At 40.1% G+C, this 72,089-nt stretch overlaps 3 protein-coding genes across 5 annotated transcripts; 2 read left to right on the forward strand and 1 right to left on the reverse strand.

Moving 5' to 3' along the window:
* Positions 1-7,860: 7,860 nt before the first annotated feature.
* LOC120733750 (adhesion G-protein coupled receptor G4-like) lies at positions 7,861-9,403 on the forward strand. Its single transcript, XM_040032138.1, has 3 exons — positions 7,861-8,058; positions 8,148-8,277; positions 9,156-9,403. Exons 1-3 carry the CDS (start codon positions 7,944-7,946, stop codon positions 9,355-9,357), a joined length of 447 nt encoding a protein of 148 aa, XP_039888072.1. The 5' UTR covers positions 7,861-7,943; the 3' UTR covers positions 9,358-9,403.
* Positions 9,404-10,195: 792 nt separating this feature from the next.
* LOC120733749 (adhesion G-protein coupled receptor G2-like) lies at positions 10,196-17,481 on the forward strand. The gene is made up of 11 exons (XM_040032137.1): positions 10,196-10,681; positions 10,778-11,041; positions 11,128-11,231; positions 12,164-12,285; positions 12,592-12,860; positions 13,460-13,577; positions 14,054-14,132; positions 15,083-15,284; positions 15,966-16,067; positions 16,323-16,487; positions 17,013-17,481. Exons 2-11 carry the CDS (start codon positions 10,960-10,962, stop codon positions 17,132-17,134), a joined length of 1,365 nt encoding a protein of 454 aa, XP_039888071.1. The 5' UTR covers positions 10,196-10,681; positions 10,778-10,959; the 3' UTR covers positions 17,135-17,481.
* A 2,023-nt stretch (positions 17,482-19,504) lies between these two features.
* Positions 19,505-37,228, reverse strand: adad2 (adenosine deaminase domain containing 2). Of its 3 annotated transcripts, none has more exons than XM_040032136.1 (11): positions 37,098-37,228; positions 36,204-36,360; positions 35,356-35,500; positions 32,942-33,080; positions 31,050-31,178; positions 28,359-28,506; positions 27,942-28,112; positions 27,451-27,665; positions 26,581-26,815; positions 19,896-20,029; positions 19,505-19,777 (listed from the first exon to the last, which is right to left on the reverse strand). In XM_040032136.1, the coding sequence occupies exons 2-11, from the start codon at positions 36,344-36,346 to the stop codon at positions 19,674-19,676; spliced, it is 1,563 nt and encodes a 520-aa protein (XP_039888070.1). In that variant the 5' UTR covers positions 36,347-36,360; positions 37,098-37,228; the 3' UTR covers positions 19,505-19,673. The 3 variants fall into 3 exon arrangements, with proteins under 3 accessions (XP_039888070.1, XP_039888068.1, XP_039888069.1); XM_040032134.1 differs by having other exon boundaries at positions 28,359-28,509; XM_040032135.1 differs by lacking the exon at positions 37,098-37,228 and adding an exon at positions 36,875-37,043 and having other exon boundaries at positions 28,359-28,509.
* Between the last annotated feature and the right edge of the window lie 34,861 nt (positions 37,229-72,089).

Here is a 72,089-nt window from a genome sequence, read left to right on the forward strand (position 1 = left end):
CTCGACCAGGATTTACTTTCAGATTCATCTCCTGGCTTTCAGGCGATTCTGTCGAAGGTAAGTTCTTCACTTATGCTCGAAAACTTTGATAAACTTTGATGCTTCTAATAATTCTAATAATAAAAATACTTTATTATACAGTTAATGCACAAATAATAGTGTAATTATTTAATTTTATTTTTCAGATTTCATCATGATCATCCTTCAAAATTACCTGAATGTTTTTTTCTCTCTGTCTCTGCTGGGCAGCCCGGGTCCTGCTAAAGCGGACGGTAGGAAGAACTAAAAAAAATGGAAAAAATACAAAAGAGATCACAATTTATTTGATCACAAATCATGTTTGCGTATTACTTGAAGCCACGGTTCTGTGAGAAAGTCAGCTGATTGTAAAAAAAGTCAAGATTATCTAAAACAAACCTCACGTATATCATGTAGAGCCATTAATTAAAGACCACAAGGTGAAAGGTGGAAAAGCATGATGACTGTAGACAGTTTAACTGACTCCAGATTCAGCTCCTGCTGACTAAATAAGTAAAGAAGAAAAAAATGTTCTTCACACGTTCCTTTTAAAGTGGCCGCAAAACACACTGATGATCATTTCTAAAGCAAAAAAATAATTACCCATTAGGGTAATTTTTGACAATGAAAAAAAAAAGAGTTGCAATGAGACTAACAGTTAGGTTTATAAGTGTTTTTTCCTTTCTTTTTGTGATTGAGCTTGCGTACACCATCACAGTGCGTTTCAAATCAAACAATCTATGGGTTAAATTCAATGTTAACAAAAGCATTGACTTAACTTTGAGGAAATTTTATACAGTCCCCCATTTTCAGATGTTCAAAGGTAAGTGGACTCACAGAATTTTAAGGGTTATAAAGGTTGATTTTTTTTTTTTAGAGCTGTGCCAGCTCTTTTAGATGTTTTCTATCTTTTGAGTCTAAAGTATGAAAAAGGGCTTCTTGAGTGTAACCAGAGGTCTCTTGAAGATGTCTCTTGGACTGGTAGATCCACCCAACCCCTCATCGAGTGTTCTTTACTTTGTTAGATGTTTTAAGGCTGTTTTTCTTAACCATGGAAATAATTCTTTTAGGAAATAATCGTGGAAATAATTCAATTTTTGTTGCTTTTTGTGGTCTTTCTGGCTTTTTGTTGTTGGTGAGTTGGTTGGTGCATGCAAGCTTTGTAAGAATGAGGCAGATTGCTGATTACTACTAAAGTTTTTGCTGTCTCTCTGACCGGGTTGTTTTGCCTTTTCAGCCCAATAATGGAGTTTCACTGAAAAGCCTGGAATAAACTCCACTCTTTTTGCTGCTTAATAACCAGAGAACAGAACCTCCCTGCCAGTCAATTGTCCAATTAATTATGAACCTCTAAAAATGGGACATTATGCATAAAACAGTTCAAACACTTCAATAATATAGTAATTATTTAATTCAGATGAAAAATTTAAAACATATTTCGTTTCAACAGACAAACAAACCAAAGAGAAAAACCCAACCCTGTTTAAATACGAACATAATTGAGGTTTCCCAACACACTGCGACAACGTTCAGTTTTAACTAAAACTGAAAAAGGATCAAACTCAATGCAGAAGCTGAATTAAGTGTCTTAATTACTTGAAAACCAGACTGTACACACTCCTTTCAGGAATGAAAAATGTTATTTTTTCATATGATACCCAGAAAAACCAGTTAAGAAGCTCCAAAAGTGATTTGCTTCCACAACAATGTATGGTGAAAATCTACCAGTGGATCTATCAACATCCACTGCTCATTTCCAACCAAAATACACAACAAAGTCTGGACATTGTCCAATGATCAGGAAATCCATCCATCCAGAAAGACAGTCTCAAGATCTCATAAATAAATTAGAATACATGATCAATAAACAGCATTCAGTATTGTAATAGGAAAGTTATGTAACGTCCAGAAGGTTCTGAAGGTAAAACCTTCTCCCTTTGTTCAGATTTCCTGCTGTGGAAGCACTTTTTTATAAAAACGATGTATTTTTCTCTCAGTGCCTAGGTTCAGTCTATGGGGGGAAGTGGCTAATTTCACTGCGGGATGCAGCCACTGGACACTAAAGCGTCAGATCACCATCCCCGCCCTGCAAGAGCTCACAGTCTGCTTCTACCTGAATCTAGAGGAGGTACTGATGATAAATGTCCTGCAGTTATAACTGGTTTAACTGTCACAGGGATATTTTTAAAGGTGCCGAGCAGTTAAAGAAATGAAATCTCACTAACTCCAAACATGTCTAGACCATAGGTTCCTCACCGTGGACCGCCTTTATGTACCGACATCCAAAGGCACAGTATGTTGAGCTGGGGCTGGGGTTTAAGGCGGGTCATTTAGTGGTCTGGTTGTTTGGCGTGGAGTGGAGGACCCAGAAGATCGTCCTCCTTGAGTCACAGTGGTACCCACTATGCCTGACCTGGTCACATACGAAAGACAGACCTGCCCTATACCTTAAAGGGACCCTGCTGAAGCTCACGGCAGGTGGGTTTCCTCTCATCGTGTGTTCTTTAAAAGCCTAATTTTATTCTGGGATTAGAAATAAAGATTGGTGAAGAAATAAAGATTTTTTTTTAGAAATGGCTTTTGGGATCTAGAAGTCTGATCCTCTCAGTTTTCTCCTGTAACTGATTCTGATTTTCCTACACAGGCTGTCAGGCAATACTGAATGCAGGTGCTCCTTTTCAGTCTATTATCTAAAAATTGTCTGGCTGGAACATCTCAATGATTTATATATTGATAACACGGTTGCATCAAGTGATAATCTGCTTACAAAGGTCACTATCAAGAGTTATAGCCGTCTTGTGTTTTTGCTCATGACGTCTTAAATGAATGCGGGCTACAGCTACATTCACTGTTTAGAAAATGATATGGAAAACCTGCCTTGGCTGTTTCAGTGATTTTTTTAGTCTTTCCATGACCACCTTTTGTATGCCTTCCCTCTCTCACAGCCCTCTATGGAACTGCTTCTTCTGCCTCCTCTTCGTGCTCCACACTGGCCCCCAGTGGATCGCTCACTCTGGGATCAGGACACTTCATTGTAAACGGCAACATAAAGATCATTCCTATATCCCGTTTGTCGGGAAAACTCTCTCTGTTTCGGATGTGGGGGAGAGAACGCAGCAGCAAGGAAGTGGCATCAATGAACTGTACAGAGGGGGATGTTGTGAAGTGGGAGAGAAACAACTGGGACACTCAGATCTGTGCTCCACTACAAGATTGCAGCCTGAATTGCAGTGAGCATGCAACTTACAAACCCTGAATACTTTCACTTCAAACCTTTGCCGTTATCATCTGATTTTATTTTACTGCAGTAAATGCCACATTCATCAAGCTTTTTCCAGCCTCAGCGATAGTTTGTTGGCTGTCTGCGGTGTATCCCCTCACATTAAATACTCACCACCTGTCTATTTGGCAGTTAAGTAAATGTAAAAACAAATTCATAATCAATTAGATGAAAATTCGAAGCATTAATCAAGCAGCTTGTTTCATCTCTACAAAACTGGAACAGTCTACAGTTTCAATAAGATGATAAATGTTGACACTTTTACTTATTAATGATTCTAATTTCTTGGCTACTAAATGCAGGGATTTTATGAAAAAAAAAACATTCCAGTTTTTCTCAGAAATATGGAAGAAGTCAGAACTCATGACCCCCAAAGATTTTTTTCTTTTACTGGCCCTAATCCTCTTTCATAGCACTATAGAGCTTAGTTTACATAAGAAAATTCCTTTCACACAGTCTGTTCAGCCATATGAAAAACGCAGTATTAGTTCCACGTGAATCTTTCCCTCTAGCTGAAAGCGCTGCTCCAGTTTTAGGTCAGTGCAGATAGGAAAAAATACAGTTTGATCTTTTCTTCATATCGTAATACAAAATATATAGTTTCTGACAGTCGTTCTCAACCTATGGGGCAGGTCGCAGTCGTGGGGCAGGGAGACACACCAGGTGGCTGCTGGTGAAACTAAGCTAAATAAATTTATTTTTTTTAGGAAAAATAAAAATGCTGATGCTTTTACACAGACTTTCAATTAAGTCAAGTCCGACTTGGATCCTTTTAATTGTTAATGATTGATGGAAACGGTGGGCTGTAGGCTGTAAAGTCATTTTACTCTGCAGGCTTCTGAGGTTTGAGAGCTGCTGGTTTATAATAATAAGCAGCCATTATTAAATAGAGGCAGAGTGATGTGGGGATTTTTAAGACTGATACCAATATTTAGTGATTCAATAATCTGATATATCGACTGATACTTTTTTCTTTATTCAGACAAAAAAAACCCAGAGATTTCTCAGCATTTGTTATCTGTAGTTATTTATGAGTCCTCACTAAGATAATATGACAATTTCTCCCTTCTCTCCTTTACTTTCGAGCCCAGTGATATATTGGTCAGGTTCAAATATTGATAAGATAAAGAAAAAAATCTGTCAAACTGTAAAAAATACATATATATATAAATATATACACACTGAAGTAGGCTTGAAAGTTATCACTCTTGTTTTTTTATGGTCTTAAATGAAATCTACAAACATTTAATGCAGTTTTATGTTCTCTTTGGCAGCATGGTCCATTTACCAAGTGAAACTGATAATTACTATTATTCGTCAGGATGAGAACAAAACTGAGATCTACACAGCCAGAGACATCGCACACCAATGGGTAAAACAAACAAAAACTTCAAAAAAAAAAAGGTTTATTCATCTATTTTTAAATTCTTGAAAAACTGTTATAAGAATAATTATTTTTATTACCTCTACCAATGAGTTCATGTCATTTATTCCATTTTTTAAAATATATATTCTGAAGAGAATTTCACAGACTCAATCCAGATATTGTTTTGGATCCAGGAATTTTGTGCGTGCTGTGGCGGGAATTTTTAGCTTTGGCAGAGATGTGTAGGGTCAGACTTCTCGTCACTGAAACAGTCATATAAATCCAATCCATTATTATTATTATTATTATTATTATTTATTTCTCTGAAAAATTCCAGACCCTGCTGCTTTGGACTTCATTATACTGTGCAGGCTTTACTTTACATTTATTCAGCAGCCGTAAATCTCAGCGGCTATAACACTGCCTTCTGCTCTTTGTTGTTCCTGCAGCTCAGACAGGAGCTGCCAAGCGACATTTATTTACACATAGTATCTGTGTTTGAACTATCCAGGTAGGAGATGATTTACATTTGCAATAAAATTCATTTGAATCTCACTGTGTGTCACACAATTAAATCTTGTTTTATAGTACATGTCAGAGGGAAGGAACAAATGGGCCATAAGGTTACTGAGTTTCTTTGATTTTCTTATTTTCAGATCCAATACAGAAGACCTCGTAAAAACACCATATGAAGACCAGCTGGTAAGAACATCAGAGCTCAACTGATGCATCAGGTTGATGTATGTATGAGGGGATGTCATCTTAATGCAAATATAGCTGTGTCTGTTTGGCCAGTAGGACAGTAGGAGTGTAAGACCTGGACAGCATCTTTATCAGCATCTTGTTTCATACGTATTAAATGTTCTTCTATTCTTCAGATGCGGTTCAGTCCCTCCAGTGTCAACAGGTAATATGGTAGAGAGTTACAGTTCCCAGAATATTGTGTGATTTCTATCTGAAATTATTTTTTAAAAAAATGTACAGACAGGTTTCTTTCATTTGTATATAAAACAAAACAAAAAATTCTTTGCTTCTGAATTTTGCCAAATTTTCATAATCTGGGAAAAACATTCATCTTAATAGAAAAAAAACCTTGGTTGGGCTTTAACTTTGGTTAAAGAGCCCAAAATAATCGAAATACCTGAAAAGCATTGTTGTAGAAGAGAATAAGAACGTGGTATCTAAAGCATGACTTTGTGTCTTCCTTGTAGTTTTCGCTGCAACGTATATGTGAATGTCATCCCTGCTGTGGATGTGGCAGATGTGCAGTCTCTAATAGCCACGAGGCTTAAAAATCCCTACAACGACCCCAGTGGTTTGTTACAGCTGTGGGCTGATGCAGAAAACATACACACCACACCTGTCGGTAGGAAACAATTCTCAACAGAAACTGATAATAGTTAATAAAAACCAATTATAGTTCTTATTCGTACATAATAACCAAAAAAACTTTATATTTTTTTATAATCTCATTTGGCTTTCATAACAGTTTCTTCCTGGTCTTGCTTTGTTTTTTTAAATTTGGTATTTTTCAAAAGTCTCTTTTGTTGCAAATAGTTTTTTAATAGTTTTCTTTCCAGAAACTTGCTTTGGATGAAACGTTTGTGTGGTCTTTATTTGAATCCAATAAATCCCAAGTTTTCCATTAGTTTCAGTATTTCAGTTTTCAGTTTTCTTGGTCGAATAATCTCTGCAAAGCTTTGCAGTAGCTTTAGGTCATCACCTTGGTATATGCACCAACAAGCAATCAGTTTAAGTTTGCAAGTTTTTAATGTTCTCCAGCTTTTCTGCAGACACAGAGGAGGAATATCAAACTGAATTCACATTTATATTCCCAAATTTTAATTGACAAACTGGACTTTCTTGAGTGCATAACGTTCAATCACAAAAATTAATTTATCTAATAAGTAATGAAATAAATGAAATTTTAAGGGTGTTTTTCTATTTATTTCCATTTTTATATATTTATCTATATTTTAACATGAACAAATATCATTTTGATTGAAGCGTTTGTGCATACGTTTGGACTAACCGTTACAGAAACAACATTTTTGTAATAACAAGTATTGTTCATTTAAAGTAGACGTGGCATAAACCGTTCATTGTGTGTTGGTCTAACCAATTAATAAGCACTGTACGTGTGCCGTCTTGTGAAGTATTTGCAGAAAAACTCATTGTGGGTCTCTGACATGCATCTTCCAGATGGTTTCTTAGTTGAAACCAGCAGCTCCAGTACGATGACACAGCCTTCTCCGGTGACAAATATTACCTCTACAACCACAATACCATCCTCCACACCCTTTTCTACCACCGAATTTAGACCCCCAACCACAAGCATCATCACAAGTACAAGTTCTACTACCGTAGCCACGCCCATGACCATTACCACAAACCCTGAAAATGTCTCCGGTCAGTTTCACAACTGCATGTACATTACGGTTCATCTGACATCATAAATTACTTGGTGAAAACTTTCTGATCTGTCTCAATTTCCTTTGCAGAACTGTATTTTCAGGTTAAGGTGAACGTGTCCATAACAGGCGGCTGTGACTCAGAACAGATCCTTAAGTCCTGGGTAAGTCTTACAGAACACCTAAGCTCTTATTTTAAGATACAGGAAACTATTTTTCCTTCACCTGGTTAAATATAGGGGAGAAGTAATGCAGTAAAATGAATGCTAACTTCCTCTTCAAAGCTCAACAATAGCCTACCAAACAACTTGATGACAGTGCTTGAATTTCAGCTGGTCCCCAAAGCTCAAAGGTAGAGTACCACACATCAACTCACCCAGTTCCAGAAATATGTCACATTCTGATGAACGCAAAGGTCTTTCAATTTGAACAACTTAAGTTACTGATCTCACTTCCAGAAATCATCCTAAGCTGCAGTCAGAATCCCCTACCAGAGTAAGTAAGCATAAAAAATGTGTCAGTGCCTTCATAAACCAAAAAGCTGTTTCTCCCCTGAAAGCTTCATCTTCATCTTTTTTACTCTTTCCCAGGTATTAGCAGACACAGTTTCAAGGTAAGCCTCGTGTGTCTCCGTACAATTTTATTTAGAACTGATTACAATAAACAAAAAATTTGAAATTCTGCCTGGAGGAGGAGGAAACTGGCTGCTACTTTGTTCATTTTTATTTGCCTTTACGCAGGTAATATTAAAAAAAGTATAACATCATGATGTTATATTTGCTATGTACATGAGCGCATTGTCATTCTGCAAACCATATTTAGCTCTGTTACTTCCAGAAGAGAGAGCTGTATTTTCCAGGTCCAAGTCATGATGCAGTCAGACATACATGAAATCGAAGAGAAGATACGAAACATACTGCTGACACCTTATAATAAGGGGTCCATCTCCATACTCACTGAGGACATAGAGATAAGCCAGATACGTGAGTTCAAAAAAAAAAGGGGGGGGGGAAAACCCAGCCCTGAAAATCTTCTCATTTTGATCTCTTTCTCAAACATCTCACTGTTCCAGTGTCGTTTAAGTGCAATGCAGAAATGCGCCAAACCCTGAAAGGCCTGTTTGTGTGGCCTGAAACTTCAGGAGGAGAAACTGCCAATCAAACGTGCCCAAAGAACCCGGACCACCACGCCACTCGACACTGGTGAGAGCTCGGACTGTTAATCATTTTTCATTTGTAGTCCAAGTGAAACATCTCACAAAATATGCGATTAAATGGCAACAGGTCAGTGACATGGTTGAGTTTAAAAGCAGCATAGTGTGAAAGACTGCTGGGCAACTCGCTGCAATGAATCTGTGGGTTTCGTCATCTATGTAGGTGACTTTTTTAAAAGCTTAGAATTATCAGGGCTGCTGGATTTGTCTACTCAACAATATAAACCTTTACTAGTGAAAAAACATTAAAAAAAATTACTGGGCTTCATCCTCTTGATGCCCTGGATATCTGCAGCTAAAGTAATGGAAATCAATCCAGCAGTAAAGATTTATTAGACCAACACTGCTAAAGTACACATGCTCTGACATTTGTCCTCATGTTTACAGTTGAAGTGTGCTGTGTGTTTTGTGTATTTGGCTGGCTGATAAATTTAACACATGGATACGTCTGAGTATTAATCACATCCGTTGGTATACATTTATATGGCTTTACTGCTGTTCTAAAGACTGCGTGTTGACTCAGTGTCACAACACTCAGTGATGGCTCTGCTGTAAATGCATTAATCAAGACCTCAGTGTCACTAATGAGAGGTTAAATGATCGGTAATTCTCAGAATCAAAATGGCTCACAGCTGTGTGAGGTCTCACATAATGTCACCAATCCATCCAATTAACCTCATTTCCGTTGTGAGGTAGTTAGCCGATGCCATTTTTTTTTCCAGTAAGAGTGCGGCTAGCAAATGTTGATATGCAACATGCTGAGGTGGCAGTATAACCAGATGATGAAAAATTTAAAAAAAGGTTAAAGGTTTTACTCTCTGCAGATTTTTTTATGCATTCTCCCTCTGTCCACCTTCTGTTTGACAGTAAAGGCAAGCTCAATACCCATTGGATGGCTCCAGAGCTGGAAGACTGTGGTCCAGTGGTGGAGACCATCCCTGACCTGTACCATGTCAGTGTAACTGCCGGTCAGTCACAGACTTTTCCCCCAGCTCTAAAATTACCCAAACATCTGTATTTCCAACATAAACCCTGTTACATATTAGACATGTGCTGTGTTACAAGTTAGAATGGGATAAAAATGCCTGTTTCACAAGTTGTGCCATTTAACTTCCAGATAGTGCTCAGGATGTGGTAGATATGATTGAAGTTTTACTGAGTAACCACTCCACACTCAACTATGACGAACTGACGATAGTCCTCAACAAGCTGCAGGACATCATTAACGTCAGTGTGGTCACACCAGAGCTGGGCCAAGCTCTTCTCAACATTATTTCAAACATACTGAAATCTGAGAGCAACCTGGTGCCTTTTACTAACAAGTAAGGAATGAATGCAGAGCGAGAAATAAACTTTTCCAACAATCTGATGTGGGGACACTAAAATCTTCTGTTTTCTCTCCAGCATCCTGAATATTACAGAAGCAATGGGAGACAGGATAGTGGGTTATGAGGGTTCCTCCACCCTGGTCGCTCCAGCCATCGGTATCGCAGTGGTGGATGTAGTTCCTGGAGAGTTTAACAGTTTAATGATTGGAGTGGCGTCTGATGCTACTGGCAAAAAACCCGAGGTCGGCAAAATTTCTCTGTAAATTTTCTTGCTCATTCTGTTGCTCGCTTCGAACTTCAGCAGGTCTACTCGACTATGTCTACAAGGCTGCTGTGATTGGCTGATTTAATATTTTGTCATTTCCCCCATCTCTCTCCCCTCGCTCCATCTCAGCAGCTTGCTTCCTCTTCCTGAGCCTGGTTCTGCTGGAGGTCTCTTCCTGTTAAAAGGGAGTTTTTCCTTCCCAATATTGCCAAGTGCTTGTTCATAGGGCAGTCCTGTGCTTGTTGGGGTTCCTCTCTAATATTGTAGGGTCTTTATGTTATAATATAAAGTGCCTACAGGCCACTGTTGTTGTCAACTGGAACTATATAAATAAAACTGAATGTCTGCATTAAGAAGCAGGTGAACAGGTGTTACAAAAGGTTTCCACATGTGGAATAAAACATGCTACTTTGAACCAATAAATGTAGGCTTTTCTACAGTCATTGCTTTGAACAGTGCTGTTTGCAGCAGCTTGAAACTGACACTAAACATGGTCTTTTTTGGCGATATTTAAGCAAACATACAGATGAATCTGTACTTACCGCATTAATGCTGCTCAAATTGTCTGCAGTGCATCTCAGAAATCAACGGTGCTGTTAGCTGAAACATGTTGCCTGAGCTTTAAAAAGAATTAAGAAAATTTGTCTTTATAGATTTTTATCAACAGGTATCCCCTCAACAGCACACTGGCTTTCATCTCCCTCCCATCTGCCCTGCAGCACTGCTTCCCCCAAGGAGCCCCAAATCAGACCCCACCGAGAATCCAGTTTCAGTTCTACGCCATCGCGTCGCTCTTTAAGGTGGTATTTTCTATGAAGCCACTTCTTTGAGAAGAATTGCTCCTAGATGCTTATTAGTGAAACATGTTATTCATATGTACTGTGTTTTAACTTCAGGGGAGACAAATAGATCAGACCCTCAACACTTTTGTGGTGGCAGCCAGTGTGACCAACGCCAGCTGTCCAATCAAAGACCTGGAAGAAGATATTGAAGTCACACTCCAACATCTTATACCAAACACAGTAGGAGAGGTTGTTCTATCAATATACACTGCGTGTAATGAAAGCACCTTTAATCAATGAATGCATTAATGTTTCTTTTGTCTCTGATTAAGCCTTACAAGCAAGTCGAGTGTGTGTACTGGAACTTCAATAAAAACAGTACGTCCTGATCTCAGTCCTATTCTTCCAAATCAAATCAACTCTGGAAGAAGCGGGCCACATTAAACATTACTTTTCTCATGCAGATGGACAAGGAGACTGGGACAATTATGGATGTCGGAAATACAACAGCAGCCGTTACTACACAACCTGCCTGTGTGATCATCTCACACACTTTGGAGTTCTTCTGGTACAAACTACTACTTTAATATTGTTTTTCTGTTTCCTAAAAAGCACATTTTGGCAGAGCACTTTAAAGTTTTGGTAACGGCAGCAGCAATACACACACTACTAATTATGTTTTTCTTTTTCTTGTATCAAACTGAATTGCAGTGGTGTCAATATGCTTTGACCAGGCTTAACCAGCAGAGGGCACTAAAGGAATAATATTTAAAAATAAACTACTGCAAAGAAAAGTTTGAAACAGTTCATTATGTTCGAGTAACTCCCGACAACATATACTGTAATGGGATTGCTGTTTTGCAACAATTGCACCATTATTAATAATAATAAATATGAGAAATGCCTCCTGGGCTATTCAGTACCAAGAACGCCAAAATTAAATGAATAAATTCATCATTAAATAATTAAATGTGTCTGTAATTAATTATAAATTGAAATAAATACATAATGTATTGAATCTATAATTAATTTCTAATACATTTTATTTAAAAAGATTTACTTATTTCGCTAATTATTTCATGGTTTCTGTGGTGCAGACCAGTGTCCCTTATTCATTACTCTGTGGCTTTCAGCCTACAGAGTAATGAATGCCTACCGAAGAGGATTTTTTTAACCACTTTAAATTATTTGATTAACAAGTAGTTTCCTTTACATAAATTAATGTCAGATTTTTTCCCCTATATAATTAAACACAATAAAAATCCATAAAACCCCATTCCTATACTTTATCACTGAGCTATGATGAAACTAATTTTACTATAAGTGCTAGAGATAGTAAAAAGTGTTTCAGTGTAGTAGTGGTTAGACAGATGCTGGGCTTTATGCAAGTTTACATAAAGTAAACTTGCATATGGGAACAGTTAGGAACAGGATCAGCCAAGAGCTAATAATGCACACTGGAAAATACAGCCCTGTAACCAAACGTCTCCATGTCTCCAGGATGTCGCCAGGACTCAGCTGGACCCTGCTAATGAGCAGATCCTGACCATTATCACCTATCTTGGTTGTGGAGTCTCGTCACTCTTCTTGGGAATTACCGTTCTCACGTACACAGCTTTCGAGTAAGCGTTTTCTGCTTACATGCAGCACAGATCTGTGGGTGCTACTACAGGCCTGTCAACACCAATTCAAATGTATGAGAAAAACTATTGTTTTAAGTGAGGCACACATTGTTTTCAGTGTTAGAAAACAGCAAAGGATATGCTGAAGATTCACTGTCATGGTGGTATTTTAATGCATGCATTTCTCAGGTTTGTTGAGTTTACTTCACTGCTAAAGGTTTTTCTGTACGTGTATCTACATGCAGCACAAAAGTATCATAGTACCTAACCTCTCGACTTTCTCCACGATGTCTATATCTCTCTTAGAAAGCTTCGTAGAGACTACCCCTCTCAGATTCTCATCAACCTCTCTCTGGCCCTGCTGGGCTTGAATCTGGTGTTTCTGGTCAACTCCTGGCTGTCCTCCTGGGGTCTGTACCCTCTCTGCGTGGCTGTGGCCTCCACCCTGCACTACTTCCTGCTTGCATCATTCACCTGGATGGGATTAGAGGCCGTTAACATGTACTTTGCCCTTGTTAAAGTATTCAACGCCTACGTGCCCTCTTATATGCTCAAGTTTTGTTTTCTGGGATGGGGTGAGTCACATTTTTGCATGACTGAATTTTAGTTAATGGCAACACAGAAAACATTATTACTTATATGGTGTGATGACAGCTCATAAAAATCTCTAATGGGACGCATTATGCTCATTTCCAGGTTTATCTGTAGATCGTTAGACTCTAGCAGAGATGCTCTGCATGAGTCATGGTTCCAAAATAATCTTTATCATATACTGGGCCCCAGTGCAGAGTATTAAACCATTTTGCTCCTCTGCCTTTAGGTCACCTTCTGATTGGCTGCACCTCACCAAATCAAAATTTAAACAGCAGATGGAGGGAACTGGGCCATATTAATGATTTCCCCTCTTTCTGAAATCATAAAGAGAATAAACTGCCTGACAAGGAGCTTTTTGAGCAGTGTGACACCTAAACTATAGCCTCACAGCGATTACTTAAGAGTTTGGGTATTTTTAATATGATCATCAACAATTCTAAAAGTGCATTACATTAGACAGCTATTTTTATATAACAAAAAAGGTTAATTTTAAAAGCAATTATATTTTCTGTTTAATGTTTTTCTGAGGGTATGACATTGTACGTACATACCCTTGTATGTATTTGAAATCTCCATCCAGGGCTTCCTCTGGTGATTTGCATCCTGGTGCTCATCGTGAACAAAGAGGCCTACGGCAGTCACATCTACACAGACACTTCTTCTTCTACCTTACAGCTGCTGGACAACTCTGATAACTTGTGAGTTTTGGATTCATCTTTTATTCATTTTTCATATCTTGATACATACTTGATGATCTGAAGAGAGTTGAAGGTTTCATTCAGCTTTCACATAGAATCTCTCTCTATCTTTCTTTCTATCTAAAGAATCTATATCTATCTCTTAGCTGGAAAAAAATGAATATCACAACATATTTTCTCCAATTACAAAAGCAAATCCATGATGTAAAACCACAAATCTTCAAAAATAGATAAAACCATTTCCTTCACATTTTATTTTCAGCCAGATCAAGCTGATCTGATGTCATATTGGAAGTCATGTAACATGGTATTACACTCTCAGGCTAGCCAAACACATGATTCAAGAATGATAAGTCAGTAAGACGTTTTCATTAGTTGCAGAAGGTTCAAATACGACCACATTGATCATTCATCGTGTTCACTGATCTCGTCTACTAATGCCTCGTCTGTCTTTTTCCTGTTTGTCACCCTCCCAGCTGCTGGCTCCAGGACGATGTGACATTTTATGTGTCTGTGGTTGCCTACGCTGTGTTCATCTTTCTCTTCAACACCGGGGTAAATCATTTCACATTTCATTAAAGATTTTACTTGTCAGATTGTTATGTGTTCTCCTTATTCCTTTTAAATTCAACATTTTTCATTTGTTTCTATATCAGGATTTAACAGGCAACGTTTTTGATAATCAGTACAGACTGGATAACTTTTGTCTTCAGAAACATTTTTTGTGGCACAGATTCAACAAGTTGCTGGAAAGATTCCTGAGACATTTTGGTATCCATTGACATGGCAGCATCACACAATTGCTGCAGATTTGTCAGCTGCGTGTCCATGATGTCAATCTTACGTTTTACCTAATCTGGTGATCACTGAGGCCTGGTGACTGTGGAGGCCATCTAAGAACCATAAATTCACTGCCATGTTTAAGGAACCAGTTTGAAATTTTTTTTCAAACTGGTATTTTTTGACATGGTGAATTATCCTGCTGCAGCAACCATGAGAAGATGGGTACGCTGTGATCAAAGAGGAATGGAGATGGTGAGAAATAATGCTCAAGCAACTTGTGGCATTTGAATGATGCTCAGATGGTACGAAGGGGCCCAAAGTGTGCCTAGAAAATATTCCCAACACCCTTACACCACCAGCAGCCTGAACTGTTGATATAACGCAGGATGGATCCATGCTTTAATGTTGTTTATACCAAATTATGATAATCAGAACTGATCATCAGAAATCTTCATTCTGATGCTCAGCCTGAATTTCCGCAGGTTGCCTTGACCATGTCTACATACCTAAATGCACTGAGCTGCTGCCATGTGATTGGCTGACTAGACATTTGCATTAATGAGCAGCTGAACAGTTTTATCTAACAAAGTGGCTGGTGGAGTTAGAAAAAAAACCCCTTCATATTAGACACATTCTTTAATACTGTGTAAATTTGCTTTTGACCCTTTTACCATTTTCCTGTAATCCAACCACTCTGAGGCTTCTTTTCAATCTCCTCTTAGGTTTTTGTGGTGGTTCTAATCCAGATTCGACGTATGCGAGCCAACAGCCCGGCGGGGACCAGGAGTGGAGTCATGCAGGACTTGAAAGGAGTTGCCAGTCTAACCTTGTTACTGGGGCTAACATGGACTCTTGGCTTCTTTGGCTGGGGGCCAGGCAGAATAGTTCTGCTGTACCTGTTCTCTGGACTCAACAGCCTGCAAGGTTGTCCTTTTGTACAGAGGCAGTTAATGAAAGCTCGATAACGTCCAGATAGAATTTTATCTTAAGTATGAAAGTCATCAAGCTTATTTTTACCATATAAGTAACAGTATTTAGCCTGAATACTTAACGTCTCGGTCAGCCAAGTGTGTCTTTATTAGCTGACATGAACATCTGGCTGTGTTACTTCTTCTTTTCAGTCAGTCAAAACTATTTTGAGAAGTAAGGATAGTGTAATATGCCAAAGATCAAACATTATAAACATGCACAGACTTGTAAAAAGATGGTGCTTTACTTTTAAGAAGACGACCTTTTGGGTGTTGTTGTGGATTTATTTATTGTGTGAAATTTTGCTAACCACGTGTGCAGTTTTCCCACAACAACCCGCTTTGCAACCGGAGTTCAAAAGAAGCTCGGATGAGGAAAAAAAAAAAAAAAAAAGGATGAAAAGGAAGATTTCAAACAGCCAAATGATGCAACCATTTCACAACAGCTTTCACCTCTACTGGTCTCTCTTATAATACTTTCTTTTGTATGAGTGAAGCAACCACCGCTGTTTACTTCTCTATATGAAATTATTCCAGAGAAAATTAGAAATACCTGCGCGAGGAACAAAGAGCTTCAAACCCAGATCTTATCTAATCTTGAGCTCACGACCTTTTCTTACTTTTCTATTTGCTGCAGGACTTTTCATATTCTTCTTCCACTGTTTAATGAAGGAGAATGTCAGGAAACAGTGGAGGATTCACCTCTGCTTTGGCCGTTTTCGACTTGAGGAGCACTCTGGTATGAGACCCACACGTAACACAGTGTGACCTCATCAATTCAGTTCAGTTACTTTTATGGCAACCTTTTTGTCGAGGCTCATAAAGTAGTACTGAAATTAGTACATGATACTGATACTATGCAAAGACTCGATCACACTCAATCTAACAAATCTGTTTGTTTTGTTTGGTGCTGTTAAAAGTTCAACTTATGGGGCAAAGCAGCAAACACTACTTTGGGCTTCACTTATATTACTTGTCTGCCACTGTTGTCCAGAATGGAGCAACTCTGCTTCGATTGGAGCTCAGGCTAAGCCCAAAACAAATCCTCCGGGAGCAATAAGACCATCAGTCGGCTCCACTAAGTCCTCCTCCACAGATAGCACGTCAGCTTCCTCCAACTACAGCCAGCGAGATTCATCCTGCAAGAGACCAGATCTGGGTGAGAAAACCAGGCACCACACGTCCTGACTAAACTCATAACTATGATTCGGTCAAGACATTTCAGTACACTTATCATGAGCAAGATAAATTAAGTACATGATGACATTTCAGCGAGACGTTCATTCTTCGGTGGACTTTCCTCTGTTGACATTAAACTTCCTTGGTTCTAATCTGTTATAAGACATTTAAGCTTACAATTAAAAGTTACAGTTCATCCTGTTTAGATTCAGGCTCCTTAAAGTAAAACGATGATCACAGATCACCGTTGTATTCAGCTGCCAAAATTCACACTGAAGGTCACTGCTTACATTAATGAGACTGCACTGACGTTAAATAATTACCAGGCTTTGTAATTAAGCTGGTTTAGACAGAAGTAAAAGGACATGTCTGTTATTCCTTAAAAAGGTTTCCGTCAACCATCTGACAGCTCAATTTCAGTTTAAACTCCCAGGTATACATTCTTCTCACACACACAGGTTTTTCACACCTCTGAATTGCTCACAGATGTTTAATTATCTTGTAGGCCTTTTTATGAATTCGTTGGCGCTTCCTCAACCTCAGAGAAGCCCTCTGGGTCCGGGAGGTCCGCCTTCCTGCAGAGGGGTGAGCCCAACACCTGGCTGGAGGAATCACGTGCTTCACTAGCAAGAATAAAGAAGAGCGCAACACATTGACTACCACTAAAGATTTGTCTTAGTGTTTTTAGCCATGTAACATGAAACTGATCAGAAATTTTGCAAATATTTATTATTAAATAAATCAATAATGTCAACTGATTCAATGTTTAGCAACTACCACTAATACAGCACTGCTTCAACCTAATGCAGTTTTATCGTGTTTAATTATTGTAGCGATTTGTGTGTCTGCAGCATCAAACTGTGTGAATGACATGTTGTGTTTTTTTTAATTCTGAAACTTTCCAGAGTGGACATATTTTACAAATTGAAAGATATTCCATGAGGATAAGCATCCAAAAAAACAAAAAAACAAAAAAAACAAAAACCAAGACCCAGAAGTTTCCACAGTCCCTTTCTTAACCAGCACGATACGGCACTTGCGGGTAACATTTAATGAGGCTGCCTGCTGATGATCCGTTACTCAGTCTAAGGACTGTGATGCTCTTCTGCTCTTGATCAGTTGAGTACTGGTGCCTCTTTTTTCCCCTCCTTTGTGTTGTTCTGAGAATAAAGGCGAGCACAGCATCGTACAAAATCTTTAGTTATTCGGCACTTTCCCACATTGACTAAATTATTAGAACCGTAACGGAGATGTTTCAGAAAAAAGTTTGTTTATTTGAGACTATAACCCAACCCAAAGGCTGATACTGTACACACATAACAAGCCAGATAAATCAATGTTTTAACCAGCATAACCAATTTCTGCTGTGCAAATTATTTTTCTAATGATCGTTTTAAATTATATACATGTAGGTAACCCAGCATGCCACTGGACCACAGAAACAAAGTGTATTTAGTTATTCCATTAAAATCCTCAATAATTTAGAATAAATAAATGTCATTCAGAATTCTCTGCTTAAATGTTATTTTAGATTAAAAAACATAAAACAAATATGCTTTTATTTCAGAATCAGGCACACTGGAAAGTGATCCCAAAGTTTTAAGCAGCTGTTATATACCACAACTACACACAGTCTAAGCATAGTGTACTTTAATTCAGGATAACCACAGATGCAATCCATGCGATGTCAGACCAAATTAAACTGCAAGCATCGCTGCAGCTTCATTAGATATTGTTTTTCATGCAATTCTATTGTTTTTGTTTTTGCTAAATATTGTAAAAGAGCCTGTAATTATGGAGACACGAGCAGTTGCATCAGTTCCAAGGAGGAGTTGGTTGCCAAGCAACTGGTGAGTGGAGCCATGGTGACAATGAACCGTGGTACCACACAGTTTGTGTAAGAAAAAAAAAGTATTAAATTTAAGATGACAGAAGTCTCACTGTGTTCATCTTTATCCTAATTTCTTTTGCCAGAAACTGTTCTCAAACCAAACAACTCCACAACCATCCCTCAATCAGCTCACAGACGGAAAGATCACCACACTTTATTTTTTCGTGGTTGCGAGTGCCATTTTGTTTGTGTAAATTCTGACACCTTTGTTCTGATCAACATATGATGTTTCTGAATAATTAGTCTAATTATGGACGTCTCTGCTGCTCATTTTAGAGAGCCCATGGAAACAAGTGTTTTTAAACTAGCGCAGTCTCTGTATGCTTTAATCATGCAGCTGCCATTCTTTGAGACGGGCTTGTAGCAATGTGGAGTCGCAACTTATCCATCTCCCAGCACGATGCGTGAGAGCTTACTAAGGATATTTTTGTTTTATATTGCCTGTCTCACCTTTGCATCTGCAAAAAAGCTGGTGACAGTTCTGTCACGCTTCACCTTTCACTTCCAGAATACAAGAGAGGTGTTGATTGAATTGACAGGTAAATTCTGAAGTTGTAGTTTTCGAGCTGTACAAGTTCCTGATTAATTAATACACGTGCAAAACAACACAACGTTGTGCAATAGAAAGCATACAGAGAACATGTGTTAATATCTAACATTTAAAACTAAAGAAAACATTTATTTTTCTCCATTTTACTTCATCTTAAGTTACTATTAAAAAAAAAGAGAACACATGGACCTCATTACAGACCTTATTTTGGTTCTTCAGGTGCTGATTTTACCCTCTGACTGGACTTAGTTTGGCTACAAATGCACAAAAAAATAAATGAAATAATTCACATTTAAAAAAGGTCAAATGTTGAAAATAGTGAATGGCAGTAATATTAAATAAAAAACGCACACAGTTACCTTTTCATAACAAGAGCTCCATAAAAGGAATTGTTAATTTTCAAGCTTCTGGCAATAATGTTGCTCAGTTCTACTTGACACGACAGAGAAAATGTTCCCCATTTTGTGCACTGTTAGCCTTTGAGCGATGTGTTTCCACCCACAACTCATTCAAACTGACTCCTTCAGTCTGGTGCACAACAGCAGGGCCTTGTTTATTTTTCTCAAACACCTACACAAACTGAAAACTCTAATGTCGTAGATAAAACAAAACTACAATTACTGTTGAAGGTAATTAGCAAAGTGCAGAGAAGAACAGCAAATCAAATCTCTCAAGGAACTTGGGTAAACATCGGCATGACAGGTTTCCAGCTGCGAGTTCAAGCGCTAAAGCAATCCACCAGCTTTTTGGAATTCCACAGTCCTGCGTGGTTTTCCAGGAACTGCTGTCTCACCAGCTCTTTGACCGTCTGGTAGACACTGGCTTCCACCTATAAAAGAATAAAACCATTTACATCATCAGACATCACATAAGTGAACTAAAAAGCCAACCTTCTATTACTCATCAAATGGAAAGCTTTGCACAGTTCACACTGAGGATTCACAAACCTTGACACTGTGGTACGTGGGAAGCTCCAGCAGATAGGTGTGCCCACCCAGCCTGTGCAACTTTGAGGAAATAACTGTAGAGGGCTCTCTTGCAAAGTCTGCTTGAGTAGCCAGGCACGCTCACAGAAGGAGAGCTGGAGAAACATTAAAATCCACCATTAACATTTTTCCCACACATTACTTAAATTTGCTTTATGGTGCATTTGTCCTCTTTAAGTTTTCATTATACAACAAAAGATATACTATTTTTAATGCAAGCAATTTTTAGGATACACTCCCCCCCCCACACACATTTCTTCTTAAAACTGCCGTTGAAGACTTTATTAGAAAAGAACAAAAAGACAGGAAGGTGAAGAGAAAAAGGGGAAATGATTGAAAAGGACCTGGGGCAGAAACGAATGCAGGCCACTATGGTAAGCTCTCCTCCTCTGGTACATGTAATGCACGCTCTACCAGGTGAGCTACAAATTATTTAAAGCTTTAAAAAACACTTTTCAGCTGTGGAGATTATGTGACCAGCAGCTAAGAAGGAAATGAAAATTGCCATTCCTCTTCCTGTTTTTGCTGCGCAATCAAACCTTCATTTTCCTGGAAATTATTTGCAGCCACTGGATATTAATGCTGATGGTGTCATTCTGCCACAATGCAATCAATAAAAAACATATTTTGCAGCACAAAAGTTGTCCTTTGTTAATTGAAATGCATTTTCCACCTGACAAGATTCAACTTTTCAATTCTGTATCATTTAATGTCCACATTCTTCCTTCGTTTGCAGTCCAACTTCATGTACAGGCACTGCTCATATTGACATGATACAACAATGTATCCAAAAGCTGTTACGGTTATCAGTTTGAATTGGGAGCCCGATTAAATACTCACACCTTCTTATTTAACCATATTAGACAATGTACAGTGATTGCAGCCAGTTAGCCAGCAGCAGTGAGGCATTTAGGGTATGATACCCTCCAAAAACCAAAAACTATAAATGAAAAACATGTCCTCTCATTGCAGCACTGCAGCACTGTTTTTGACCTTTATAGCAGATGCAATGCTACTCTGGTGGGGACACACTCTGCTTCAGAGCTTATTTGTGCTAAACATGTCTGGCGAGACAATTTTATCACACTGCCGAGGTAAAGTGTGGCTGTGGTCTGGCTGAGAGAAAGAGAGGAAGGGTTTCCTGCAGGCAGCACTTACCACTACCACTAACACATTTCTTAGGGGATACTCTGGAGTGAGACCCAGGGGAGGAACCCAGCAGCCTAAACAGACAAAATGTTGAGGAGGAATTGAGTGTGACTGCACTCACAGAAGCTGACATTAGCAGAGCCTGTTCAGGGAGACTCATTTTCAAATAATTTAAGGTCTCTTCCATCCTGACAAAGTCTATAACCCCTGATATTCTTCAAAACCTAGCTTTGTTTCTCTATTACTCAGAGACATTACATGTCCAGTGCATACTTAGAAGGGAAAGACTATTGAATCCTTCCAAGATAACTATTTCCTAAAAACCTCACCAAGTGCCTCGGTACTGAAAATCATAGTTAATAGAAAGTAAGACTTCTAAATCGCCAATTTAAAAAAAATGTCATGTGATTCAAGAAAACTTTCCTTTCACACTAATATTTGAAAGTTTTATGAGTAGGTGCTCTGAGCTCAGTTACAGGAGGGCCACAAGCCAGTGTACTCCAAGTGGCAGCCCCAAGCCCAGATAAATGGGAAGGGTTGAGCAATGTTCCCTCTAATTTTTCATGTGTGAGCGAACACACAAACTCCCTGAGCAGGTCCCTTGGACCACTGTGAGCAACAGCAGACGTGTGCACTGTCGTCACGCCAGCATCCAAGTTACATGGTTTATTAAAATAATCAAATTACAGCATTTACATTCATGTTAGACTACTTTTAATTAACTGCTTTAGCCCACTTACAATGAAAATTTAAAAAAAAAAAAAATGTTGTTCATGGCCTGTATAGTATGTTAACACTATTGGAAGTAAAAATAACTTTGACCCCAATTTTGAAAACAACTTTCTCTCTTTTTTAATATAAAGCTCTGACTTGTATGAGTCTGTGGTCTGGGAGAGAGCCCTGTAACTCTGTCTGCAAAATACAGTATATAATAACCAATATTGGGCAATTAATTATATAGTTACTTCTAGAGCAGGGCAATATGACCAAAAATATTTATCACGATATAGATTTGAAAATTTGCGATAACGATATAACTGACGATATAATTGACACTAGACAAAATACTTTACAATCTACAACTTTATTAGTTAAAAAGAAAAATCAATGTATTTTCACTTAAACAAGCAGCTGTTTTTTTTTTGTTTTTTTTTTTAATCTGCATTAAAGTTGTACAAAAACTTAACAGTGCGAATGTAAATTCCTTGCTGACAGTTTAACCAAAACGCATTTCCAGTGGAAATTGGCTGACATATCCTCAGCATAACCATGTATAATATCCACAAAACTTAAAAAGAGGTTATATACACACAATACGGTAATATTATGTTGAAGCACAGTATGTATCACTCCGCGAGACGTGATTATAAGGGGCACTGTCGATTTTCAGAAAAATCAAAGGATTGATTTTAAGTATGCCGTATTTTCCAAAAAACACTGTAATAACGACGGCCCGCTAGCAATGCTCTACCAAAAATGGTGCTTTGTTGTGTATCTGACGGACGAAAGCTAAACCAGTTCCACACCACTGAAGTTGCAGCATTTTTACAAACCAATTCTGGTTCATCTGTTTCATTCAATGATCCGCTTTCGCCCTTCTCATTCTCCGTCGCCTTTTTCGCCATGTGCGTATGAAAACAAAGGCACTGCGCATGCGCGTTTTACCCATATTCTATCACGATATTTCATTTTCTTGTCGTTGCCCAACATTATACCGGTATTACCGTGAACGATATGATATGGCCCAGCCCTAGTTACTTCTTCAAAAAAGTAACTGAATTATGCAAACAACAACGTTTTTGCAGCTGTTTACCTAAAAATGCAGCCAAGGCGTTTTTTAAAAATAAAAATTTCAAACTATTTACAGAACAATCAGCTGTTCTGCATCAAATTTGATGCCACACAAATTATTTGTGCCACTCCATAAAATAATTTCTGTCCACTATGAGATAAAGGAGAACAACAGCCTGATACCTGCAGGCCTGACAACAGGAGATGTATCACTCCTGTAACATTCAGTAGTCGCCTCATTGTTCTGACACACACAACAAAACTACACTACACACTAACTACACAAAATTTGCGCTAAACGTCGCAAATCTCTCACATCTCAAAACACTGCTGTCACTCCTAAAACTTACCCCTTCCTAAACAACTAAATGCCATGTTGCCATATCATTTTTTGATTGGTCGACATGGTACATTTTTCCACCAACAGGAAAAGGTGGGGTTTTTGGTTTTGCTCACAGGTGGAGAGCGCTTACAAGCGTTTTTCTTATAAAACGCCGTTTTTACCGTTTCTTCCCGCAGTAAATATAAACAACGATAGTATTCAGGAAGAAAACCAAACATTGCAGATATTTTTTATCATAACTCTGGTTTTACGTGGCCCATCAACACTATTAAAAAACTGATATAAAGTCCACAGTTTTTCCATCAATTGTTCCGTCTGTCCTGCTCACATCTCCGATGGTTGTACACGTTGTCATTAACGTGGCTTCTCTCCACATCAGCCACGCCGCTTTGCTAGCTAAAACACCGGTGTCGGCACATAAGGACGCTGTCATAGCCTGTCAACCACGTTGATTAGCTGCGTATATACGAATGTGAATCGCATTATTGGTTGGACTATGGGATAAGGTGGCATCGTTCTAATCCCATACGGGAGCAGCCAGTCACTTACTGACTAACACGGCAAAAAAGAATTGTTTAAGTTTTAATTTCAATTCAGGTTAGATTTTTTTTTCTGTGCGCAACGCAGATTTTCTGTGCACAGAGACCGTGCCAGCAGTGCGCAATTGCGCACGTGCACAGAGCATCCAGCGTAAAATCTTTGTCAACTCAAACATGCCGCTCATCAAGAGATTTCTGTAGTTGATTCGCCAGAGATGAGGTTGAAAACACTGTCTATGATACTGTTAGCCAAGGTGACCAAGGAAATTGTGCTAATGTTGACAGAAAACAAGAGAGAACCAAGGAAGATATATTGTGTGTGCAGGAGAACAGGTGGAAGAGAAGCAAGGCCAGATATTGTTCTACCGTGGTGTACAGTGCTTAACCAATTTATTAGACCACCACCCAGTATAAGGTTTACACCACACCTGCCCTAAACTAACAGTACTAGTAAAAATAAAAATGTTTCTGCAGTGTTTAATCCACAAGGATAAGCTCTTTAATCAAAATGATAAAACTTGTGCAAAAAATAGTATTATTGTTATCCATGAACTTTCAAATGTACTGTTTGATTAAAAAGGATTCATGTTTTCTTGTTTTTATGACAGGTGGTTGAGTAAATCTGTAAGCACTGAAGATGGAAAGAGAAGTGGAGTCTGAGTACTATTAAAAGAAAGCATGTGGAGAGTGTTGTGGAGGTGAAGAGTGTCAGACAGGATCAGACAGGAGTTTGAATCTGGAAATCAAAGCAGGCATGTTGATTATTAGGTGTGTCTGCAGCACAGGCTGGATGTCAGAGGAGAAAGGAATTCTGGAGTAATTTGGATGAAGTGGTAGAGAGAGGGTGATGATTGGAGCAGATTTGAATGGACATGAAGGAGAAGGGAACAGAGGTGTTGAGGTGGCGTTGGGTAGATATGATGTTAAGGAGAGAAATGCAGAAGGTCAGATGGTGGTGGGTTTTGTAAAAAGGATGAAAAGGGCTTCAAGAAAGGGAGGAATCTGGGGTAATGCATAAGACTGGATGAAGGTACACACAGGACTGAATCTTACACATGAGGTTCAATCTGAAGGAGACTGCAGGGAGTTGTCAGGGGAGAATGTAGCTAGGATAGAATGAAATGGAAGCCAGTAGGATGACTCTGGAAATCAAGAGGAAAAAGCAAATGCAGAGGTGAAAGTTAAAGGAGGAAGAATGTTAGTCAGAGTCCAGGGAAGAGTTGAGACAGGCTCTGGGTGATAGGGAAGAATTGCCAGATGACAAACGTACAGATGAAGTGGTGAAGGACACCTTCAAGGATTGAGATGGAAATGTACTAATGAATGAGGAGTGTTTAAAAGGTGGATGGAATACATTGAGGATGATGAATGAAGAAAATGAGAGAAAGGAGGGATAGACAGAGAGCTGTTGGAGCTAGATTAAGGATAGAGGTGAGCAGGAGTTATGGTTTCATACCAGTTTCTGATTTGCAAATGTTGATGAACACTTACAAGTATAGAGGAGGTCAGAAGGAGTTGCACAGTGTCTTTTTGGACCCAGAGAAAGGATGCCGTATCATATCATATCACAGGAACAGTGGGACTAGATGTGGAATTCGAGTGGGACAGAGAAGTACGTGAGAGTGGTCCAGGACATGTGAGGTGTGCAGTAGAAGTGGCAGGTGGGTTCAAAGTGGGTGTGGGATTACATCATCAGGAGTCTCTGTGGACTATGATGTTCATAGACAACATTGAGATCTCTAGTGAGAGTAGGGAGGGAGTAGAAGAGAGCCTGGAGAGGTGGAAGTATGCCCTGAAGAGAAAATGAATGAAAGCCACTAGAAGCAAGACAGAATACGCTTGTGAGTGAGCAGGAGACAGGAGAAGATGAGCTTAAATATCTGGGGTCAACCATCCAAAGCACTAGACTAAGAGCACAACAGAAGAGTGTGCAGGCAGGGTGAGAGTGTGGCGATGAGTGTAGGGGTGATTTGTGACTGAAGGATAGCAGAGTCAAAGAGAAAGTTTACAAGATGGTAATGAGAACTGAAAGGATGTATGGTTTGGAGACAGTGATGCTGAGAAAAAAAAAAAAAAAAAAAAAAAAAAACGGAGCAGAAAACCAAGGTGGAGGTGGCAAATTTGAAGATTTTAAGATTTTCCATTGTGAGTGACCAGAATGGAAATGATTAGAATTGAGTTCATCAGAGGGACAGCTCAGGTTGAGTGGTTTTGGAGACAAAGCTAGAGAGAGTTGGTGTGACAGAGGAGGATGTTGGGAATAGGATGAGATGGATGCATAAGATCTGCTGTGGCAAGCTCTAAGAGCAGCCCTCTGCATACCTCGTGTCCTGAATTCCTGCCTTTAAATTCTCTTCAGAAGTCTATTTTTCTTTGCTTTTTTTCCCCTTTCTAAATAGTTGACACTTAAAACCATGGTGTTTGCCTAAAAATAACAGTTCGAGCAAGAGGACAACAGCTGAAATAGGCAGCAACACTGCAGTGGGAAAAAAAAAAAAAAGGATCTTAAATCTATTTTTGGCTGTAATCTCTGCTCAAGGACAAAACAGCCTCCAGAGAAAGCCATGTCTGTGTCACACTAACTACTGGACATCAGCAGTTGTCGGCAGCAGCAAAGCCCAGTGATGGCAGGAGCCCCAGGCAACACAGAGGCCATGAAAGTAGACAACTCTGACAACAGCTCTACCATTTCTCTACAAATGACAGCACAAGGAAAATTTTCATACTCGTCCCAAATCTATGGTGTAGAAACACCACATTTTCTAAAAACTTCATCTAATTCATGACAAAAACTGATTTCTTGAAAAAGAAAAAAGGGTCTTACCCTTCCACAATCAAGCCCTTGCTGCTGTCCAAAACTTCAATATCCTGGTCCCCGAGGCACCAGTTGATGCTGAGGTTTTCATGATGCAGCGAGGGCACAACAGGCCCCACGTAGTCCCCGCAGACAAAGACGATGTCATGTTTCTTGTAGGACTGAGGCAGAAAGATCTGCCATCCATCACCCAGTCGCTTGCTGGTGAGATCAGACACTTCCTGGTTCCTGAGCTTCTGGCCTCCTAAGTAAGATTTTAGAAACACATTTGCAACAGAAAGAAATTAATTTATGCAAAATTTAGTTTGTTATGATGCCACATTTAGCCAATTACATCTGCAACGTTGAACTGGAATTAAAGCTTGTCAGTATTTCCAGTATTTTGAAATGCGTTGGCTCACTATCTTGCTGATACATGGATATGATGACTGATTCTGCTGTACATAGATACTGTGCAAAACTGTTGACCCACCCCTCATTTCTTTATATTTTGCTCATACAGAATAATGCTAATAAAGAATAAACTGAAGCAGACTTGCTTTACTTTTTTTGTAATGGTTTTAAGCAATAGTTCTCCAGACTTTCTGAAGGTCTTTCAAAGTTTTACTTTGGCCATTGGCTGCTTTTTCACTCATTTTTAGTTCAGCTCTTGTACCTGACCATTTTCAGCTCTTTGGAAACCAACCTTTAAAAATGGGAATAAATTATGTGTTCATAGTAGAAAAAACACCAATTTTCATGAAACTTGTGCATGAACAACGGAAGAAACCACTACATTCTAGTGCTGATCCAAATATTTGTAGAAAAACATCCAGGTATTCATGATGGGTCTAGCTGCACTTCCCTTCTAATAAAGAATAACTGCTTTAAGCGTCTTACCTAGCACCATGCTTGTGATGTAAAGCGGCTGAATAAAGTGGCTCAGTAATGCACCCTGAATCCCAGTAACATTCCAGCGACAAAGTTTGTCACTGCCAGACATGCAGCAGACTTTGGCGCCCCAGAGACTCGGGTCAAGGTAGGCCACAGGGACCAGTAGGCCTTTGAAATGATACTGGAGAACCATAGAGGTCCAGGTGTCGTTTGCAGAAACCCTAAAACAGGACATTATGTTACATTTTAGTTTACTAGAACTTAATCTTCATGAGTAATGGACAAAATTTAATGTCCATTATAAACAGAGTTCAAATTAACCCATAGAAAGGTTAATATTATTCTGTGTTTTACAACATGTACAAAATGTCACATTTCTTGGAAGATAAATCCACAGATTTGAATTGAGACCTTTTACAAGTACACAGGAAAATATGACTTAAAAACATGTATAAAGAAAGAATCAAAAGAATGGGATAATTAGCAGATTGCTGTACTTAAAGTAGAAGTTCATAGGAGCTCCTTCGGGACACTGATTGGTGTAGAGATGCAGGCTGATCTTGGGTTTGAGCTGAAGCTGGTGGCAGGCTGCACTACTCTCAAAAATACAGCTCTCCTTGGCCTTTGGATCAGCATCAAAGAACAGCAAAAGCTGTTTATACAGAAACCTGAACACAAGCCAGAAAAATAAATATTATTCCCACTTTAAGCTGCAGCAGCACTTTCAGTGAATCAGAAGCATTATAACTGGTAGAGAGCAAGTGAGATGTTGCAGCCTGCTTTTTACATCTTCATTCTGAATATTAAGAATAGACATTTGAAGTTCAGGTGTTCTAAATCAGAACCAGCACTTTAACACCTGCATTCTTGAGATTTGGATGAAGTATTTAGGAACTAATTTTAGAAGTTAGTACCTTAAAAGAGCCCGTCTGGCAATGATGATGGCATGGCTGTCATGAACCATCACCCCATTGTAGCAAAGCCATTCGCTACAACTTGAGCGGCCAGATCCCACTGCCACTACCTTGTATTGCTCACATGGACGACCTGCTGTATCCAGAACTTCTGTGGGGAAAAGATAGTTTTTCCTTCTCAAAGCTTCATTAGCGATAGCTTTAATTAACAATGACTGCGAGAGATGGAAGTAAAGATGACACAGAATGATGCTTATAAAATACTATTTAGTTATCTTATTCTGGGCCTTGAAGCAGCAAATCCACTGAAACAAGTAATTTTGGTTCCTCTTAAGAACTCAGTCACTAGGGAAGAATCTGTAATCCCCGATTTGTTGGCAAGTGGTTACCTGCTTTTACTTGTTGAAATTGTTCCTAAAACCAGAGCTGTGACTGAAAAGTTGTTAGCAGATTGCCACAGTTGCCCATAATTGTGTAAATGCTGTAAGGCATTCACACTATTGAGTTCCCGTTTCTCTTTATTCTTTTTTATTCCTCTAGTTTGAATGGAAAATGCCATCTTTTCTTCAAACACTTAACACCAACTACTAATGGTACAATAATGAGACGATCATAATAAACCAGATATGGAGAGCCTTTGCCTTTAAAGTGAAAACTGTTCTTTACCGCTGCAACTAGCACGATTCCAAAAGTTGCAGCTTTTACTTTGAAGATGAGCATTTTTCACACTTTCTTTACTGCTCTATGAGAAATTGGTAGGGTGTCCTCAACCGGTGTCCAAGTTTGTGTGACTGACTCTTAAAGGTACCTTTATGCTCTCCGTTCACCACCTGTTGAACGGCATGACGAAAGTCATATCACATCTGTTTGTGCTGATGTGCTGTTTTGATGTTGATTCAGTCAGTCAGATAATAACAGATTACATACAGAGAGATGGTGCAACAGTTTGGAAACATTTTAGAGACATAGGGGGTGTCCAAATTCATGGGCTGCATCCTCCTGAAGCCGCATTTGTAGGCCGATTACGCCACAGCGACACGCCGAAGGCTGTCCAAATTCGTAGACTCCTCCGAATGCAGCCGACAAATGTGTCCTCCTTTTCCCCGAATTTGAAGGTTGGGTCGGGTGTATCCTTCGTGGCCCACCATATCCCAGAAATCATAGCATGGCCCAGCCAATTCCAGTTTTCAACAATGGCTGCCGCTACTAAGTTTTAATATTAATCTTATTACTCTTTCTCGATCACAAAATAAACTTTTAACATATTTTCAGGTGAGAATGTAGCTGTGTAAACTTCAAATATCTGCTCGGTTTATCAAGATATCACATATTTGCAAAAGTGCTCCGACGTTTTCGGAGACGTCTGTTACCCACCAGATCAATAGCTAGCCGGGAGCTCGAGGGTCACTAGAGCCGCTGAGAACGGCACAACTGCCGGCACATCATTTTCAGATCACCGCGGTCTTTCGCTACTCAGGTTAAACGTGATATATGAGTCGCTTAGATAACCTAAAAATGTTATTGTTTGGCTTTTTTCAGTGTTTTATTTGTTCGTGAGTAAATCAGTTTGGCTGAGATTAAAGTTATTAGATTAAATTACATTTTATTAATCACCCGGGTGGGTTCCTCCTTGGTTTTCACAGAGCTGAATAAACGTCCAACAGAAAACTGATTAAACAGAAGTGTGAGATCGTCGAGAATTTACACCAGTGTCCTGTTATATTTTAGATAGCAAGGAGCAGCTGAGTTTATTAAACTCCACTGAGACAGCGAGACGCAAATCTGAAAGCTAAAACGACTGAAGGTTTGAATAGCACATGCGCGGAGATGCTGTGCGCTTGAACTGATGATACCAGGTTAAAAAAAAACAACAACAACAACAAATCCTGTCAGGAACTGAGCATTTAGAGCACCGTGAAGCCTGAACCTTTAGACTCATAGGGACTGCTTGTACTGCTGACCTCATTAATAGGAGATTACTTTACATCAGTCTAAATGGCAACTCTCAAACAACTAAGAGGCCTTCTGTGCAGGAATGCCGCACAGCTGTGTAGTCGTGCATTCGGTAGTCATATCGAATCAACTCTCAGCTTGTGCAATTTAGACACTGTGTCTTAAAAGGAGTTTCATCTCCTAAATGGTTTTTCTAAATTGACTCGCTCAGATTATAACTTCCGTTATTTTACTTCACATAGAAGTGCCAAAGAATTATGTTTTTATATACACATATCTTCTGCTTCCATGATTATTAAAACAAAGAGTCTGCATATATTGCTTTAATTCCACAATATTATCTTTTAATGAGTGACCCATCATATTTAATGGAAATTTCCAGTTGGCTCACATGTGATATCATACACACTTTATGATAATTGAGTGTGACCTTTTTTTCATGCTTGGAAATCTTCATGATGTGGACTGCTAATGTCTGGACATTTAACATACTACTGCAATAATGACCTGCCACTGGTACAGGCTCACTTTACGCATTTATAGACAGTTAAGAGTAAAACTAGTCTCCTTCTTTAGCACTGTTAAGATACAGATTTAAAAAAAAAAAAAAGGTTAAAAATAAACGGGATACATCTACTAAATATCCAGGAGCCACTTATAACCTACTATGAAAACAATAAAATCCTGCAGTGAAGTGCACAAATCTAATGGACAACTGCACATGTACAAGAAGCTTACCTCTTATCAAGACAAATGCTGCCATGTGGCTCTTGCAGTCATAGAAATCTGGACACATTTTCAGGAGGCTGTCAAACTTCTCACTGCTTATAGCTGCCATGTGATTCTTGTGCCATTCAGTGCGCCAAACTGGAAGAAAGATAAACAGCAGAATCCAGCTATATAATCAGGGACAGAGCGTATTTTGGACATCACTCATCTGAGTGTCCTTAAAACTGTGGAAGCAGAAGGACTTTGCCTTGAAAATGTTTATGATATTGCTACACATCATAAACATTGTCAGCTGACTGGCTGAATATATGTGAGAACTTTGCTTTTTTCCCCTCATGCTGGTAGTGACAAAGGAGTTTACCACATGTGCTAAAATGAAGAGAAATGTATTTAAACTAATCTATTGTACACTTCTGAAAGAAATGTGCAGCACTTCAGTCCAAAGATAAGCGTCTGATGAAGCAGTGGAGGTGAGGTATAAGCAAGCAGAACTTCTTACAAACAGAAAGAAAAATGCAGGCGTCACACTTGGCGCCATCTTAAAATATGTTCAAAAAGAAATAAAAAAAAAAAAATAAGTAGAGGGCATTTTGCATAGGTTTGAATATAGGAATGTCTTGTGAACAAGACCACTGGTTTGAAAACCACTGATTTGAAAACCCTGAAACAGAGCTTTCAATCTCAACAGGAAAAAAAGACCTTAAAAGGGTGAACGTGTGAAAAGATTTTCTTGAAGGAGGGAGGTTGATGACTGACTTGTGTGTGATCAGTAGTGATATTCGATGACTGTATGACCAGGACAGAGTGACTCAGGCACAGGCAACAATCATTTTTTTAAAGTTACAGTCAGTCTTTTTTGAGGTCATTTTAATAAAATAAGAATGTTACCTTCATAAACATACACCGATTAGAGTGTAGTTACGTCTGCAAACAAGTTGATGCATTGTCAAAGCCTTAGAATTAATCCATTAAAAATACACAAGAGCAGCGACCGGTTTGTGGAAGTTGCCATGTTAACATGCCATCTTAAATGCATGGACTTCGCCATTCCACCTAACTGCGTGTTGTGTTTTATACTAGAGACCAGTCACAATTGCAATTAATTTCTACACATTCAGACTCAAGACATGAAGGATCATTCCTATGCTTTTAATCATGTGACAAGGGTCCCCTTCACCAAAAAGCAAAAACACAAAGGAAAGAGACAATGTGACCAGTGTCTGAATAAAACTAACACATACAAGTGTGCATAAACATGCTTTTTATTCCCAAATCTGTCAGCAGATTAGACATGCAACCGTCCCATCTCTGGACAGCTGATAATGAGCCAGCTAACAGCTAACAACAACAGCTGGTTTTGAGTTAACATTATACCACCTAATGTACGGCAGTTTGATTACATTCTCGCATCATGTGAGCGTTGTTTCGCTTATTGTCAGAGTTCAACAATGTTAGATTCACTTCAAAGAAAGTTTACCTAATGCCAGCTAACAGGAGCATAAAGAGAAGTTCAGGATATCCTCAACAACTTGCTTTAGTATCACTGTCATCAGAAAGAAGTGAGCTTCACTTACTCATCATCTCGTATCAGACTCCTTTAGAAAGGTTTAACAACCTCCTGCACTAACCACAGCTGCCAGAGTTTTTTGTACTACAATGGCCAATATAACTAGGATTACGCATTTGAATTGGAAGCTGTAAGAAAAAAATAATTCATGACTATAATCTGATATCTACTGACATCTAATTGTGCCTTTAACACTGGAGGGAGCAGATTCGCAGCTGTGAGAACAAACTATCAAACAGGGTGTTTCTGTGTATACTAGCTGGTAGCAACTGCAGAAGTGCCACTGAAAATGTGAGCGCTTTCAAGTTTTACTTTTATTAAATTGCTACTGTACCTTCAGTCTTTGTGGTTGTATCAGGTTGGTTTATCTCCTTGACCTGCTCTGTTAGAAGATCTTCATCTGACAGTATGCTTTCAGGAGGTGACATGCCATGAAGGGAGAGCACAGCTGGTTCATCATCCGAGTCTTCAGCCTGAGAAAGACAAAACCCTTCTTTAACCTCCTAGGACCTGGCGTCCACATATGTGGACATCACATTTTGGGTTACGACGACATTATACTGCTACTGTTCTATCAAAATTTTAAACTAATATCCTCATTTGTGGCTCTTATTTTTCTTAAAAACAAAAATAAGGTACAAAAAACAAATAAATCTGGTAATTCTTTGTTTTTACATTCATCGGGCCCCAATGTGCCCAAACATCAAAGAGAAATTAAAAATGCCTGCTGTGGAAGAGTTCGGGTCTTAGGAGGGTAAAAAAAACCAAAAAAAACCCCAAAACAAACGGGACTCTGGTGTTCTTATCATTCTTGAGCCAACTGATCTTGAGCCGTTATCAAGGAAACACAAGGAAGGCAGTGTTATGTGTGAGATAAGCACTGAATGCACTTCTGCTGTTCACAGTTAAAGTGACAAGGTGGCTGCAGGTGGTTTAGAGCCCCTTCACTAAACTGGATAATGGTATGAACCACTGTTCTACTTGCCAGTCAAGCAATTTAATGTTAATTATCGCAGATATTGAGATTGCACTTTGATGTCAGATTTCCAAGTATGGTTTAATGCCACAATTAATTCACATATCTTAATTAATCTGTGAAGTACACCTTCTGAATAAGAGATGATAAGTAGATGTATAAGACCTTGTCAGCATCTCATCGTCTGAGATAAGATTTCTAATGAAAAAGTCTTAATAGCATAATACATTAAATGCAACGGCAGTGAACTTTCAGAAAACCTTGGTCTTATATACGCTGATCAGACATAACATTATGACCACTGACAGTTCAACTGAATAACACCAATCATCTCTCCATCATAGCACCTATTAGTGGGTGGGATACGTGAGCGAGCAAGTGAACATTTTGTCCTCAAAGTTGATGTGTTTGAAGCAGGAAAAACTGGCAAGCTTAAGGATTTGAGCGAGTGATGGCTTGACAACTAGGTCAGACAATCTCCAAAACTGCAGCTTTTCAGCAAGACAAGAGCTGCAGTTGGACAGTTTTAGTGGTGGGCAGGTGAGCTTCCAAACTGAACCACAGAGCAATGAAAGAAGGTGGCCTCGTCATATCAATCATGGCCGGCTGTGTGAGGCATTCTTACGTAGGGAACACCTGGCACCAGAACGTACTATACAGGAAGATGGCAAACCATCTTAGGCTACGTCCACACGTACACGGGTATTTTTGAAAACGCAGATTTTTCTATGCGTTTGCACCTTTCGTCCACACGTAAACGGCGTTCTCGGTAACTGAAAACGGAGATTTTTAAAAACTCCGGCCAGGGTGGATATTTTTGAAAACTCAGTTTTTGCATTTACGTGTGGACGAGAAAAACGGAGAAAACGCAGAAAATGCAGCGTCAAAGGTGTGCGCCTTTTTTGACGTCACACTGTGCGCCACGTTATTGTTTTGGTGAAATGAATTTCTACAATACTGTTACTATTAATTTTACTCTCTGCAGTGTTTAAATGCTTACATATACACACACACAGTTACTGTCCCTCCACACATACGACTCGTTTCTGCTTCTATGCCCCATCTTTGTTTACTTTTTCCCACCGAGGCTTCTAGACTTCTGATTGGCCAACATTTCTACACGGTTAGGAATATATTGCCACCTGTTGCTTTGGCATGTTCCTAGCAGCGTTTTCCTTCATTTCTGCGTTTACGTGTGGACGGGATTATTTTTTTAAAACGAAAACGGAAAATCTCCGTTTTCAAAAATACCCGTGTATGTGTGGACGTAGCCTTAGAGGCAGTGTAATGCTTTGGACAATGTTCTGTTGAAAAACCTTGTGTCCTGCCATCCATGTGGATGTTATTTTGACATATACCACCTCGCATTGTTGGCGACCATGTACGCCCTTTCATGGAAACAGTATTACCTGATGGCTGTGGCCTCCTTCAGCAGGATAATGTGCTACAAAGCAAAAAAAGGTTCAGAAAGGGTTTGCTGAGCACAACAACATATTTGAGGTGTTGGCTTGGCCTCCAAATTCCACAGATCTCAACCCAGTCAGGCATCTGTGAAATGTTGTGGACAAATAAGGCTCCACCGCACAACTTACAAAACTTGACTGATCTGCTTGCTAACATCTTGGTGCTAGATACCACAGCACACCTTCAGGGGTCTAGCAGAGTCCATGTATTAACAGGTCAGGCCTCTTTTGTCAGCAAAGGTGGGCCAACACTATATTAGGTAGGTGGTCAAGGTGTTACGCCTGATCTGTGTATACTCATATAGTTACCTCATTTTCCAACATTATGTCACCAGAATCATAATTATGGCTGAGTGTGGGGACGGAGCCCTTTTCGATTTGGGGTCTGTGGTCTCCTTCAGAAAGCAGAGCCTCTGGTGCTGTATCGTAGTCTCCAGCTGCATGTTCATTTGTCCTAGGAGGGCAACAAACACAGACCCACTAGGAAATGAACAGCTGATCCCTTATTCAGTCAGCACAAACAGCTAAAAATTAACAGTATTATCAGCTGCTTTTATTTTAAGATAATTCTCACCTACAATTTCCTCTTAAAAAAAAACTGCTAACAACCTGCTAAGACTGCACACAAAAAATAGAACTGCATAAGTAAATGAATGAGGCTGTAAAAGTTCAGAGCAGATTAAAATGAAGTACATGAGAAGTTTCACAAACACAAGAGCCACTGTCTTTCTCACTGTCTTGAAACAATGGGTGCACTCATTAGTAACAGAGTGTAATGTGCCCAATTTTGGACCGGACACTGGACTCATTAGCAAGCTGTTCACCTGCCTGCTGTGAAGCCTCAGTAAGACACAATAAAATCCAAATTGCTGTTGACAAAGAAACAGTTACATCCTGGTTTTATTGACCCACGCATCAAGAGTGCACTTCCCTGCAGTGAAACAGAAAATTAGTTACCTCTGTCCCAGCATGTGTGAGAGAAACGTGAAAGTGTATCTGTCGCGTTTAAAGGCAGGGTTTGTGTGCAAGGACATTTCAAGTCATCCTCTCCACCAATTATACGGAGGCGAGTAGGAACACATACAAAAGTTAAGTCCTTGTCCAAACAGGTGGACACAGCATGTGACAAGGTGGCGGTCATTTTTTTTTTCCATTACCTCAGCCCAGCAGCATCAGTGTAAATGTCTGCATCGTCTGTCTTGTGGACCTGAGGACAGTGAGGGCGTGGGCTCAGCTCACGGTCTGACCAGAAACTAGCAGCACCTCTTCTCGAATATTTAAATGTTCCTCGATTAGTCATGGTGTTCGAACAACCTGCAAATACATACATACATAAATACATACATAAATAAAACGGATTGGCGAACTGTCCGGGGTGTACCCGCCTCTCGCCCTATGGTGGCGTGAAGTTGCTACTGTTGCATTTATACATATTTAACAAAAGTAGGAATGAGTGTGTTCATCCGATTGTGCCTTGACAGCTTTTAATACTCATGAAATGACACTTACTCAGTTATTTTTGTTTAAATATATAATCCCAATAAAGCTACACTAACTACACGATTAACAGCAAACCAAAAGTAACAACCCCTAGCTTATTGACAGCTGATGATAAATTGTGATGTCTAGAGGCGATAACATTTCCCTTTTCCTTTAGCCCACAGCGCCAACACAAAATTTAAGTGTGCATTTTCTGCAGCTTTGCGGTTTAGCTGAGAGGCTAACTAGTTAGCTGCTATCAAAAGTAAACGACGAGTTAGCTAGTATAACCAAAAGTATCGACCGAGCTGAAATTAATTGACAGTAGGAAAAATATGAACAAGTTTACCCGTTTCAAACTAGAAAGAACGTCTAACTCTAAACTAGCCACCAATGCTTCGTTAGCTTCACTGATAAAGCTAACGTTAGCATCTTTCTGCTACCACACGTTAGAGCACCTCTACCAGTCCCGGCAGAAAACAATAAAACATGAAATTGTTTCACCGCGAGTTTGCCAGCGACTAAGTATTTAGTTAACACTTTAACTTCCAAATACACTGCTAAAAGCTTACCTTTACACTTAAGGCTTGTTCAGGCTTTAAAAGACTAGCTAGATCTGACGTGGGAAGCCTTTGCAACCCAGAGACGATAACAGGTGTGAAAACCTGCGCGCAAGTGATCGAAGCAGCTAGTTCAAGTCAACACCTGCCAATGCAATTAAAATTATATAAAATTATCAATAAATATAGCTATAATGAGAAACTTTCCAAAAGGTATGTGGACATGTTTCACTCATATGCTGCCTGACTCTTGTATAGACTGCAATTATATTCAGTTACAATTTGGAAATATTCACATCATCACTTCATGAATTGTTTTGAATAAGGTTTGGGGAAAGGACTCTTAACAGATCATTCCAGTGAAACCGCATCATCAGAGTGAGAATACAAGGTGTGACTTTCCCAAGATTTGGACTTGATGCCACTTTTCCACCTGCACGTGTAACTGGTACTTGCCAGTTCTGCCTTATAAGAACCAACCCCTGTTTTGACAACCCAGAGCTGACCCTAAGTCATTTAAAAAACATCCAAAGACCACAAGTACACAAAACAGAGAGGTGCCGACATACTGCTGAATATATGCTTCTTCTTCTTTTCTTTTCTTTTCTTTTTTTGCACACCCCCATGTTGATGCAAACATGTTAATGGTGTCAACTCAGCATGACAGACATGCATGAAACATAATCAGCTGTCAGGGCTATGACAGACCCTAAACTGCATAAGCAGAAGAAGATGGATTGACAGATGGATGGATGATCGGCTGTCAATCAGAGGGTGGGAATAAAATGATGTTTTGAGAGACACTGAATAAGGATGCATCTGAGGAGTGACCTCAAAATATACATATTAGGATTGACCACTCATGCCTCTTACACACATGTGTAAATATCCCAGATTCAGATCTCTACTTACACTGATATCCATGTGGATTTAATCAATTTCGGTGAAATTTCCATTGAATTCGGGAAATGAGAGGAAATGAAAGGGCGACTCTGCCAGGCTGGATCATTCATGTTTTATGTATTGACAGTAAATAAGCAAAACAGGTACAGCGATGGTTTGGTGATTTCTATGAATAAATAAATCTGTAGCACTGTTCACACACGTACATTGCACGCCCATTCATTGATAAGAGTGCACGCACACCACACACCGAACCTCCAATGATGAAATGAGCACGCCACAGTTAAAATTAGAACGTGTGATTTGCAGTGGAGTAATGTGCCCCCCCCCCCCCATCATTGTGAAACTGCAGACTGAACTCTATTTCCCTTCTTGTCACCTCAAGAGAAAGCCTTCGTATGTGTTCTGAGCCAAACAAGACTCTCCTATGAGGATGTGTGTGTGCATATGCCTCACTGTGCCTGTGTTTCACAGGAGACTGTGAAATGTTAAGTCACTCCCATCTCAAGAGAGCATGCTGAGGCACAATGGAAACTATCCCGGGTGTCATCTTCATTTTAAATACCACCTATTCCCTCCCTGACTCCCCGTCTTTGTCTCTTTCTATTCCCCTTACTCTCCCCTTCAATGTCTTTCTTACTCTCTTCTCCTTATTTTTTCACACCCACACATTCGCTCACAGGGCTGAGAGATTTCCCTGTTTATTTTTTTTTTAATTAAAATAAAGAGACGGAGGAAACCACAGAGCTTGATACAGTCATTTTTTTTCCTGCTTAGGGACACTGTTTCCCAAATACATTGTCACAGTTTTTGTGTTGGAATATAGACAAGCAAAACTGTGAAACACTGAGCCTGTTGCAATTTTCTAAACATATGTTATTATGTGCACGTGTTTGTGAAAGTGTGATTGTGTTGGCCCGCTTGCGTATGTGTGCCTATGTGTGTCAAAAAACAAATAAAAAAAAAACCCCTCTATGCACTGTTGATGAGCATTGTTGCTGATGCCCGACTGTCACAGATAACACTATAATGTATTAATTTATGATAATGCTCTCAATGCAAACCTGAATTTACACCAGCCGCTTTTTCTCTCATCATCTTTGGCTACTGCATATTATACTATACAGCAGTATGTGCTCTATGTGCAAATACAGTAGGATAAATATTTAGCTGCTATGTTCTTTTTATGAATGGTAGAAATACCTGGATTATTTCAGTTATGGGATTCAGTTACATTCTGTTTCTGCTCATCCTTAGACTTTTCAAGCCTGCTGGCACCATGGTTAGATTAGGCAGTGTCTTTCAGTCGGCTGTCTCACTTTTTGTGTAACATTTTGTCAGATTTTCACTTGACAGTTATCAAACATTAAAAAACATTGGCATGTCTACAGAAGACTTGGAAAAAACTAACAAACTGCAAAAATCCTTTAAGACAAATTCACTTTCTTGTACTGCAGGATGTCTTTCTCCAGGTTAAACTTTAAACATACAGTCTACATCCACTGTATTAGGTAGACTTGTAAATATCAAATCAGGCAATCACATGGAAGTGTCAACCTGCTAAAATCCAAAGTGTACATCAAAATGAGGAAGAAATGTGATTTAAGAGACTTTGCCCGAGGCATGGTTATTGGTATTTTTCAGTAATTGTTGCTACAGGATACACTGCCATGTCACAGAGCTCAAATCATCTCACACTGGTCTTGAATATGACAGTGGGTTCACTGTACTTAGCGGGCCCCCACAGTCACAGGATCTCAATTCATCAGAGGACCTTTGGGAAGTGGTGGGACAGGAGATTCACATCATGGATGTGCAGCTGACAAATCCGTGTGACGCTATCATGTCAAAATGGATTAAAACCTCTGAGGAATGTTTCCAGCACCATGTTGAATCTTTGCCATGAATAATTAACTGAGATCTGGAGGTAAAAAAAAAAAAAAAAAAAAGTCCAATCTACCATCCAAAAGGTGTACCTAATGAAGTGGCCACTTACTTGAAGTGCAGTATACGTACAATATGTGGTTATAGATAAGATATAGATTTGAGTAAAATATGACAGGACTGTTTTGTGATGAATGCAGACACATTGTGTCTCCTCAAATTCAGCTATTTGTTGAAAAATGTCACTTTGAGAGTCAAAGGACCCTGAAATTAAAGCCTTCCCGACTCCCCGCAGAATCACCGTCTATTAGATTTAGTTTTTTTTAAAGTGAAATGTTAAGATTCTCATTTATGATGAATTTTAGAATTGTTGCCCTTTTCTGTTCCTCCCAACCATAATGCCAAGGATTGTGTAAAAGACACCGTCCCTCATTTACCTAATTTACAGAATGGTACTGTGTGTGTTTCAAATCAACGGATGACCTTTGTGGTCTGTGACCGTTTCTCCACACATAATGTACTTGCACATACCGTGGCAACGGAAGAAACATACCAGCAGTAAGTGAGACAATTGCACTTTAGAAAACAGAAAAAAAACCTAACAAACTTTTAATAATTTACGACACAGACAACTACACAAGAAGGTCACGTAAAAGGTCATTAGTTCCACCTCTGGTTCCTCCAGGCTGCACGTTGAAATGTCCTTGAGTAAGAAAGTGATCCCAAAAAACTGCCTCTGATTTATGATGTCGTGTCTAATAAATCAAGCAGCGTATGAACGACTGTGTGTCTGTGTGTGTGTTTGGGCATATGTAGCTTACACAACACTGAAAGTGCATTTAAAATTAAAACTTACATTTAGTGCCTGGTGAAAGTTGGTTTTATAGCCTTCTTCCCCCTCCCCGCCCCCTACATTATTTCAGCTTGCTAACATTTCTACAGCATTTCTATAACTTTATTGCACATTCGTGCAGCATCATCGCCTCATTCACATTTAACTGGATGAAAGCTGCCTGTGAATCAAAAAAAAGGAAATTTGTAAAACTGATTTCCAACTGGGTCACCGTCTCCATGCACAACTGAACAGGGATAATTGGACATTCATCTTTTTCCCCCCCCATAAATGATTCTGACAGGCCTTTCCCCAGGCTCACCACTAGAGGGTAAAAGTCCTTTTCTTACCCACTCTCTCAGTTTATTTCTGATACTCACACATGACCTACAAATCAGCAGCATCAGTCAGAGGAGAGAGGGAACAGAGGGAGAAGGAAAGAGCGCTGGGGTTTGGGATCCAGCACAGCTTTCCCTAAATATTCTCAGCATACGATTATAATGATGCCCTTATTACTATTCTACCTTCTTATTCCTTCTAGCAGAAGCAGCACGTGTTGTGCTTCACTGGACAAGTGTTGATCCACCTATATGTGGACGAACACTTATTGAAAAGAGAACAATTAAACAGGATATTAGTCTTTTAGGAGGTACTAGAGGAAGATGGAGAGCAACACTGCTGAAGTGGACGTTTCCATTTGCATTAGCTGTGCTGCGATTTAAGCAGGTTGCTAATCAGTTCTTGTTTTCCTCCTTGAGAGCTTAACTGCGATGGTGATCACGCTAAATATGAAACATCTTAACATCAGCATTGTTGCAGTGTCCATGTGAGCATGCTATTGTCAGCTCACACCACTCTTGCATCAATGCCTCATAGAGATGCTAGCACACTCTTTAGCTCTTGCTAAAGCATGGCTTCACATTGCAAAAACTCAAAGTCGTGCTTTACTTGGATTATAAAAGAATCTCAAAGCTCAAATATCAATAGACATTGTCTGTGTCTGTCATAAATCATCTAGTACTGACAGTCTAGTTGGATTTTACAGAAATGATATGTTTACAGAAGCATAAAACAAGCCTTCTATTTTAATAGATAAAAAAAGATATCATCTGTGACAAAAAAAAAAAACTTCCACATGAAAGGTGTAAGTAGAGCCTCCGTCTGTGTCTGTGAAGACCTGGTTGTGCGCATCCTCGACACAAAGCTGGTTTTGTCTTTTGATCCTTACAAATGTGCTCGGTTGTAGAGAGATAGAGATCACCGTCTTTCACTAAAACGGGAAGAAAGAGACGTGATGGTTTTTGCTGCCCGGCACAAAAAAAAAAAAGAAAGACGTGTCTACTGATGCTAGGCTGAACAAAGTGATTATAAAAGGAGTAAGAGGTCAGCGATGCATGCAAACTCAATCAAGGATGAGGGAAAAGAAACCACAGCAAAGGAAAAAAACCTGAACCTGCCCTTATTTCCTTTGTCCTTCCTGCCTTCGTTCAACAGACACACGCTGGGAGTTCATACCTACCTATGTGCTCTTATATGGAGCAGAAGACTATTTCTGCTTAGTGCACCTTCTTTCTTTATCTCCTCTAGTCTCTAGTCTCTCCCTGTGTCTCTATAGCTGCTTCATGCATCTTTCAAGGATGAGAGGGAGGCTCCACTTTCTAACCCGGTGTATGACGAGGAGGGAGAACAGATGAAGGAGAAGCGGTGGGTAGCGGCATGCCGAACCCACATGTACACGCTGTACTACAGTACATTTATATAAAACTTAATCACCCTTTGTCTCTCTTTTCTGCGTCGTGAGGTATTCCCCAAATCCGCCTCCTCTTCCTCTGCATTTCGTGCCGCTCTTGGTGAATCTCATCAGGATAATTATTCGCGCACAGGCATCTGAGGCACGAGCATCTGCCTCTCCTTCTGTTGACCTCCCCCTGCCTCCCCCTCACTTTTTTCCCTTTTTTTTCCAATCCTCCTCTCCTCTCCTTTCCTTTCCTTGTGATTGAGCCACTTATTTGTTAACCAGAGCATCCGATCGTGTATTATCCACTTCACTGTCTTTGCAAATTACAAACATATTATATATAATAGCATAGCTGGTTCAAGGAGGGGAACAAAGCAGAAAAGAAAGGTGAGCTCTTTCTGAAAGGCAGAGATTATCAAGCAAAGAATGGGCATTTTAAAAAAATGCCACAATCAAAGACTCATTCAGACATTTCCTGACAGGCCTAAGTGTTATATTCCTCTATGCTGTGGTTAAAGTAGAGGCCTGAGACAGCAAGCATAGCTATAGGATATGCAGCAGCCTTCATAAACACGTTGTGTGCATTAGTAGAACATCCGGCTGCACGATTGTATCATTTTACATTTAGTGCATGCAGGTGAAACCTCTTATCTCTAAAATGTAATGTTTAAGGATTTATGATTAACAAATTGGTCTTTTTTTTTTCTTAATGTCGCAGTAAGGCTTGGAACGACACGCAGTCCTTGGAGAACAGAACCACAGCATTATATCATTCTGCTAAAGTGATCACATGGTACGTGGAGCTATGAGGTTTTCATGCAAACGAAATAATGGCCACCACTTTTATAAGCTCCCTATATATGCCTTTAAATGCCTTAATGGAATCTATATTGCAGCAGAGGTGTGTAGACGGCTCTCACAGTCTCGTTGCGCTTTTCACAAAGCATATGGTCAACAGATGCTGACCTTGTATTATCACATTTAAGATGATAGATGTCTGTGTAGGTAGGACCAACATATCACTAACCAGAGGCACTGCCAGGAATCCAGGAATCATATTAACACTAAGTGACTGCCACTTAAGAAACCACATGTACTGTTGCTGGCCTGGAAGAACCCCCCCTCCCCCCAAAAACGACCCATCTCAGTGCGTCTCAGTTGAAGTAAGGCAAAGTAAGCTGAAGTCACATTTATTTGTGGTCTACTGAAGATTTCCGTGCTGATGAAATTTACCTCTAGTGCCACAGCGCAATTGAGAATTGTGGCTTTGAAATGTCTTGAGAGCTACTGGCAAAAATGTTTGTACCCGTTTCAATTAGTTAAACTAGTATAGGTAGCACGTGCTGTACGTACTACATGTACTACACAGTAGTCTGTGTGTGCTGTTGGCAATTTTTTAACAAACTTGTAAAGCACTTAGGTCAGCCTTGTTGCTTTAAACAAAGCTATGGATATAAAACTGACATTGACAAATTATAAATATATTAATATATTATATATATAATATTTGTGTTTCCTTGCTTTTATGGTCGGTGGTCTAATAAATTTCCTAAGCACTGTCTATGCTAAAAATTGGTCATTGTAGGGTGCTGCTAGGCGGTTGCTAAGCAGGTGTAACTGAAATTTGTGGGATATAAATGAGACGTTACAGCCATGAAATTAAAAAATTGGGATGCTTTTCATAAGCTACTGTAGGTGCATAAAGGCCAAAAGCTGGTTATTTTAGCCCTTTGCTAGGTGGTTGCTAACTAAAAATAATACCAAGACTTTAATAAGGGATTATCCCTGCATAAATACAAAATTTTTTATCCTGTTATTAAGTGGTTTCTAGGGAATATGATAACATCATAATATCTATAAAACATACAATATAAATATAAACCTTCAGGGGCCTAAGGTAAAAACACAAGCAAACTGACATGCAGAGATTTTGTATATCAGTCTGAAATACGTATAGATTATATAAGTAGCTTGGAAAATAGCTATAAAACATGCAAGTCAAAAGTATAAAAAGATCTTAGAATGCGGACCCGTTCATGGTACAAACAAAAAAAGACTGGTGATACAGAAGCACATTAGTATGAGCTACTTCTGGCTGTCGCTGTGGTGGATTTTGTCTTGTCGTACAAACAACTCACCAAAATCACTGATGCCCAGTAGCTTGTACTTGTCAATAGTACAACAATGGAGTACTGGATTATTTCTTAAGAATGACAGTGGCCATACGAAGCATGAGTCCTGCTAAACAGCACAGCACACTAGAAATGTGTGACTACATTAGCAGGCTGATGTTAGCATTTAGCTCGACCATATTAGCATTTAGCTCGAAGCACTGCATGTGTGTCCTAATAGAGCCTCTAAGAGCTGCAGGTTGTGCACTTTTTGACTTGGTTGTTGTTTCCTGTTTCCTCATTTGTATCTTTAAAGTCATATCATATATATATTTAATATAATGCTGGATAACAGCCTTCGGTTCCTGATACATCACTGTCTGCACCTCCCCTACCTCCTATATGTCCTTGCTACACCCATTGCATCTGTTAGCACATTTTTCTGGCACATCCTATGCTATAAATAGCAGATTGGCATCTGCATTGAGTTTGTTTCTCCGCTATATTACATTTAAGCAAGTTCAGCACTGCTGCAGAGGGCTTAGGTGTGCATGTGCAATAATCTGTTTGGTCAAGGTAGATGGTCATCTTTCAGCTTCTAAATCAAACATTTACCATTAATTATTTAAGAAAATTGTACAAATTATTCAACTCTTCCATGTATTCATTTAATTGAGTGTTGATTCTTGGATTCTGAACATACTTGGGGTCTAATCTTACACTTTTTAACTTAATCATCAATGCAGAAATATTCACAATACAAAAACAATGGCTTTATTATGTTTGACTACACATTCATCAGTGAGTTTAACATGAACTAAAACACTTTTCTCACTCAGGATCATTTTTGTGTTAAACAAAGACATAATGATCAAAAGGATGGGGAAGAAGAACAGTAAGATAAATGTGAAACTTAATTTTAAACAAAAAAGGCTGAGCTAATCAAGCGTCTAATTATATTCCCATAAAATTAATAGCGTGGAAGATAAGGTTACGGAATAGGGGGAATCTTTCACACGTATGCAGATCGGATTCACGTTGCACTCTGGGTGAAACATGGGGGGATGGGAAGTCCTCCTCACAGCCACAGCAGGGGATGCAGTATATGCATATTCAGATGGCGAGGAAAGCAAACAGTACAGTATGGCATACTGTACGCATGTATCAAGACTTTTCAAGGGCAGACTTGCACTGTGGTGCAGTTTAAAGCCTACATGCTCTCACTGTGGAATTCTGCAGTCATGCAAATTTAATGCAGATACTGTACATTTAATGCGTATGAAAAAGAGGCGGGCCGATATGAGGCTCTCTGCGGAGCACAAAAAGAGCAGGCGATGAAAGTGAGGCATGTATAAGATATTGCCCCGGTTCAGACGTATCAATTAAACATCCATGGCCAGCGGGGCGTCATTTGAACTGCGCTGAACCGACTGTTGATCCCAAAAAAAATTCTCATATTCAACCAAGACTCCACATCCAAAAATAGGGCAGTGTTGATGAAACATAAATGAGAAAGTGATTGTTTGATGAGTTTTGTGTGTACGTGTGTGTGTGTGTATGCGCTCACACACTGGGTCTTTCCCCAGAGCGGTTCTGTTCTGTTCCTCTCCAAGGTGATGCCGGTTACCATGGCAGCTGCACCAGCTCTGAATCTCTCCCTCTTCCTCTTCCTCCCCTTCCTCCCTCTGTCCTTTTCTCTGTGCTCCCATCTCTCTTTTCCTTTCTCTCTTTTGGTTCTCCGTCTTTCTGTTCTCCATCTTTCTCTCTCTCTCTGCAGCCTCGATCAACGCCACAGTAAGCAGGCCACCAGCCATCATCTACGCGGCACAGTTGGTCCCCATCCAGGCTCCCCCATTTCTGGCAGGGAGATATATGGAAATTATCGAAACGTTACACACATCGCCACAATGCTATCCGGCAAATCCTCCATGAATATGGGGTGGATTACCATATCTCCAATCTTCCTTTGACTTTTTTTTTTGTTACATTACAGTTCAATAGCTAGTCATTTCAAGCATTCGTGTATGCATGTATGAACTTTGCATTCTAGGCATTTTTGTGGGGGCTTTTGCACGGTCCATGCAGTCCCTTTATATTTGAGCATCAAACCCAGAGCATTTGAAATGCAGCTTCTGTAGCTGCGCTTCAATTCCCCATTCACTGGAGTTTTGCTCAGTTTCTGTGACATCATTCAGCATATTGTCTCAGTAGTCTTCATCATCCCTCGTCTGTAGTCCTTCTCTTTTCCATTTAGTTTGAACAATGAAACAACATGCATGCGAATGAAGACAAAAGGAGCAGAACGAAGATGGCAGAGAGAGCAGCGTAATGTAGAGGAGTGATTTCCATTCCCAGTAGAAATCAATAGACTGAGATCTAACATCCTGGGAACGTGTGTGTGAGTGCGGACTGAATGTGGGTGTACGCACGTACGTGCATGCATCTGTGTACAGTGTGCATAGAGGAATTCAGTCTTCCAACATAAGAACACCATTAAATGTAGTTTTGTAGATTTTATATGTTGTGTGTGTGGGTGCTTATAACTAAGAGTCAGCCAGAGGGTAATCAATACTGACTGTAAATGATGGCTATTATGGGACCAGGTTGCAGTAGTGTTGCAGACTGAGTATAGTGCTGGTATTTGATCCTGCATGTGAGTGTGTCCTCCAGTGCAGAGCAAACACAGAGGGTGTGGCTGGTGGGCAGACAGGGTCCCCTGTCTCAGCCCTGGGTATACGATAACAGTAATTCAATTGAGCTGGCGGGCCCGGGCCTGTGGGATTTGCTGCTTGTGTGTGTGTCTGTGTCTGTGTGTGCGAGTGAGTGAGAGTGTGTTTTAGTCATTAGGCAACCTGATCCTCCTGGCTCCCTCCTCAGGTCTGAATGAATAAGTGATCAAGGTCTATACCACCGTTTCTGAGTGTGTGTGTTTACATATGCGTGTCTTTGTGGTTTTACTTTTAGTCTTCTCCCCCTTCTTGTGTACTTTCCTCTTTCCTTTCTTTTCCCTTTCTTCCTGCTGCCATGATTTCCCCATTTGTCCTCACTGTCTATTTTGAAAGGTCATTTCTATCACTTATGCATAGGGCTACCCCAAAGCATCAGCCAAAAATCTTCAATTTGACTCAATTTTTTCTTTTCTAGTGCTTGTTAAAACCATGCAGTGTGCTTGCGGTTAACAGATGACAGAAACTGAAATACGGAGAGATACTCTTGTTAGCAGTCAAACTTGCGTGTGATGTAGGTGTTGGCGGAGTTGGCAGCCCGAGTGCACAACAAGCGATGCTTCCGCTAGCCCTGGCCACATTAAAGAGCGTGCCAATCAGTGGTGATTAAGTTACTGTTGTCAACTGTAAGGTCAGATATGCAGCGGCTGTTGCGTATCATGTTTGCGGCCCTATGTGCAAATAAAGGTTCATTTCACGTCAGCCGCAGAGGCAATACGATCAGGAAAGGTTGCCAGCTAATGAGGCAGGCTACTGTAAAGACGGCAGCATGTTGAACTATTGAAGAAGATTTAATGAAAATTCAGTGAGCAGGAAGTAACTTTTCACTCAACAACATCAAGTGGTATAAAAAACTAAGTGAGGAAAGTAAGTTGGCAGATCTGGGTTGTTTCATAGCGAGTAGATGTAACACCTGGTGTTTAAGATAAAAGCACTTATGCTGTCAGGCTTATTATTCTGGAAAATCTATGTGATACCCAGGCTATGTACTTAGGTTATAATTGTATCATTTTGTCTGTAAGTTTCATTCCTTAAAATTTCCTTAAATTTGGTCAAATTAGATTTTCTAATTATATTCTGAAGGGCAGAGGTAAAAGATTAAGTTTAATGTGACCTTTTGCTAACCTGGTTTTATAGCAACATTTTACACAAATACCTGATACAGCAGAATAAAATTATGAAGTTATGACTTTTCCTATTTAAATTGTCATCTTCAGCTTCAGTGACTGCCTGTGACATTTCTCTGAAGGCCTTTCTCTGCTGGAGGAATAGAAGTGAAGAGTTCACATTTAGTTGAATGCTAAGCTGCTAACGTCTCTTTTGTAACGTCAGCTAAAGAAATGGTACCCACCTAAAATCCTTCAAACTCTTTGTCAGTGCATAGATTATTCCGTAACAACTTGAAACTCCCTGCTTTATCATTTGTAAGTTGGACAGGACAGATCTGACCCACTGAGGCAAAGACACAATGCCTCTGTGGTCTCTGGCAGTGCGACACTGTCTGTTGTAGAATAAGGCCTCCGTGGATCCGACTAGTTACAGCGATTTCAGGAGGATTGTCTAAGACAGCGGTCCCCAACCCCCGGGCCTCGGACCGGTACCGGTCCGTGAGTCGTTTGGTACCGGGCCGCAAGAGTTGAGGCTCACGTGTGAAATGTATAGTTTTCAGGGTTTTTATTGGTTTTCAGCGTTATTTTGTTATCGTTTTTATCGTTTACTCGGTTTTCCTGGGTCTTTTCACGTGTGTTATGAATAAATGTTCTTTTTTTCGGTACCGGTACTAGTTTTATTTTGTTGTATTTATCCGCAACACCTTAAAGGCCGGTCTATGAAAATATTGTCGGGAATAAACCGGTCCGTGGCGCAAAAAAGGTTGGGGACCGCTGGTCTAAGAGATACCCCCTCGATAGATGAACGAAAGAAAGAGCAATCAAATACGGAAATGTAAAGATTTACAGAAAAGAATAAGTGTCGTTGGTACTGTTTCCTCTGAAAAGAACCCAGTCCTACTTGAAAACTTCAAATAATTCATGTGGACTTTTCCACTCTTTAACTTACTGTAGCTCTACCAGAAAAAGCCACAAAACAGAACAGGCTTATGCCTCCTTTTGCTGTTTTGATTCCCTCTGCAACTCATCCATGCCTCTCTTCCCCACTCCGCTGAGCTGGTCCTTGGCATCTGATAGTCCTCTCCAGGCCAAACACAAACAAATGGCAGCCTTCCTTCGCAACAGCACGATGCTCTGACACACACATGCATAAGCATCGCTGGACGTGGCCCGATCACGCAGCCATGAGCCAGCAGAGGCACATACAAGACTTCAGATGCAGTGTGCCTGCACATATGTAGCAGCATGGATGAAAGCTCACATGAGCAATCATCCATGCATGTGTACTGCCGATTCATGGACACATGCGGAGAGACAGAAATCTCTATGGACACACAAACACGCAGTCCACTGTCCAATCCCGTGTGTGTATTTTCGCATAATCCTCGGTTTTATATGAATCTAGACCTATTTTCTCAAATGAGATGCAGTAGCCTGATTTAAAAGGGGAAAAAAAGTAATTTAGCCTCGAACCACACACAATCAGGGTGGGATCAGATTGTATTCATGCCAACTAGTTCCAGATTGGATGCTCATGGTGACAATGTAATGAGTGGAGACCAATATGCTGCCTGCTTTCCTGGCACACTGTGTTTTTTTTGTTTCCCCCCCCCTTCCGCTGCCTCTTTGAGAGTAGAGATTCTATATTCTTTCATTCCATGCCTTGAAGCATCTGACAAACTCCCGCTGTGCCCACTTATGTGTCTCCCTCAACTGTCATATAGTGGTTATGTGACATGTTGCTTGTCTGTGAAGCCTACTTATCACTAAAATCTGTTCCAACTCCAATGTCAAAAGTGTTGTGAAGCACATCCCTTAAGTGTTCTATATGTTTACATTCACCAGCTCAGAGGTTGAATGATGACCTGACATATATAAAAATACCGAATCTGGAGTTAGTTATCAAACTGTCTGGCACAAACTTCAGCTAAAAAATAATTTTGCACATGATTGTTTATTTTCTAAACAATTATATCAACCAGATTTATAGTAAAGTGTTTTTTTTAAAAATCAAAATACTAAAAAAAATACATGTTTTTGATTCGCAGACTACTGATTTCTTCAGTGATGCCAGAGCTCAAAATTTAACTCAGCATTTCAGCATTATTGATCTGTCCAAAGTGTATCCTGAAATCTCATCTCTTGCCTTATGGTGGATGGATTCTGATCACATATATGGAGTTATAAATAAATATCACTGGGAGGGCACTGAAGGTGTACATATGACAGTGTATAAATGTTGTAATTAAACAGTGGCATCTGCTTGTTCAGTATCAGCATTGACATGGCTGCAGTCTTTTCATATTTTTGGTGGCACTGTCCTGGCAGGGTGGTGTTGCTTAGCCTAACCATACCTCTGTAGCTAGTCGGGGAGGTGGGTGTAACAGAGCACATAGCCTACATTAACAAGCTTTCCTAATCTTGGCTAATATTTTGCTTTTAATCTTGGTTTATTTAACACCTGAAAGCATGGCTAAAGCTTTTGTTATCTGACAGAGCATTTGAGACTGTTAATGGCTATTAGCTTACTCTAATGAAACTAGCTGTTGCTTTTGAAATAAGACCCCATATTCACACTAATTCCAACTAAAACAATTAGTCGAGCTAGTGATTCTCATAACATGGCTCATCTGTATCGAATCAACAATCTTGTAACAGCAAACATTGTTGACTGAAGGCACTATTCCACTTTTTCCAAATATAATAAATATAGAAAAATGGGAGAAGGATGGAATGCTTAAGCTGTTTTCCCTCCTTCAGTGGTGTTTGGATATTTTAAGACAGCAGGGCTGAATACGTAAACTTTAGCCTCTCCTCACAAGAAAGCCTCGCTGTAAGGACAAGAAGTGCCACTAAAGATATTAACAATACAGAGTGTTACTCTTTTATGCAGAGTGATTACGAAAGTTTTAATATTACATTAAATATTGCAATGTTAAACAACTGACATGTCTTGATAACCGTTATTTACATACCCTCTGAAAGTATTTATGCCCAAAATAGATACTTTAAGTAATTTGATTACATGTCAATTTTCTATGTGATTTTGTTACATAAATTTAACACAAAACATCAGATTTAATGAAATCTGTTTAAATAAACTTGTTTGGATTAATTATTCAAATGAATAAAACTTATTTTTTTTTGTCTATATTTCAGTTGAATTTTACAGCAAATTCTCGATTCATGTTTCTGAGCGCCAAAAGTCTTTTTTTATTTTTTAATGTACTTTGTTCATAATGGTCGACATGCTTTATCTCTACTTCTACTCTCACACTCGCCTCATTTCTTATGAACAGTCTCGAGTTATCATTCCTACTTACATTTGTCGTCCTGCCCCGCATGTCCTGATGATGAAGTCCTAGTGTGGTAATGACGTTCTTAGACTCTGCAAGTAGAAATGCTGCGCGAGCTACAGTTATTATGAACTATGTTACTTTTACATTTTTTAAGTTAAAATGTATCTTTCACTTTTTCCAACTACTCCCCTTCTCCCTCCATTTAATTGAGCCATTATTCATTGTAATTACTGTGACACAGTGGCCTTGTGGTGATCTTTTCTAGTATTTCATTACTTGAGATCAGTGGGGCTTGAGTGACAAATGTGGTCCTGAGGCTTCTTTGTCATCTGTGTTTATAATTATTCTATTATGTAATAACACATTTTAATCCGACATCTGTGCTATTGAATCTAACTTCTTAACTTGTCGCTCTTAAAATGCGTTGACGTCTAACTAATTAGGCATATGCAATTATAACTATTAGACTGTCACACCATTTCACTCCAGTAAAAGTCTATGTAGACGATGAGGCAAAAAGTCTCAGTAGAGGCTATACAATATATATCTTATAAAACACAAAACTACAACGACAAATTGTCAAAAGCAAACTTTAAAGGAAAAACATTTATAACCTCACTTCCACAGTTGGGATGCTGAATATTATGTAAATAATAAAAGCAGAAAGCAGTGATTTACAAATCTCATGAATCTATATTTTATGCCCCAGAAATATCAAATAAAACACATCAAACACAAACTGAGACATTTTACACATTAATGAAAAATATTTGCAAATTTTGAATTTGATGGCAGCAGCACATCTTAAAAAAATAACGTTAACAGGTCAGTAACATGATTGGATATAAAAAGAGCATCTTATAGAGGCAGAGCTTCTCAGGCGTAAAGATGGGCAGAAGTTCACCAATCTGCTAAAAATTGTGGAAAAATTTCAGAAAAATGTTCTTCAGTGTAACAAAGACTTGGAATATGTCATCATGTACACTGCGTAACATCATCAAAGGATTCATAATCTGGAGAAATCTGTGTGTTTAAGGGTCAAACCCAGAAATCGGTATTGGCTGCCTGCGATCTCTGGGCCCTCAGGCGGTACTGCTTTAAAAACAGCCATGATGCTGTCATGGAAATCACAGCATGGGCTCAGGAACACATCCAGAAATCACTGACTGCTCATTGTGCCACCTCCAAGTATAGGTTAAAGAGCTGCCATGCAAAGAAGAAGCCATATGTGAACCAGATTCAGAAACACTGCTATCTTCTCTGGGCCAAAGCCCATCTAAAATGAACTGTGAAAAGTGAAAGACTGTTGTGTGGTTAGTCCTGTGAACTGAAGGGGAAAGGGCTCGTTATCGACGCTCAGTCTTTGATTGTGTGGGAGTATATTAGTGCCTACAGAACTGGCAGTTTACACATCTGGAGAGACGCCATCAGAGCAAGGTCTGCAAGTCTTTTAGAGGGCTTTCATATTTTTGCAAGACAATGCTAAAGCGCATAATACAGCTATTACAATAGCATGGCTTGACAGTAGAAGAGTAGGTGTTGAACCCTTTCACTACCATGAAATGAAAAATATGACACAGAAAACCGAGGACTGGTGAGCAGCTAGAAGTCTGCTTCAAGCAAGAATAAGACAATGTTCCTCTAAAAGTCGGGTGGCCGGTCTCTTCAGTTCTCAGACATTTATGGCCTTGTCACTATTTATTTTGTTGTGTTTCTGCATTAAATGTGTTTCTGAATTAAAATTCAAAATAAGTTAATATTTTTCTTAAAATTCATTGTGATGTGGTGTGGTGTTGAGTTTTGCATGAGGTGGCATCATTTTATGGCATTTCTGTCTCCACGGCTCTGCGTAAGGCTGAGCTGAAAGCTGCTCTTGTGTCTGGCTTGGTGGAGAAAGGGATAGTGGCCTTGCCAGTGTCTGCCACTCCACCTGAGCATGGTGTAGCATCTCAGCCTGTTCCGCAGGTGCCAGCTCAAGGTGTAGCTCCATCAGTGTCTACGCCTGTTGCTCAGGGGATTCCTGAAGACAAACCTATGACACTGCCTCACTTCGAACCTCTCTCCATTGAATCATCAGTAGGCTCAAAGCCGGACGCTAAGCTCAGTGTCCGCCTGGCTCGTCTCCAGTTGGAAAAGGAGGATCGTGAGAGGGGGTTCCAGCTAAAGAAGGAGTTGGAGCTTAAGTGTTTAGACGCAGAGCTTGCCAGAGCCAGGGAGGTTGAATTGAAAAAGGTGGAGGCGGAGACAGCTGTTAAGTTGCGACAGTTGGAACTCGAGCAGGCTTCCCTTTCTCCGACTGCCTCCATTCGGCAGGCAGACACCATTTGATGTGGGGAAAAACATTCGTCTGGTTCTAGTGTGTCGCGACACTGAGGTTGACTGTTATTTTGAGTCCTTTGAGCATATAGCCACAGCCTTGCACTGGCCAGAAAGAAGATTCAGCAGTGGAAGAAAAACCAAAGGCTGGCAGCAAAAGACATGGAAGCTGCTAAAGAGATGGAAGCTGCTAAATGTGGTGATGTGTGAGTGTTCATGTGGTGATAGGGTTTGCCAGCAGGGGGCGCTGTATTTGAGAGGGCTCATGAATGCCTCCAGGGGCATTGCCTCCATAAAAGAAGACTGGTTTGTGAATGGTGAATAAAATGTTTGGAGCAGTAGCTCACAAAAGACAAGTGGATGCTGTGTTATTTTTCAAAGCTCTACGAAGACAACACACTAAAGAGATGGAAGCTGCTGCTCAAGAGGCTGCTTAAACACAAGCAGTAGCCTCATGGCTATTCTGCTGAACAACTTAAATCGATTACTGAAGAGGATCCCATTTCTGAATGTCTAAGTTGTGGGATAAAATTGAGGCAGAGGCAGCCAGAAGGGGACAGAGGGGGGTAGCCTCCTCTGCAGGGAAGGAAGGGAGGGGCAAGTGACCCCTCCCTGGGGCCAGCTCAGCCCCACAGAGCCCAGGACAGTCCACCCAACCCCGCCAGAGAAAACTGCACCCACCCCATCATCCGCTCATCTTCCAGACTACATAAGAATGTACTCATCCCCAGCATATAAGCGAGGAGGCTCTTAAGGATTGTTTTGAGTCGACTGTGTGGGAGGTGATCTGTGACGACCACAGAGAGGACATCGACAGCCTTACTACATGCATTACTGACTATATTAATTTCTGTGTGGATAACACTGTACCTACCAGGACTGTACGGTGTTTCTCCAACAACAAACCTTGGATTACCCCAGAAATTAAAGCTGTCCTCAAGCAGAAGAGGGCCTTCAAATCCAAAGACAAAGGAGTTGAAAAGGGTGCAGAGAGAGTTGAGGGGACTGATAAGGAATGGGAAGGACAGCTACAGGCAAAAGATGGAGAACCAGCTTCAGCAAAACAACATTGGTGAAGTCTGGAGAGGCCTCAGAACCATCTCAGGCCACTGTGAGAATCATGTTCTTTGATTTCTCCAGTGCCTTCAACACTATTCTTCCCTCGGTTCTGAAGGACAAGCTGGAGAACTCTGGAGTGGACCATCACCTCACTACCTGGATTTTGGACTACCTCACCGACCGACCACAGTATGTGAGAACTCAGGGCTGTGTGTCGGACAGGGTCGTCTGCAGTACGGGGGCCCCACAGGGAACGGTTCTAGCTCCGTTCCTCTTCACCATCTACACTGCAGACTTCTCCCACAATTCCACCCAGTGCTTCCTGGAGAAGTTCTCTGATGACTCTGCACTAGTCAGCCTCTTCACTGATGGGGACGACAAGGAGTACAGAGGACTGACTCAAGACTTTGTGGACTGGTGCCAGCTGAACTACCTCCAGATCAACGCCAGTAAAACCAAGGAGCTGGTGGTAGACTTCCGCAGGCACAAACATCCTCCACTGCAACCACTGAACATCCAAGGTATGGACATTGAGGCTGTGGACAGCTACAGGTACCTTGGTCTTCATCTGAACAACAGACTGGACTGGACTCAGACGCCCTCTACAGGAAAGGGCAGAGCAGGCTGTACCTGCTGCGGAGACTCAGGTCGTTTGGAGTGGAGGGCCCACTCCTGAAGACCTTCTATGACTCTGTGGTGGCTTCTGCTATCTTTTATGGTGTGGTCTGCTGGGGCGGCAGCATCTCTGCCGGGGACAGGAAGAGACTGAACAGACTGATCCGAAGGCCCAGCTCTGTTCTAGGGTGCCCTCTGGACCCAGTGGAGGTGGTGAGTGACAGGAGAATGGCGGCTAAGCTGTCATCCCTGTTGGACAACATCTCCCACCCCATGCAGCAGACTGTGACAGCACTGAGCAGCTCCTTCAGTGGGAGACTGCGGCACCCACGGTGTGGGATGGAGAGATTTCGCAGGTCTTTCCTCCCCACTGCTGTTAGACTCCACAATAAAGACTAACTGATCAAACACACACATCCACACATGTGCAATAATCTTTTCTGGCATCGTATTTTTACTCAGTTGTATATAGTATTTTATTTTATTCTGTACAGTTGTATACTGTATTTATTCTTATTGTACTCTAATTTTTGCTTCATAATTTTGCACTGTCCACTTCCTGCTGTGACAAAACAAATTTCCCATGTGTGGGACTAATAAAGGTTATCTTATCTTATGCCTTTCTCCACCAAGCCAGACACAAGAGCAGTTTTCAGCTCAGCCTTACGCAGAGCTGTGGAGACACAAATGCCATAGAATGACGCCACCTCATGCAAATCCCTCTTCCTACAGGCGTCCAGCTGGACAAACGAAGGGTTTTCCTTAAACACGGCAATATCAAAGGTAGCCATTGAAACTAAAACAAAAACTACCTGAGGCTAACAGTAACAAAGAAGCACCACCTCCAATACACAAATGAAAAACAGGTGGGGGGGGGGGGGGGGGGGGGTGTGGCCACAGGTTAACCAATAAATAAAATTACCACCGACCCTCTCCCCAGACCTGCCTACTAAAATCTTAGCCTAGTTAGCTTCTGGAGTGTACCAGGCTCGAGGCAACTTTAAAGGCTAAGCATCAAGTGCACAAATCACCGACAAGCCTACCCCCGACAGGGAACTAATCCCCACCCAGGATTACTCCGAAAATAAAAAAGGCAAAATAAAAAAATGAGTGCCTGAAGGAGGAGCTTACGCTCAGCTAGACACTCCCCTTTTCTAACTAGAGAGAGCGCAGCAGATACAATACAACTAAACAGGCCACCGGCAAACAACCCACTAATACTCAATTGCTGTCCCTTCCATTCATATCCCGGACCACATCGTTACGTCCCCCCAAAGGGGTCTAGGCATGTGAGTGAGGGGACCAGTAACAAATGAGTCCAGAACAGAATAAAAGGAAAACAGGTGTTTAGTAAATACAGTAGTCTTTATTATAGATAATCTTAACATAAAGAGCCAGCAACGCCGTTTTACCAATAACACTTGGAAAAAGGAAAAAAAGGATTGCAACAACAAAGAACACAACCAAACAAAAACTCCACACCACGAGGAGGCACTTCCAGGGGCCCACAAGCTCACCCTATCACTAGCAGCAGCTAGCTTTACTGCTGCCGAAGCCCACACTACTCACGTAAAGCAGTTATACTATTTCCACAACTCCACACCAAAAACACCCCACCCTGCTCACAGCTTATCCCCAGCTTATATGACCTCAGAGAGGTGATTGCTGACTGGGCCCAGGTGGTAAATGAGTCCAATGAGCAGCAGCTGTGTCCTGGGGAGAGAGAAGAGCAAGAGAGAGACAGAGGGGTGGAGCAAGAGAGGAGGCGGAGAAAAACACCACGCCCACACAAGGGCAGTATCAGGAGGCCCAGCTAGGGCCATCATGTTCATAATTACATTTATGTCTCAGGAATTGGGGTTGTAAGTTTTGTAATTTTAGCTAAAAATCATTATTTCTAACGTGGTTGATGTGTTGTCCATTTCCTGTTCACTTGATTAGTAACGATATTCGGTTTTGTAAAAAAGGGACATTTCCTAAGGGACCTCAATCTTCAGAGCTTTAAAGATAGAATCATATCTATGCACAATAGGAAATGATGACCTGCACAGCTTCAAAAATCATGATAGCTCACTCGCTCCTGCACACCTGCAGCAAGTCTGCAAGAAAAACAAGATTAAAGCACACACACCTTCTATTTTTTAAATTCTCGCTGCATCAGAACCCATTTTCCCCTCCTCTCTCCCTCGTACTTTGTTTCATAAATCTGTCTGATGTGGCTTTCACACGGGGGCAGATTATTGCTTTCCAACTAAAACCAGAGACATTTCATGCTCAAGAGTGAGAGGGGATTTAAGGACCAAAATCTAATCTACTGTAGAGTACAATGATGAAATATCAGTGTAATATCTACTGAAGAGCTTGGGAAACCTCAATACAAAGTAAGTCCCACATATCATGAAGCATTTCTAATCCTGTCTTCTTCTTCTCTTCACCACCTTCTTCTTCACCATTGCTTTCCCCCTCTTCTCATCCTCCTTTCCTTATCTTTCCTTTCCCACCACTCTCTTCCTAATCCAGAACATCAGACCAGATTTTGGCTTCAATTGCATGCTGCAGCAGCAGTCTTAATCTTCGGGTCATGAGTCTCTCATCCGCAGATCTCCCTCTGCAGCCTCTCTGTGTCTATTTATGGTACACGTGCACATGCAGCAGCGTGGTTGAGAATGAAGCGGGGATTGAAAGAGCCTTAGGGGCAGAGGAGGGTGGGTAGGGGGGGGCGTGAGAAGCGGTTGGTGCCTTCCATAATCTGGTTGCACGAAGCTATCCCTTAATTTCGGTGAGGTTGAGACTGCTTTGCACAGAGCTGAAATGAATAGATTGTAAGGCTGGATTTGCGCTGGCTACACACAAGCAAAGATAATTTGAACGAGGGTGAAAGCGCTCAGGCTGTGGCCGGTCTAGTCAGACAGCATTCCTCTGCACCACCAGTAGGACTGTCGACTGCCTAGCATGCCACATTATCTTCACAGCTCCAGCCAACCATGCATGTGCCTTCACCAACCCTGGAATGAGAACAGCCCTATCAGCACTTTGCTCAGTTATGGTGGTGGGTGTGTGTGTGTGTGTGTGCGTGCGAGTGTGTCAAGGGGTTGATTGTGGGTCGGCATGCTAACAAAACACTGTGCATCCCCCCCTCTCATTGCCACTCTGTCTTTGTCTCTGCTCCTGAGCTGCCCTGCCGGTGAGTTTGTTTGTGTCCAGCCAGCAGTCCTGAGAGTGAAAAGCTTCATCAGCTGAATTACTGGAAGTTAGCTGTCTCAATCAATTAGGTCTTGCTGGCTGGGACACAAAGCTAAAGCTGATGAGTTGCAGTCTCTTCCATGTCCTCCTCTATCCTGCCATCTTGTCGCCCTTCATTTACTCTCCTCCCTGCCTTTACCTCATTCTTTCCTGTGCTTCTCCCTTCCTACGCCCTATCCTCCCTGGTAAGCGACTAATCCACTTACATATGCAGCAACTTACATTAGCCATACAGCACACGCGTTAGCTCGTAGCTTGTAGTCGCTCCTCCTGCATGAAGACTGGTGCCTTTACACATGTGAATCAAATAATGGTAAAGATGGCAAAGAGGTAAAGAAAGGGTTCAGGGGCAAGGAGACGCTGAGGTCCTGAGACAGGCAGTGATCCTTTTCTCCGTTTTTCACACGGTTAGAAGGTTTTCATGGAATCCACACAAGGGCTGTGTCATTTACATTATCGCACACCCACATGCACAGAGAATCCTGTGACTGAACTCTGTCATGTGGCTAGCTTAGTCCCGTATAAGCTAACTGTGTGACCTTTAGCATTCCCAAACACTGTAAAACACATTTACAGTGTATTATAGCAAAGGAAAAAGTAAATAGCAAATAATACAGCTGTTTAGAATAGCTTACAAACAGAATATGCGATGGTACTTAGCCATGTAAGTGCAAATTATGTAGCGTTGATCTCTGGTAGCCATCCTTTGACCTCATCACTTCCCACAAGAAATCATCAAACTCAGGAGAGCAGTAGTTGGAACAAATAATTACTTTGACCTCTGAGGAATGTCAGAGTCTACGGGGGGATGCTAGAGTGCAGGGAGGCGCAAATTTCACATGGAACAAATCATTAGCTCAAGTAGTTCCAACAGAAAATCTACGCATTTATTTATATTTAGTTATTTTTCTGTAAAAGTAGACTGCCCAGAGTGGCAGTAGCATTGCTTCTCAGACAGATGGGCTGAGAAGAATCTAACAGATTTATTTTAAAAATCTGTATAAGGTTTATTTATTTGTTTGCTCATTGCTAAATTCGATATCGTGAACCATAAAATCACTTTGAGGACTCTCTGGCATACTGTAGAACAAAAACACGACACATAAATACACTATATAAACAAACGCTGCACATATGTGATTTTCTTCAAATGTACTTTTACATTTATTTATTATACTTTCTTTGTGTCAGCGAACAGTGAAATAACCAAAAACAGACGTTTTGCGTAATTCTGCTACTGCACTGGACTCATCGTGAGTATGGATGCTTTCTTCCCATAGTTTATCATATATTTTAGGTTTGTAAAGCTACCTTAATTATACTACTATACTTAAGTAATAAAGCCTTAAGTTTAATACACATTTGAAACAATGACAAGGCCTTAAAAGAGCAAACAAGGCCGAAACACTTACGTTATCTTTACAGTCAAAGCTGCTCAAGGTATGATGGACAAAAAAATGAACCTTAGATGGACTGCTGTTCACTCTGTGTTCTTGTTAAACAGTGGTTCAATCTAAATGATAAAAGGGTAATGTAAAGCAGTTCATCTATACAATCTTTCTAGTGGTAGAAAATCAGAGAAAGATGCAGTATTATTAATGGCTGTGCAGAAAACAGTGACACTGGTATTTTTTTTAAAAGAGAAGGATGTCAAGAACAAGACAATGGAAACACCGGTTATTCATTGCCTAAAGTTTTTTGGGATAGCCTTACTTAACATTATGTAGTACACCATATGATCAATTAAGGGTGTTTTTGAGACTTTAATTGTCTTTCCAGCAGTCTTTATTAAAGCTGCCCACAAGTCTTACAGCCTTGTGGATTAATTGGGAACAAATCACACTAAGTCTTTAGAAAGCCGGGCTTAGCACTAATATCCTTTAAATATGACTTCAGAAGACAACGTTTTATGGATATGGATAAGACTCAGTCAGGATAACTTCATGCACTGATTACTCCATCGCTAAACTAAAACGCTTCGTTAAAACAGCTGCTCATGAGCGTGGACGGATGGTAAACCACAGGACGGGCTTTTTTTTTACTTTTCGTTTTTAAGGAAATGTAAGATTGCACTGAGTTACAGAAGCTACAGGAACAGACGGTGGCTGTCACGACTGGAAACTGCAGATACAAAATGTGACAAATTGGCTGGCAGAAAAGTATCAGCGACCTAAAAACACTGCAGAAAATCTGTTCGTCATCATTACGTCTGATCTTAGTGGTCCAAGGCACCTCAGACATTCGGTGTCCTGAACCGTTCTTCTTCATTAGAACTTAGGCTCCTTTCACAAACCACAAAATATGACATTCAGTGTCAAAATGTTGATGACGAGTATGTTTTTGCTTGTTTTCTGCTGCTGTGCAATGGATGAATGGCTTGCGTCATTAAACGTAAGGCACTTTATTTTTTAGGCCATGGGATAATGTCCTGATGAAATTGTGAAATTTCTCCTCACAGCTCGCTGGTAGAGTGTAGATAAAGCATTATGACATTTGACTTGGTGAGGAAGGTAATAATTAGCTTGTCAAATTGTGCTCGCAGGTGGTCATTTGGCTCGTTTCCAGGACGACGCTGTACTCACTATCAGCTCATATTACTGAATTAAATCTGTCAATTTTGCATTTTAACATAGGGTGAGAGTACAGGGTATTTTTTTTTTTTCCTTCAAGCGTAAGACAAAAATAAACTGTGGAGCTTTGCAGTTCTGCAAGTTGGTCATGTCATCAATATCATCACATGAGTGTCTTTGCCCAACAAAGGGTTGATGTGTGTTTACAGTTCAGGTCAAAGTTTAATGTGAGTGTGTTGTGTGCATTTGCTTATGTGTTACTTTTACAAGACTGTGTCTGTGTGTGTGTTTATCTGACATGTGTGTGTCAGATTTTTTTTTCTAGCCTCTCGATTGCAGCGATGCAGATGTGCCTCAGAGAGAAAGACACAGAGAGAAATGCAGTACAAGGGGGTCACATGGAAGGAGTCACATGGGCTCACCATGTGTCATTGCTGGAGGCCTGGTGAATTGGCTTCAAACAACAATCCTCTCACTGTGTGTGTCGGTTTGTGAGCGTGTTGTCAAAAAAACCAGTACAGTCAGTGCTTTCTTTGCTCAATGTGACTGAGCTATTTGGGATTGAGAGTGAAAGGTGTTTTGTGTGTTATATTGTCTTAAATTAAACTTAAGTAATGGGATGTTGCTTGTGAGGAGAATCGCATCTCGACTTTTTCTGTAGTTGTACTTTTTCAAACGGAGCATCATCAGAAGCATTGGAATAATAACCTGCAGCTATTGTCACAAGAGTTCAACCCGGGGGGGCTTGCACATTAAAGATCACTCAAGCTCCGATCTGACTGCACTGGATGTGATGTTGTTTGCATCTTAGAAACATTTACAGTTTCAGTACAGCCCTGAACAACACAAATCCTGGATATGTTGCTGTATTTGGGACTTTGAGGTTTACGATAAGATAAGATACTATAAGATAAGATGAGATAAGATACTATAAGATAAGATGAGATAAGATAGACTAAGAGATTAGTCCTCTAGGAAATTCAAATTTCTACAGCAGAAAAATGAATATGGCTGCAATAAAAAGTAACCTATAACCTACAGCAAAAAACTTTGCAACTACAGAGAAAAATGCACACTGTACAAAGTAGAAGAAAATAGAATTTAAATATAAGTAAACATACATAATTATTAATGATTTATACCTATTTCCTCCTTATGTTTATTTTGTGGTTCTGGAATCTACAAAAAAAGTAAAGAAAAGAAAAAGACAGCAAAAATATTGCTGTAGTAAAAAAAAGTGAATCTAAGTTAATTGCTGGGGTGAGAGTACACGGTATGAACCCAAAAACTAGCTAAACGTGACAGGCGGGGGCCATCGGGAATGAAAATTAGTGTCAGAACAGTACCGTGCCGCACAATCAGGGCTCCAGGAAGATTAAGAAAGCTTTAGTGTAATTTTCTCTGACAACAAAATTGCATCTGCGAACAGGTATGGGACACCAAAATATGCTAAATGATCTCTCTCCGGTTCTACATTTTTGGAAGTTATTGTCTTTAGGAACCTTTGTTGTGCCGCCAGTACCCCGATTAAAGAGGAGGAGAGGGGAGTGTCTGTATTGCCACAGAAAGTTGATGGGTTTTTAGTCTCTGCGTGGGATGCAGTCCATAGAGCCAAAAAAAACAAAAACAATAATAATAAAAAAAGGTACGCTCAATTAAACCTTTACTGAAAAAAATATACATCTTTATTATGAAACCTTAAGAGATCCGTAAAGCTAATGGGGGTAATACCTAACTAACATGTGACCTGACTCTCCTGATTTTTGAAAATGAGGTTAAATTTTATTGTAACACCTGGGGGAGAGGCCACACAGGTCGTTTTTTTTTATTATTAAAGATAAAATAAACTGAGCCACTTTCAGTTCTCAGTGATGCTACAGTATTTGTTTGAGTTTGGGAACTGAAAAAGAGTTTGGACGTGGAAATGGCTAAACGTGAGACTTAAAATTTGGATGCCTATAATAGACCAAACTGTGTGAGTCCACAGAAAACAAAAAGCGCAAACACCCAATCATCTATGTCCAGTATATTTATCCACCAGTGGATCGTCACAGCGGTAGAAATACCTTAAGCATGCTTGGTACCTAAGGAGGAAGAGTGTAAATTTGGGTGGTGTGTTAAATTTGACCTCATTTAGTGTTATAAACATCCACTATGAAGGAAACCTAAAAATAAAAGTAAAAACATAAGTGAATAAAAATCTTCGATCTGGTAGATCTATTGCTGCCCATAATCATCAATGCCCATCAACCAAAGTGTAAAACCGCTGACTTAGGTTCAATCTACCGTGTACGTGAGATAGGTCAAGGCCATTTACAATCCCAAAACCTGTTGTCAAGGGGGAAAAAAAAGAGCGCATCACATTGAAATAGTTAAATCTACATTACTCACATCTTCAGCTTCATAAATTTAAATTAGGGGTTTCAGATTAGGTGCTAATGAACATTTGTTGGGCGAGCCAGGATGATTTCAACTGCTGAAATCTAGAGTCTGGTCTTCTTTTTGCTGTTTGCTGTGTATGGCGTCACCCTGGGATGAGAACGCTTTTGGTGTCATCGTGCCAAGATCTAAGATGTCGAGAACTCTCAAAGGCACCCAGGAAGAGAAAAAAAAGAAGACTGTGGATACCTAAGAGTATAGTAAGGGATTTCAAAAGAGCTCCATAATACTTCACCATCATTTACTAGTGCTGTAGATTTTAAATGTCCATTTAGACAACTAGAGGAACACCGCATTCAGTATAATAGATAGTTTTAGGCCAAAATATTTTTATCAGAAAATCAGGTAACTTGAAGCAGTTAGCGTCATAGTGTATGCTTCCTGTTGTGTGACACTGACTTTAGATGTATGCAGAACAAACATCCTTTATGGTAAAAAACATCATACTAACAAAGATTGACGGGTATGAATGTAATAGGTTGATTCACTGCTTCTAGGACTGGGCAGCTTGCACTCATTGATTCTAATATGAATTCTGCATCATATGCAATTATGCCTGAAAGAGGCTCAAATATTTGTTTATCAATGTACTGTATCTCAAAGAGGCCAGAGATTGCAGTAAGGAGTTGGGTAGTCTAATTCTGGGATTCAAATGAAAAAGAGTGTATTTTAAAAAGATTATAAAAAGCTGAAAATAGACAGTCAGTTAAATCGGGCCTGTCTGCCACCTGATAAAGCCTAAATGAGTTTAATAAAGCATCACATAATGATGTCATTGCTCAAAAAGACTGTGTTTCAAGCTCTTCACACTTCTTTATATGCTTTGGGAGGAGACAGCTCTCCATCCTGTTTCTATGCCTGTCACTGCATCTGTGCTCTTGTCTGACTCCTTCTCCCATGTCCAGAGATGAGAGGGGGTGGAAGAATGACTGCAGAGAGATGAGGGAGGTGGGAAGTCAATTGGAGGCCAAGAGAATAGGAGAAGAAAAGGAGGAGGAGGCAAGTGAGAGGAGAGGAGGTAAGGTCACAGATGTCTGAAAAGGAAGCTGTGAACAACATCTCTGAGTCACAGTACAGTCAATAGTAAGAGCAGAGAGAGAGAGAGAAAGAGGTCAGATGATACCAAACACACTGTGGCTAGCTAGGACTTGTAAGCGTGCAGTAGTAACTATCAGACCATTTGCCGTGACAGGTTGGGAAGTAAGTAAAGGGAACATAAGCTATTATAGATTTCATTACGAAAGTCTTGATTTATGCCTTATTTCTTTATATGTTATTTGGGGACAGGGGAAATGTGGGGAATTGGGGACAGCAATTTGTTGACACATGTGCAAACCCACATGGAAATACAGTATGTAAGGCAAAAACAGAGTTTGTACAGTTCTAACAAGCCTGAAAGTCAGTATTTGATAATAAGAACACCTTTAGTCTTTAACGCAGTCTAAGCTCTCTTAGGCAATCTTTCTTTAATTAGTCTTCATGAACAGTTTTCCAAGCTTCTTCCAGGATATTTCAAAGCACATTTTTTGGATGCTGGCTGCCTTTTGTGTCATTGTCAGTTAAGTGATGATGTCCCACACTGCTTTCAATAAAGCTGAGGTTCAGGCTGTGGGGAGGCCAATCCATGGCTGATAGAGTTCCAGATATCCTTTTATTGCACTGGCAGTGTGAGTCTAAAAAACTAAACTGTTGAAAATCTGATTTTACTTTTCTGCATTCATAATTATAGAGACTCACTGTTGTAGCTCTCTTATGAGCACCTGACAATTTAAACTAAAAATTTCTAATTTGGACACCTGACTCTGTGCGATCTGTTGCTACTGATTTTCAGTCCAGGTCTTGTGTAATTTGGCACACCATCATCATTTCTTACTGTTTGGCTTCTTTAAGAATGGCTTCTTGAGAGCCAGCCTTCCACTGAGACCATTTCTGTTGAGGCTTCAGTGAACAATAGGTGGATCATCTCAAGGGCCAGATGCATCTTTCAGTCACATGTCGGATCATTGCTGGATCCCCCCCTCCTATTTCTTAAGGGACATGACTTCTTAGATACTGTTTATCTGCTTTAAAGACTTTCTTAGGCCTGCTGCTTCTTCTTTTGTCCTCAACTTGTCCAGATTCTTCAGATCTTTTAAGGACACACTCACACAGTGGTGAGACATGATAAGTTTTCAACTAACAGTTCTTTTTGGTGCAAGAATACAATTTTATGTTTGCCAAACTGTGTTAACTTTGAAATCTTTTATACATTCTTAGGTTGCATAGGTCTGTCAGAGCTTCCTCCTGTTTAAAGGGAGTTTTTCCCTTCCCACTTTCACCACATGCTTGCGCACAAGGGGAAATGGTGACAAAAAAACAACGCAGTTGTCCCTGAGTCTGACAAAGAGCCATACACCAAGCAGCAGGTATGCCATCGCCTTGATGTGCTCCTTTGTTGTGGCGTTTGTGTTGCATACAAATTACATCATGGGACTTTTGGCCACGTTGCTAGATCAACTGCGTGCACGTTAGGTTGTACTTGACTGAAATGGAAAAAGTCCGAAACCGAATAGAGTTGAGCCACGTGGCATGGAAAAGGACTCTAATTGTTGGGGGTTTTCTTTGTATTATTGTAGGATCTTTACCTTACAATATAAAGGACCTTAGGGTGGCAGTTGCTGTAATCTGGCACAGTACAAACAAAATAAAATAAAACTGAACTGAACTGAATTCATCTAAAGAAATAGGGAACAATGTGTTTTAACAAAGTTTTTAAAGATACAATGTAAAATGGTTTCTTTGCTAACTTTTCTGTTATGTGTAGGCATAACACTGGTTCATATCTTAAATTAGATGTTTGAATCTTTTATAGATCAGCGTTAAGTGGCTTAACCTCTGAAAATAGTCAGCTACAAGGACTGGACTGAAAAACAGTGAAAAATCAGCCAATGGCCAAAGAAAAACTGTGAAAGACCTTCAGAAAGCCTGGAGAATTATTGCTCAAGATCACTTAAAAAAAAAGAAAGCCTGGGTCCTTGGAAGAACAAACAAATTAGGAACTTTGCCTCGTGACATTTGCAGAGTACTGTATTTTGGATAAATAGACAAGTATTTGTTTCTATTTATTTAAACCAGGTGATCTGTCGCTTCTTAAACTGAGACATAGCAGCACAATACTGATGTTATCAGCTTTTATGGTGGTAAAACAAACTTGTTAACAAAAAGTGGTTTATTTGCACACAAAGTGGGAGTGAAAGTATCTTTGCATTTATTTGCTGCTTTTGTGTCAACGTGGCCAATATATTGTGTTAAGCATTTCCATTTTGTTGTCCATCGACTCTTAACAGGAAATATTTGGCTCTTTAGCTGCTAATTGCTCCACTGTGTTCATTGGTATCTGTTAACTGGTGCTGAGCAAGAGCATTTCACTAAGAACAGCTGGCTGCTCCATCTGGAAGTAACGCTGAGAGCAAGGAAAGCAAAGAAAAATGATAGCCTGCTGTAAAATTAAAACACAATTTGTATCCTGTTTATATATGAATATTTTATTTGATACAGATAGTTGGGTTGTATTCATATTTGATCCCCCCCCCCCCCTTTGAATGTTTCTTGTTTTTAAAATTATATTATGCACCATGAATCATAAAACCACCAAATTATCTTTACTCCTAAAAGACTCTTTATTCCAGGATTTTATTACCGTTGTACCAAGAGCATCTCTTTCAGCAAAGACAGATTTTAGCAGGTTGTGATTCATATAAAAAGGAGATCATTAAAGAATAAATTGAGTTTATTAACCCTCAGTATAATTGTTGTTTTCAGTTTGTATATTTGACATTGAATTAACATGTTTGGTTTTCAAATAGACCTCGAATCAGAGCCGCACCCTTTCTGAATAAATGACCTGCTTTTGCCACGCTGGACTGGTAGCTTTTCCGTTTGTTCCACTGCCAGCATCAAAGTGCCATGATCCCGGACCAAACTTGGAATTACTAATCACAAATGTGTAATTACACAGTTACTAATGCCAGAGTGTAACATCGAGAAATAGAATCAAAGTACTTTAACAGGTGCTGTGCAGACACCGGGTTCAGAATCAATCAGCGTGCTGGATGTGTGGATGTAGTTTCAGCCTTTGTGTCGGTGCCTGTGTGTTTGTGCCTTTGTTGTTTCCCTCAGCTGCTCTGTGGTGTCCTAATGGGGTAGGAATAACAACAGGAGATCATAAACAGCAGCTGTGCTCGGTCAGGCCACACACTGCACTCTACCAGCAAGCCGAACTGGTCTTATGAAACCCGCTCGAAGGTGACGGAGTGCAGCACGGAAAGAAGCAGAACACGATCAAAGCCATCAAAGTGTGTTTTCTGCACCTATAGTCTTTTATTCAACTTCAGGCAGCAAGTTCTTGGTTTCTCTTGTCCCTGGGTTGGTAGATCAGTCACTATTGTAAAAAATAAATTACATTAATTGGTGCAAAAAGTAAAAAAAATAATCATCCTCCCTCTAGGATGCACGCTAAAGACTTGCCACAACAAGGTAGACATTTTTGGTTAATGCTTATGGCTTACGGCTAAGAGGAAGCCATAAGCACTTTAAAAAGCAGGCAGTCAGTGTAGTAAAAATGGGAGCTACAGCTCCACATTTGTACGGCTCTGACAACCAGTCATGTCGCAGTTTAAATTCATGACTGTCCAGACATGAACTCTGACCTTTTGATTATAAAATGCCACCATTTTATCATTTTTTTTCTTGAAATTAGTGTCACAGTGATCTTAAGCTCTGCCCATCAAGTTCTACTTGGTTCAGTGTTCAGTCCAAGTTAAGCCAGCAAAGTAATGTAATTCTCTTCAGAGGATCCTGACACATTGGATTCAGAACAATGGGATGGATGTGATTATAGGGACCTTGACCTTTAGCCACCAAACTCTGAACAGTTAATGCCACAGTCCAAGTGTCTGTGCAGACTGGCAAACCAAAAACATAACGCCTCTGGCTGCGGCTGTCTCCGCCATAGAGGCCCAATTATAGCTGGGCCCCTGACATATTTTAGCAGAAACACAATGAATGAAAGCAACATTTAGGGTTATTTATATAGACTGGGTGGAACCAGTGTGCTGTCCTAACAGCAGAAACAGTGATAGAGGTGAAGATAAGATAAATAAGGAGGATGAGGGTCTGCGAGATTTAATGGGAAAGAGGGGGGAAAAAGAAAGACTACTGATAAGATGGGATTAACTGTCCAAACCAGGCTGTCATCATCAACACAGATCTGGACACATAGAATTAGCGGTTGTTGCTAGGACGACAGTAACCAGAGATACCAGCGCTGGTGTTCAATCACATGGTGAGGTCATTCGTCGCCCTCGGGAATCAAATCACCCATTATGGCTGGCCCTCTGTGCCCATTTATACATCAAACTGTGCAACAAAACTGGCCCACAGGTTTTCTGTGGATTATAATGAAGAGCCTCAGACTCACATCCATGTGACTGTTATGACCCAGATCGTAATTTTGTATTGTCTGTTGTATGTGATTCCCCCCGCCTGGGTGTGGTGCTGTTAAATTTGCTCTGTGTTTTCAGTTACATAAGCTCTAGGTGGCAGGTTGCCATTGGCTGGAGACTGGAAGCATCAACTTTGAACTGAGACCTGGCTAGACCACCTTGGCTTTCCCTACTTCCTGTGTGTTGTGTTCGGTACAGCTGTGTGGAAAAGTGTTCTTGGTGTGTATATAATGTAAATATTGGAAACATATTTTTAAAAAAGCAGTCCTGGTGCTGTAGGTGTCGTCTTTTTAACAACCTTTTCTTCTTTTTAAATTGGGGAGGCAGCTAAGGCACTTGAATTTTTATTTATTTATTTATTTATTTATTTACAGGGGGTTATATAGGGATATAAGTTGTTTTGGCCGCGGCAACCCTTTCAACAATCAGTTATCTGTATTCACTTGCCCTAATCACTTAAAGCTGGTCATCAGCGTGCCACGTTAACCCAGGGTTTCACTTGTTCACACGAAGAGGGTTGTGTTTATAGCAACTGAGCAATTACAAAAATGGGTGAGGATACCGGTAACATAGCGGCTCACTTTAAAAATGAAGATAAACTTAGAAAAATATAAAATATAAAAACACATAGTACAGACAGATAGTAACACAGCTGCTGCAGATAAAGCAGTGGTGTGAGCATGTATGAGAGTAAAAGTGCTGTACAGTGGTTTAGTGTTAAAAAAGGTCAGTAAGACTGGGAAAAAGCTGCTATATTAATAAAGGTTAGCGTATCTGAAGGCAGGAAGGAAAGTCAGATACAGTCTGTGTAAGTTAACAGATTTATCAATATCACAGCTCCGTCATTAAGACGCTGGACAATCTCATTGATTATAAATTTAATGAAATTAATGCTTAAATGACAGTTTTAGTTGTTACTCTTTCAGCTGCGGCCTCGTTTGTGCACTCTGGTATTACCTAAGCCGGGTGTAAAAGTTATGTTAATTTACCATCTATTATAACTATTCTACATAGTACATTATGACAACTACCGACTCAATTAAACTACTAACTTCATCACTGAAAACTGGACATTGTGATGGTCTGTCCACATGAGACACTGCGCTCATTCATTACATACTGAAATATTGTATAAGCCCACAGTGTTGTGTGACAAGTCACCCTCTGTCATGCTGTTATTAACACAAATGCCAGCACAGTCACCTTGACTCTTATAACAGCTTATGGCTGGTCCCATGCAGGAGAACTGGTTCAATAAGCATTTTATTTTTGCTGGACTGTACAAGGAAGTCTCTCCAAAGTCATTGCAAAAGCATTTCTTTCCACTTGGAAGCCATGTTGGTAAAGATTGCAGTCAGTTGGGTGGCTCCTCCACTCCAAGTATCCTTGGGCATGATGCTGAAGCCTGAGTTCTCCCTATATATTCATCAGATTCATCAGATTGTGTGTGTGGATGTTAGATAAAAGCACTAAGGCATAGAAAAAAATGAATGGGTGAATGAGGCTCATAGCAGAAAGCATCGTGAGTGCTCAAATGGACTACGAGTTATTTTGACTAGCATGTCTAAATGAATAAGGAGAGAGAAAAGATAACCTTTATAGTCATGTGGACACAAAAAGTGCACGCCTAGACTCTACCGTGATGTCTGATTAAAATAAAAATAATAAAAAGTTTGTTGATTTGACTCTAAAGAAAGGTTTTAGAGGCTTATTTCTCTGTAGCTTACTTCTACTTTGCTTGCACAAAAGTCACACACAGTTATGGCTTCATTGATGGCACAACAGAAAGAGCCAATCACAATCACCCAAGAAAAATGTAAATTACACTTAGGTTTATCCTTATTATGTTAAAGAATAGATATGTCTGCCACCACATTGCTGAAACATGAACCTACAAGGTGCACATGCGTCACTGCAACAGCACCATTAGCATATTAATCCCAGTTTGGCTGTGATAGAGCCAATGATTGATTGTCTGGGGTATGCAGTAGGACAGCCACTGTCTTTACCATTAAATAGTTCTCATATAGATTTAAATTCTTTAGTCTTTGAGTGCTGTGTCTCTCTTAGTTAATGGATCAGGTTTCTAAGCAACACATTCTCATCCCAAAGCATAACATTTTACGCTAGGTGACAAATCGTCAATATATTACGTTTTCGGCCACGTTCCTACATGACGACATCGGAAAAATGAGGACCTATGAGAACCGTTTGCACTCAATCTACACATGTTTGCTCTTCTCCTTCAAATTGCTTGGGAAAACACTATTTAACGTCATTAAAGTCGTAGTTAACCTTAGGAACAAGGTTATGGTTAGGGTTAGGGAGAAGGTTAGGTTTAGGCCTGGAATACAGGGCTGGAACGTCTATTACCGCGGGACCGTCATTCCACTGGATTTCTGCCATAACCCGGCGCGCCTGTTCTCAGTGTAGCCTATATAGTTACGCCCATCAAAATTAAAGTTATGTATTTACTGTATACAATTATTTAGAGGAAACTACAAACAATCTAGTATAACAGGAAACATCTCGTGTGATGTTAGATCATACATATGGTTATCCATAAGGACCATAAAATGGTATGAAATTGGTTAAAAATGGCTGAGCTGGTGCAAAGAAGAATTAGAAACCTAAAGAATAATGCCAGCAGGGAAGGTGTTGTTTCAGCTCACAGGGA

The sequence above is a fragment of the Simochromis diagramma genome, unplaced genomic scaffold (genome assembly GCF_900408965.1).
Source record: "Simochromis diagramma unplaced genomic scaffold, fSimDia1.1 OVJJ01000216.1, whole genome shotgun sequence".
NCBI lineage: Eukaryota > Metazoa > Chordata > Actinopteri > Cichliformes > Cichlidae > Simochromis > Simochromis diagramma.

Coding starts and splice junctions, on each gene's coding strand:
- LOC120733749 (XM_040032137.1), top strand. CDS start 10,960: ATGAATGCATTAATGTTTCTTTTGTCTCTGATTAAGCCTTACAAGCAA. Junction 11,042..11,127: donor CTGGAACTTCAATAAAAACA/GTACGTCCTGAT, acceptor TTTCTCATGCAG/ATGGACAAGGAGACTGGGAC. Junction 11,232..12,163: donor CACACTTTGGAGTTCTTCTG/GTACAAACTACT, acceptor CCATGTCTCCAG/GATGTCGCCAGGACTCAGCT.
- LOC120733750 (XM_040032138.1), top strand. CDS start 7,944: ATGATGCAGTCAGACATACATGAAATCGAAGAGAAGATACGAAACATA. Junction 8,059..8,147: donor CATAGAGATAAGCCAGATAC/GTGAGTTCAAAA, acceptor TCACTGTTCCAG/TGTCGTTTAAGTGCAATGCA. Junction 8,278..9,155: donor CACCACGCCACTCGACACTG/GTGAGAGCTCGG, acceptor TCTGTTTGACAG/TAAAGGCAAGCTCAATACCC.
- adad2 (XM_040032134.1), bottom strand. CDS start 36,346: ATGACTAATCGAGGAACATTTAAATATTCGAGAAGAGGTGCTGCTAGT. Junction 31,179..32,941: donor TACAACCACAAAGACTGAAG/GTACAGTAGCAA, acceptor TCTTTCTTCCAG/TTTGGCGCACTGAATGGCAC. Junction 27,666..27,941: donor CCTATGAACTTCTACTTTAA/GTACAGCAATCT, acceptor GTCCTGTTTTAG/GGTTTCTGCAAACGACACCT.